The 72,089-nt window shown below is 44.9% G+C and overlaps 1 protein-coding gene across 3 annotated transcripts; it reads right to left on the bottom strand.

Annotated features, from left to right (window-relative positions):
* Positions 1 to 15,010: 15,010 nt before the first annotated feature.
* Pxdc1 (PX domain containing 1) lies at positions 15,011 to 47,060 on the bottom strand. Of its 3 annotated transcripts, none has more exons than XM_085831187.1 (6): positions 46,130 to 47,060; positions 32,918 to 33,009; positions 32,077 to 32,194; positions 31,293 to 31,446; positions 17,587 to 17,698; positions 15,011 to 16,061 (listed from the first exon to the last, which is right to left on the bottom strand). In XM_085831187.1, the coding sequence occupies exons 1-6, from the start codon at positions 46,383 to 46,385 to the stop codon at positions 16,056 to 16,058; spliced, it is 738 nt and encodes a 245-aa protein (XP_085687313.1). In that variant the 5' UTR covers positions 46,386 to 47,060; the 3' UTR covers positions 15,011 to 16,055. The 3 variants fall into 3 exon arrangements, with proteins under 3 accessions (XP_085687313.1, XP_085687312.1, XP_021035985.1); XM_085831186.1 differs by having other exon boundaries at positions 31,387 to 31,446; positions 46,130 to 47,054; XM_021180326.3 differs by lacking the exon at positions 31,293 to 31,446 and having other exon boundaries at positions 46,130 to 47,050.
* Positions 47,061 to 72,089: the final 25,029 nt, after the last annotated feature.

Raw genomic sequence — 72,089 nt, 5'->3', positions numbered from 1 at the left:
CTGACTGTATCATTTTGGAGGGTGTGTGAGACCAACAGAAGTTCAGGGCATGGCATGGGAGTATATGGGTCTTAGTGCAGCTAGAGAACACTGGGGTGCGGGGCAGGAGCCCAGAGCTAAAACCTCCCAGTTAGACCATCTGTAAATAAGCAGGCATGGGGAAAAGACAGCTACTGAGGGCTTGAGAGGATCAGTAAGTATGTGAAGGGATGGATCTGGGAGGGTCCTAGGTTTGTTGTCTGCTGTAGAAATGAGGGGGTCTCACTGGGAGAGGGCAAGAAAAGTGGAGCTCCCTGGAGAATGAAGGTTTGGCTAGGCTGAGTGTGGGGGGCCAAGGCACAGATGCCCCTTAGAGGTTTCTCTGGCATCCTGGTGGTATATCTCTGTGATCCACATTTATCTAGAGGCTGGGCTCCCTCTCCTGACTCTGCCAATTTCTAATTTTACATACTCCATGCTGAGATGAGAATTTTTTTTGCTAAAGATGTGCACTGTGCCTGCCAGTGAACATGTCTCACTGTGATGATCAAGACGAGACACGAAGAAGTCTCGGGAGGATTATAATCAATCTGAGATCAGCACATTTTGGCCCCAGGCACTATTTCCAGGAGGTACCTAGTGACACCTCTCTTCCTGGTATAGAAGGTACTATAGGATTCCTTCCAATATCCAGAGAGCTTACAGTACACACACACACATAAACACACACACAGGCTTTAAGAGTTTAAGTGCAAGTGAGGGCTGAGGGAGCCTTCCTGTCTTTAAGGAGACAGCAGGCTCTGCCTCTTAATGCCCACTGTGGCTCATCTCACTGATTAAACCCACTGGCTTCACGTGTGACCGCTCCACATGGATAATTAATCCAGCCCATGAGGATAACTGTAGCTCAGCTGAGATGTAGATTTGAGAATTCCAATTGTGTGAGGAAGGAACCAAGAATTCTTTGACAAATATGACAGAGAAGAAGCACCTGATCCCCGGAGGCAGTTCCTCTAGGAGTTTAGTGAGGTGACAGCCAGCTGCCACCCACCAGTCCGCTAAAAATCATAGTGGCACCTCTTAATTTCCACAGGCCAGACCTACAGCAGGCAACTCCTGGTGGTCTACAGGGGTGCTAGATTCCAGCTGCTGAAAAATCAACCTAAATTCCAGATGTTCACTGCTTGTGAAGGGAGTGAAATTTGCCTTTAATAAGAAGACGGGTATATGTTGGAAAGAGAAGACGTCAGCTCTGGACAAGGCACTTCACACTTGCCATTTCCTTTAGCTGGTTCTTGAACAGTTGTGGAAAGGTGACAGTGAGTCACAGTGTGCAACACTCTAGACTAATCCTGCCTCGCCTCAAGACCTTGGCCTATGCTCTTCTCTCTCCAGCTGCTCTTCACTAAGGAGCTCCCACCCCTTCCACATTCTGGTCCAATGTTCACTCATTAAGGAGAAGCCCTGAGAGTCTCGGCTACACTGGCACCCTCTATGATCCATGCTTCTATCTGGATACATGTTTCAGCTGTAACCAAGCACTGAAAAGGATGCCACTCTGGCTGCAGTTAAGTTCTCTCCGGGTTGGGTCCTCATCTGTCTTTGTGTGTAAGCCCAGACTCCATACTTCCCTGTATTCACCTAGGAGATGAACAGCTGAATATACAGATGAGAATGTACTTTAAGTCCACATCACCTGGGCTCTAAAGAACTTTGAAATCATGGCTATAACTATTGGGTGCCTAAACTAAACTATCACTGTCTACCTGAAAACTTCTACAAGCTTTAAAGGAAATGGTAAGCAGACTGAGAATTTTGATTTTTCTCTTTTTGAGATAGGATCTCTTTTATCCCAAGCTAACCTCAGACTCAATCTGTGTCCTCAAGGCTGGCTGTAACCTTCTCATCCTCCTGCCTATATCTTCCATGTGCTGAGATTATAGATCTGTGCTCTATACATCGCTTCAAAGAGTGAAGGTTTTGGGAGGGGAGGGGGGGTTCAGTCAGTAAAGACCCTACTGTGCAAGTATGGGGATGCAAGTTGAGATTTCCAGCACCCATGCAAAAAGACTGAGCATGATAGCTCAGGAACCCCATGGATGGGGAAGGGGAAGGCAAAGGCCAGTCATTGACTTGGAGGTCATTTACCAAAGCAACCTAGCTCAAGGTATAGTGAGAGACGCTCTGAAAAATAAGGTGTAGGGTGTTTAAGGAAGACATTCATTGTTGACCTCTGTCCTTCACACGCATGATCCCAAATATATGCACATATGTACACAACCACATAACCACATATGAACACCACATACACTCAACACAAGGAAGGAAGGAAGGAAGGAAGGAAGGAAGGAAGGAAGGAAGGAAGGAAGGAAGGAAGGAAGGAAGAGAGAAAGAAAGAGAGAGAGAAAGGAAAAGAGTGAAGGAGTAATGGAAAGAAAAGCGAAAAGTAGAGAGACAGAGAGAAAGGAGAGAGAGAGAGAGAGAGAGAGAGAGAGAGAGAGAGAGAGAGCTCTTTGTGATAAACTTGCCACTGCCAGTTCCAATCACCAGGGAATTGGTGTTTAAGTCCACTTAGTTCTGAGGCAAACTTCAACAATTCATCAGACACTGTATTTCAAAATCACTATAACTAGACCTCGGTTCTCATAGTGATTCATTCCCCAATCTTTGCCCTGCTGCAGGCAGGATGAGCCCTGAAGTCAGAGCCCTTTTGGTTTAAAAGTGAGATGTGCCTCACAGGCTCATATAATTGGACATTTGGTGCCCAGATGACAGCATGGTTTGGGGAGGCTGGTGACATAATTGGAACCTAAAGGAAATTGGTCCCCTTTAATTCATCAAGTTGTAAGGAGTCTTGGCTTCATGCTCCCACTACCATGAGCTCTGCCATGCCTTCTCCATGATGGACTGTATACTCCTAAACCACGAGCCCAAAAATCCTTCCTCCCTTAAGTTGCTTCTGTTGGTTGCATTAGTGATTTTTCAGATGAGTTTGTAAGTCTGACACAGACACTCTCTCAGGTCTCAATTCCCAGAGAAGGTCACTTACCAAAGAGGCTCCAGTTCAACACATGCCAAAGGACATTGTTCCCAGCAGTGATGAACAAAAGCCACTGTCCCCATCTGATGTCTCCATTCTTCTTCTCTGCTTGTTGGTTAAGTCCACCCTCACACCTGCTAAGTATTTCCATGGGAACCACCCACAGAAATATGGGGAAAGCCCTCCTAGAGTCAGACCAGTGACCTTGCAGCTGCTGATTACTAACAGAGCCAGGAATCCTTGGGCAGAGCAGGTCTATTCCAACCTCAGATATGAACAGGACTTGGACCCACCTTTCTAACTTCCCTTTGGAACCAGTAGTACATATACAAATTGAATTATTCTGACCCTTCCTAGACGCATTTGGAAATATATATGTGTATTTTTAGCGATGAACAGCTTGCTTCACTTTTAAGGGAACAAATATAAGCTGTTCCAGACCAAACTCTTAACACCAACTGAAAAATAGAAATCTAATAACAGAATCTGTCACTTATTGCCTACATTTTCTAGACACAGCTAAGAGTTTTGCATCTTTTATTTTATTTCTCATATCAATGATGATAAATTGCTATTTTAATCTCTATTTTCTTTAAAAAATTTACCTATTTGTTTGTTTTATACGAGGACACTGTCACTTTCTTCAAACACCCCAGAAGAGGGCATCAGAGCCCATTACAGATGGTTGTGAGCCACCCTGTGGTTGCTGGGAATTGAATTCAGGACCTCTGGAAGAGCAGTCAGTGCTCTTAACCATTGAGCCATCTCTCCAGCCCCTTATCTCTATTTTCAATTGAAGAAACTGAGATCATATGACCAGATCAAAGAGGTTATGTGATGAGGTCAAAGGGAATAGATAGGTATAGGTATAGGTATAGGTATAGGTATAGGTATAGGTATAGGTATAGGTATAGGTATAGATATGGACACAGATATAGATGGACAAATGTTTATAGGCTGTTGTTAGCGATTGGTTTAGTAAATTAATGGTTGTCTATTCTCCTCCAAAAACCATGATTTCTCTAGCACTGAGCGGTTACCTAGGTTTTCAATTCTATGCTTGGTACCCCTCTTGTTGAGTGGGTCTTAAGTTCATTAGAGAGCTGTTGGTTACTACCAAGCCATGCTCATGAGGCCTCAACACTACCCCAAAAAGTACAGGTAACTGAGTAAAGCTGGGAATGGGAGAGGTTGTCTTCCCCCATCAATTGGTTGGTCAGTGCCCAACAGCCCTTAAAATATGAATACAAGTAACATTATATGGACTCAACAGGTATTCATATATATATTTAGGAATGTGTGTGTGTGTATGTGTATGTTTGAATATATAAATACATACATACATGCAATAACAGTTCGTGAAAAAGAGGCCATGAATTTGAATGACAGGAGGGAAGGGGTTTATATAAGGGTTTGGAGGGAGGAAAAGACATGGAGAGATGTTATAATCAAATTATTGCCATCAAAATAAAGCAAAGTTATAGGGATGCTTAGTGGTGTAGCCAGCATGTGAACTCAGCCGGGTCAGTCCAAACACTAAAGCCTGTCAATTTATCATAACAATGTTGATGCTTACTAATACTTAAGAAAAGAAAGCTGTGTGAACAACTACTTTTCTACTGAGGTATGATGACAGTTATTAATGGTGAGTAACAATGTCAGAACCTGGAATCCATCCAAGTCAACACTGAAAGACAGCAAAGTAGTGAGCTATGGTTTCTAAGAGCAGCCTGGATCTGTATGAGGTAGGGGGAAAGCTAAGCCTGAGAAAGAATGGGGTGTCAGCTCACCAGTCCACTTAGACCAATATCATCTAGGTTTTGTCCAATATCAGTGTTTCTAGTTGATTAGGAGATTGTGCAGTCTAGTCAATCCTGCTGGATGTTTATGATACTTGTAAAAGTTAAAGATGCTTGAGTGAATTAATATCCAAACCAGGCTGCTACTTTGCTGTGGATCCTGGAGGTGGGTAGAGAGGGGGAAACTTCCAACAGTATGGATAGCAGAATACATGGGATGGTAAGTCCACTGTAGATCAGGAACATCACAGAGATGCAATGTCTAGGTTAGTGGATGGTGGGGACATTAGTTCTGTGGGCCCCAAGGGTTGGAGAAAGCATCCAATCTCAGCATGGATCAAGGGAAAAGAGAGCCTGCAGAAGGACATACAAGTGCATTCTTAAAAGGTCTCACCTTGCCAGATGCCTGGCCATTCCAGCAAATCCCCACTGGACTAATATGTCAGGAACTTGGGATCTTGAGCACCCAGCTCATAGTCCCTCTGCCAAAGCCTGGGAGGACATTGGGCTGTCACCCATAGGCCAAGCTGAGATTTTTTTTCAAACCTCAAGGACTCTCACTATCCTCGGGTATTCCTTCAGTAGATGAGTCCGACCTGGAGCACACAAGCAAGGAATCCCATCATTATTCTTTCTTATTTTCTTTGTAGTAAGAGAAGACATTATTCCTGGGGGGCCAGGGGTTGCAAGTTCCCCCCCAGAAACTACTGAAGGTCAAGTCAATCTGGATTATAGAGAAAACAAAGATTCCTCGTAGGCCCACCAGTGCTCCAAGAAAAGGGATGTTTCAGCCATTACAACATGTTTCTTCTGCACACGGCTGTTCAGCCCTTCTCTCACGCAAGATGCCAAATCCGAAGGCTGAAAATGGGTTGGGTGGGATGAACATGACTCCTAATTCTCTGATCTCCCTTTATCAGAGCTAAGCATTACCGAGTTCGGAACCTTTCAAGCCGTTCTTTAGCTGGATGCCAATCACTCCAGAAGAGCTTGGCTCTGCAAGAGGCTTGGTGCTAAGCCCAATCAAATCTGAGCCTGGAGTGTGAGCCAGAAGCAAGGCAGAAGCTAAAAAGCCTGTGGATCTCAGTCCTACAGGCAAGCAAGGGTGGGTTAAACGTGCATGCTCTCTGTGAGTGGACTGTCTTGGTGAGGCTAATCAGAGAATGAAGTGGGGAACATTTTCTACAGTAGCTAAATCTCCAGGTGACCTGGTACTGTCAGTATAGATGCCAGCTAAGTTTTTACTGTAAGAACAAGGTTTTTTACTCTTCTTTTCGTTCCCCATCTCACCCCGTTTCCCTTCTTCCTCTTTCAAGCTATGTTTCTGTGTGATTTTGAACATACTATCTTATCTTTAGAGGACAGAGTCAGCATCTCACACATCTTAGAACAGAATACTTTGCACGGTGGGTGTTTGGGACTCTATAAAAAGTCCTCTTGTTTTCATCTGTGGTGTAGCCGCAGGTTAATTGCTCATGCTCCTACAATTAACCCTAATTAAACTCAGTGGTTCACAAAGCAAGACAGCAAACAAACCAGGAGAGTTTGTCTACCAGCTACCTCTGGTTTCCCTCTTAATAGTTTGACCTGAATGGTTGTAAAATCAGCAAGCCCTCTTAAGTATTTAACATGTTCTGCAAACGATATGCATTTGGAATATCCCTATTTGAGAAAGTTTCCCACTCATTTCTAAAGATGCACTTAAATCTATACTAGGAACTGGTAAGAAATTGCTTCATATTGAAGAGTTTAAGCTAAACTAATTATGCTAACATTTGATGAAATCATTTTATCAGTTTTTAATCTGTTGAAAATGAGTTAACATTAATTGATCAAAATCTATCTTGATTTCAAAATCCCTTAACATTTCATTCAGATAATGTAAGTTTGGTGTAATTGTATTATTTCCACTGGCTTTTGTTCATTGCAATTATTATAATTAACCATGAAGTATTTCAGATGACGCCAAAGCTGATAGATCAGGGATGCCACTGTAAGAATCACCGATCTCATTTCTCCTTGAATGTTTCTCCTTCCAGTGAAGCCGATTTTCATTTCCAGAAATTTTGCACATATTACATTAAATGTAGCATCAGGAACTTTCAGTTCTTACTGCTATTGCTTGTTTGTTCATTTCCTAAGAACAAGGCAAAATCATTCTATTCTTCTTGAGTGGCCGAATACCTCCCCGCAACAAGCTTATTTTCTCCAAAATAGGAATCACCTATCCCTTCACCTACACCCCACCCCCACTCAGACCTTATGACTCTGGCTGCCTTTCTGTTGTCACTCCACTTCAGTTTCCTTTACTGTGTGACACTTCTAATGTAACATAATAAAAAATGTAGCTCAGTTTAAAAAAAAAAAAAAATGGGTCCTTTGGGCCGGTTCCTAAATGGGAATAGTTCTCCTAGGAGAGAGGCTGGAGAGAGCTTGTTTGCCCCCTGCTGCTATGTAGAAACACATACAAGGAGGCAGAGTCTCAATAGACTCAGGTCTACTGGCTTCTTCATCTTGGACTTTCTAGCCTTCAGAACTGTGAGCAACGAGTTTCTGTTCTTTATAAATGACCCAGTTTGAGGTATTTTGTTATAGCAGCTCGAATGGATTGATATCAGTCTCCTCAGCCTCACCCCCTCAAATTTTTTCTCTGCCTCAAACCTGGAATCATCCTTACACACAGCCTTGTCTGGGCTCAAAGGCCTACATCAATTCCTATCTCACTCAGAATAAAGCTAAAGTCTACAATGGTTCCCAGGTCCTCAAGGCTCTCACAGGACCTCATGACCCACCCACTTCCCCACATACACACTCTCTAGTATTGGTTCAGATTTAACCTCCCCAGGTGAACCTGCATGGTCACCACATTTCAAACTGTACCCTGCACTGCTACCTTCGCATTCACTATTCTTTTTCAGCTTTGTCCCGGGTCTCCCATGAATCTTCTACACCTAGAGTTCACTTCTCTATTGCATTCCCCATCTGCCAGAAATGAACGTCACTGTCCATTGCTACACTCCTAGTGCCAGAACAGCCTGTGTCCTTGCAGGCGACACCTTGTACCTATCTTTTGAATTAATCGCAGTTGGGTAAATGGATAATGTTCTGAAGTATGTGGTTACTGATTTTCAGATTTGAATTAAAAGAGAAAGGGAACAGAAACTTGTTTGAGGAAATAAAAGAAAGGAAAAGCATAGCTTAGCTAAATAATAATAATGAGATGGCTCTCCCAAGAATCTCCATCCAAATCAGTAAGTGCGAGATGCAGGTGCATGAGCGGGTATGCTAGCTTTTAACAAAATTACATGTTTTTTGGGATGTTACCCAGGAAACTGGTGATGATGGCTGTTCTGAAATAAAGAAAGTGAGTGGCTAGGAAGCAAGGGTTAGCAGGAACTAGCATTTCAATGGGCAACACTTTACTCTTGAATGTTGGACCATGTACAAACAATATCTATTAATTTAAAGTTTAAAATGAAATCCTAAGAGCAGCATCTGGGATTAGCAAATCACAAACAAACACTCAATTGAGTGAGTTGCATATTCTTCGACCAGGACGTCTTCATCCCAAGACTTGAATGCATGTCCCATCCGAGCATACTCAACTATCTAGGAAAGAAGTGACTCAGGGGCTGACTAGATGGCTCAGAAGGTAAAGGGATACTAGCTGATGACCTGAGTTCAATCCCTGCAACCCACTTGGTAGCAAGAGAGAATGGACTCCTGCAAATGGTTCCCTGACTCCACAAGCATTCGGTGGCACTTGTGCACATGTGTGCATGCACACGTACACACTAAATACATGTAAAAGAAATAACTCAGGAAGAGTAGTCAGGTACGGTGACTCTGAAGAGGCAAAGCTGTTCAGTGCCATCAAACACCAGCTGTCAGAGAAAGATCTTGACCAAGGTAACAAACTTGGATGATCAGATCCAGACATTGGCTATCCCACCCACCAGGACATGGTTAGAACATGAAACATGTCCCATAGACACACTTCTCCTGGAGAAGCGTCTTCCTGATGATCAAGGGTGCTCCAGGACAAGGAAGAGGGTCCTCCCTCATAACTCCTTTTCTGCCCATTTCACTCACATCTGCCTAAGCAGGGCCACTTAGATGGGGAGAAGCTAGAGTTCACCTTCCTGTTGGTGACACCACCCCCATTGCTTCTTCATTTGACTCAAGGTTTCCAATAAATTCATTGCCTATCTATGTCAAATTTCCACTCACTTGTGTGGAAATAGGGATAGTCACCTTTAAAATGACTTATTCACTAAAGAGTATGTGTGGAGAGTAGAAAAAAACTCAACTCAGATTGTCATACCCATAAATAAGGGCTTCTACCCACTGAGCCGTCTCAATGGACAAAACTCTTTACACTACTGATTTATTGAATCCTAGGGGCAGGGGGTAAGAAATGCCTTCCAGGAAAATTCTAAAGCATTGGTACCAATGCTGTTTTCAGTGGTGTTTTTCTAATTAATTCTCTATTCTAATTCCTGTAGCTTTTTAGGTCAATTTGATTGTTCTATTGATAGGTAAATGCCCTGGCCATCGATGCTGTCTTAGTGTTCTGATTTCTGAGACACTCAATATGCATTTGGACATCTAGCTCAAGATAGTCCAGTATGTGTGTATCCACATGAGATTGGCATTCAAATTTACCATCTGTAAGTCTGACAGCAAACCGGAGCTTGTGGTAGTCTGACCATTCTTTACAACCTTTCACTACTCTATGTCCACCCTACCCAGAAACTAGGAGCAAATCACAGAACCTTTATTACCTAGAAGTCTGGACAATTAGACATGTCTAAAGGATCAAGATTCTTCCTAGCTAAACCCTTAAACAATCTGGTATGATTGGAGCTCAAGTGTGTGAAGCTTGTCCCTCTTTAGGAGGGCTTTAAGGGAGTGACTGGATCATGTGGGTACTAGACACATTGATGAATTGCTCCATTGATAGATTCAAAACTGAATGGTCACTGGGAAGTGGTGGGAACAGTGAATGGGGCAGTCTGACTGGAGAAAGTGGGCCATCATGGAAGAGTGTATCATGTCTTGGCATCTCTCTGCCTCTGTGCTTCTTGTCTGTGATGAAACGGATACATGTTGCCCACCTCAAGGCTCTTTCTTATCATGCAATACCCAGAAACAAGAATTGAAATCCTGAGGTTAAAAAATTAAAAAACAAAAAACAAAAAACAACTTTCCCCAGTGTTTATGTTGGCTGCTTTTTCACAGTGGTACAAATGACTAACACATCATGAATACTTTTGGGTTAGGCATAAAGTTTAACACATGTGAAAAAAATTGTTTCTAATGTAACTATAGAGCAAAAGCTTCCAGATTTCATTATTGATCACAAATGACGAGTTATATAGTTACAAGGGATTTCTTGTTGCTGATTAAGAAATATATTACCTGTTTAGTATTTAGGTAACATTTTTAGATGGGCTGACCATGATAGCACAGACCTGTACTTTCAGTACTTAGGAATTTGAGGCAAGAGGATTGTGAGTTAGAGGCCAGCCTGGACTATATATAAAGAAACTCCATTCCAAAAACCCAAAGGGCTGGGGATATACTCACTGGTAGACCACTTGCCTAATGTGCAAGGCCCTGGGTCTGATTCCCAATACAGAAAATTTTCACATATATGTGACAGTTACACTAGAAACTAAGCAATGTTTGTGAGGGGTAGGGTGGGGTCAAGAATGCTGAAAATCTCCTTCTTGTAATTTTTGGACCAGAACAATAAATCACTCAGCCACTTCCTTTACTGGCTTTCATATTCTGGGGCACTACCCACAGGCCCTGGTCAGCCTGAGCCCAGATACCAAACTACTAGGGATGGTCTTCTGGCCTGAAAGCATTAAATTGTCTACACTTCGGGCCCCTCCCCCATGCCTGACCTGGTCCTTCCCACAGAAGCTTTGCTGAAGGCTCTTTCTAGGTTTGCTGCTAGGGCTCTCTTATATAGCTCCCATGACACGTGCAGCTCCACTGGGGATCTGCAAGGATAACAAAGTATCCCTTTGGTGGCTGTCACTTCTTGATCTATTGGCCTGGCCATGCCAACATAATAATAAAAATCTACACTTAAAATTACAGTAAGGTCTGCAAGAGGTATATGAGGTATAGAAGCCATAGATATAGGATGAAAAAAAAAATCATTGCTAGGAATGTGACAGAATGTCCTCTGACGTGGAAACTAAAGGTTCTTTGGAAAGTCAGTTGGATGGTGTTTTGCTGGGGCAAACACCTGAAGAAACATTTCATTAAAGTGGACACAGGTTCGAAAGGCTAAGGCAGACTCGTAAAGGAATGTTTTGCTGAAGCAGACACAGGAGAGAGGATGTTCTGCTAAAGCAAGCATGTGAAAGAATACCTGATGAAGGATTCTTTGCTAACAACATGCATATATTGGTCTGCCTTACATTGCGTAGGTGTGCTGCATTTGTCAGGACACCATAGAGAGAAGCACACCAAAAAATGTCTGGTGGTGTGCTACAGTTTGTTGCCACTTCCAAGGATTTGGGCTGATTGGATGCATGTGCTGAGGCCAGGCACGTGGAAGACATGTGATATTTGGAAGGTATAAATAGAATTCCATGGAGTGATGGAGACAGAGCTTGACTTGCTGGTACAGCTAGCTGTGCAACACTTGTGGGTCTCAAGTCTTCACTGATCTTTTCTTCCCTGAGAAAGACTCAGATGAGAACTCTGCCTGGTGTTCCTGTTGGCCCCTCCTGCAGTCTCATACTGAGGATAAGGCCTGGCTATCTCTGCTAGGTCATGTCACTGCTGTTGCTAACCTGACTACCAGACTGGACTGCTGCTGTATATGTGAGGTGTTTGCAAGTGGATCGAGCTGCAGCAGCTAACCTATGAACTGAACTGCCTTTGTCAACCTGGATCAGACTTCTAGGAGTCTAATACCAGGCAGTTAGTTCATTGTCAGCAATATTTAAAACAGTACAATTTGGGAAATGGTTTCCAGGCAACAGTCAGCCCAATCACTCCAATTCTAGGTGCACAATAAAGCTTAAAGCGTGACTACATAGAAATTCTTGTACAAAGTACATAAGAACATGAGAGTGGGTTCTATAGCTAAAAGGCCTAGAAGCTAGTGTGGACTCTGACTGATAGCATAGAGGTCAGCAGGCCATAAAATACACGTGCCACCTCCCCTAAGGATGGGTAAAGGTCTAGGGATGGAAGAGTTTGGGATAATCATGCTGGGGAATTTGGGTGATGTCTGCCTCTACAGCAAAAGGTGGGTGAGGTCTGCCTCCACAGGCAGGAAAAAGGCCACTGGGTCATTAAGAAACTCCAGCATTCTAGATAGAATGCAGGTATTTGATTTTTTTTCTCCTCCATTAAGGAGACATCCCTGTGTGATTAATATTCCTGTTTTTCTTAGTGCGTCTCATAGAGAAGCCTCTGTGCCCCAAACAAGGATACGTGGCTCAAGGAAAGGTGGTCAGAAACACCCCTATAAGAATGTGCTGTCTATGTGAGTACACGGTACACTGAATGACCAAGTCGTCAGTGTGTACATAGCCTGCTCTTCAAGGAGGACATGTTCTTTTTTCTCCCCCCACTTTTTTATTAGGTATTTTCTTCATTTACATTTCCAATGCTATCCCAAAAGTCCCCCATGCCCTCCCCCTCCCACTCTCCTCCCCCCCCCCCCACTTCTTGGCCCTGGCGTTCCCCTGTACTTAGGCATATAAAGTTTGCAAGACCAATGGGCCTCTCTTTCCACTGATGGCCGACTATGCCATCTTCTGATACATACGCAGCTAGAGACACGAGGGGTACTGATTAGTTCATATTGTTGTTCCACCTATAGGGTTGCAGATCCCTTTAGCTCCTTGGGTACTTTTTCTAGCTCCTCTATTGGGGGTCCTGTGATCCATCCAATAGCTGACTGTGAGCATCCACTTCTGTGTTTGCTAGGCCCGGCATAGTCTCACAAGAGACAGCTATATCAGGGTCCTTTCAGCAAAATCTTGCTAGTGTATGCAATAGTGTCAGCGTTTGGAGGCTGATTATGGGATGGATCCCCGGGTATGGCAGTCTCTACATGGTCCATCCTTTCGTCTCAGCTCCAAACTTGTCTCTGTAACTCCTTCCATGGGTGTTTTTCGAGTATGTTAATTCTGTGTGAAGTGATGAGAGGATACATCCTGTTTGTTGACGATCATATTTTGCATTTTTACTTTATGTAAGCCTCATAGGAGAAAAAGGTTCTTTTCCAACTTAGTTGACCTAAATGATCTTACTGGCCAAAACATCTTGAATCAGACACTACTTAGTAAATGCTTGTCCACGGTGAGTGAAAACCCAGAAGAGCAGCTAGCACACAATTCAAGTAACAAAGGAGAAGGCTTAGGTCAGCATGGCCCCTTGGCTGCCAGAACAGTGGGAGGAATGTGGTCACCCAAGAAGCAAAGGGAGAAGCAGGTCTCTGGAGGATAGTGATGACAGGAGTGTGCATCTCACACTTGAACCTGCCCCTTGGTCATTCTCAGAACTGACCATCTAGAGATTGCAAATTCACTTTTACTTGGTCAAGTTTCTTGTCCTTGTTTTGGGCCCATATTCACAGGTGGGATTTTTTTCCCCGAAGAAGTCAGACTTTTTCTCTGTATTGACTGAGTAATAGTAATATACTAGTCTAGACAGCAGCAGTGGCTTCCTGTGTGTGTTGACAAGCTCTGTGCCCACCACATCTGTCATCCTATACCCCTGATGAGTGTCAGTTACCATGCCATCACACTGTAAGGAGTATCCATCCATCTGCAATCCCAGAACTCAGGAGTATGAGGGAGAAGGACTTCGAACCCATGCCAGCCAGAACTTGACCCCCCCAAAAAATTCAATCAAAGAAATATTCACTTACATTTCAGACTTTCTTTTTCTAGGGTGGGGGTGATAAAGGAGAGTTGAGACAGTCTCGTGTATCATAAGATGCCATTAAATTCCATACAGTTCCAAAAATGACTTTGAATTGATTCTCTTACTTCTTTTTCACAAGAGTGGAGACTAAAACCTACCATGTGCTACCATGCTTAGTTTTATGTGGTGCTAGGGACTGTATCCAGGGCTTTGTACATGATTGGCTAAGTGTGTTAAGTATTGTACAAAGCAAGTGAGCTTCCACAGCCCCCCAGCCCATCCCCTACCTTCTATGATTCTTTGCAATGTGGAAACCTAAAGAGCTGGTCTTGAAATGCACAGTTTTCCACAGAAAGACAGAGAGTGGGCTATTTGGTAGGATAAACACCACAAAGATATTTGGCCTATATTTTAGAGGCCTCATTGTACATTTCTAAAAAAAAAAAAAAAAAGACACTTCCTCAGGGAAAACCTGAAAGAGTCTGGGGAACTAAACTCACTGTGTGACAGAGAACCAGCTTGAGCCAACAGTTTGAACAGAGGAGAAAAGGCCACTGGCCCAATGCTGGTTTGAGAAGCATGTCTATAGAATGTGATCAATGGAAAAGACCCATCCAACTGAGCACCAAAACATAGATTGGAATTAACTGAACACACTGGCTCCTTTGGTTGGTTTTGCTTTTGTTTTTGTTTGTTTTTGAGACAAGAGTCTCACTGTGTAGACTAGGCTGGTCTTTGGACTCAACCCCACCCCCCACCCCCTGCCCCAGTCTCTGCCTCTCTAGTGCTGGGATTGAAGGCATGGGTGACCACAAAACATTGGCTTCAATGTTAACTGCTAAGGGAAACTATCTTTGCACTGATCTTAATTTGGTAAGACAACAAAGATTACTGGTGGACCCCAGTCAGTCCTTCAGGAACATATATGAAAAGCAGGATGCATTAAGTTGGACACACAGCTGGAAGGCAAAATCCAAGGAAATACTGTTTGTATTGTAACTCTGGGTCACCAGAGACACTTCCTGTGACTGCCAAAGAGGACTCAGAGAAGGGGAAACCCCAGCGTCCAAATGAAAGCAACCCTATTATCTGGTTTGAATAGTTTGCCCCCTGGGGTGAGAACATATTTCCTAAATACCAGTGTGTCAGGAAGAGTGCTAAAGTCAGGTCTCAGGATGGAGGTGGGGTGGGGCTGGGGTTGACAAGAGTCATTATCTACCTTCTTTCTCGTCCCTAGGCAGGGGATAAAATGAACCACATCTTTTTTTACACAAACATCCTCACTCGATCAAAGTAGAACAATAGATTTTTATTTAATTAAAATAGATTAAAAACAGACTGTGTAAAAGAATTAGAATTCTCAATAATTTACTATTATTTACATTAGCTAGTGCTGGTCGTTAGTAGACCCAGTGAGGACATGAGCTCTCAGGACCCAGACCTTCTGTGGTCTAAGCTGTAAGCTTCCCTTCCTTCCTTCCCATCCCTTCCTTTCTGATCCATCCTGGCGCTTGTGCCACTGAGTTCAGCAGGGGAAGGACTTCGAGCACCCTAGGCAGTGGTGACCGCATCACCGCCTGGCAGAAGAGCTGACAGGTGCTGGCAGTGAGGAAGACGCTCTCTTCTCTGGAAGAAAACTTTACATCAGGTTCATATGCACAGGACCGTGAATGCTTTCCCCTCCCCGAAGCTAGCAATCTTCTCCAGGCTTGATGTTGTGTAAACGCTCCTTCCGGCTCATCCCAAACCCAGATTCCAGGGAGCAGATGTAAAGAAAAAAAAAAAAAGAGCCACACATCCTTCTTAGGGAGGTCCTGAATCACTTACTATCCCCTGTCCACGAGGTCCGGAACTTGGTAACTTAGCAAAACTCCTCTTGAAATACTTTGCGTGTGCCTTTGACACACAAGAGAAAAGTGGGGAGTCAGGGCCATGTGACCAAGAGGAACGTTCCTGAAGTCGGCAGTGAGACAAGAAGAAGCATGGCCTGGCATCCCAGAAGAGGCGGGCTGGAGGGGCTGAGCGCAGGTAGAAGGCCCCTCAGTGCTGCCTGTGGTCATCGAGATCCCTGTGCCTCTGCTTTCTAAACACCCAGGCCTGCTGAACCTCAGGACCCTAGGAGGTCCAGGCTGAGCAGTAGCTTTGGCCCTTGGGGGAGCACAGTAGACAGCATGAGGACATGCAGTCGAGGTTGGAGGCAGAGAAGGCCCGATGGAGAGGCTCAGTCCAAAATGTCCGTCTCAAACGGAACCAGATGGTAATAGGACAAGTTGGTGACATAAGCTGCTGGGTCATCACCATCTTCCAGTTCTGAGGCGAACTCACCACCATTCTCAAACCTGAAAGAGACGACAGAGGTGAAGGCCACTGTATGGGATCCCAGCAAGAAGAAAGAGAGGACAAGAGGCAGCCGGGGCAGTGCAAAGATACTGAGGGCTCCAGGTTCTATGGAAGGGGACGAGGGACATTAATGAGATAAGGTCCTTTCCAGGCCTGCAGCAGACACGTGGGAAGAACCATGAACACACAAGCTAGTTTAAATGGGTGGTACCGCCCAGGCAGCGTTTTTGAGCTTTGCTGTCTTGGCGATTACTTTCTGCATCTGTAAGGTAGTGGGGCCTTTATGCTTCCTTTATTCGCAGTGATATTCTGGCTCCCGTTCTGTGCCAGGCCCTGTGTCAGCTCAAAGATTAGCAGTGGACAGGTGGGTATAGGTGATGTGGTCCCAGGAGCTTGCAAGGATACCAGGGAGGGACACTACAGGAGGCTCCCTATGGTCATGGAGGCAGGCTCTACCTCCCTATGGTCATGGAGGCAGGCTCTACCTCCCTATGGTCCTGGAGGCAGGCTCTACCTCCCTATGGTCCTGGAGGCAGGCTCTACCTGGTGGCCAAGCCTGGTTTGATCCAGGATGACTCAGGCTCTGAAGGATGAAAGTTGTGATTTCTTGGGGACCTCTGGCTGGCAGGGATAGCACGCTGGTACACACTGAATGAGTGTTAAGGGAAGGAAAGCCCTTCGGCTTTGTGTGAGATGGAGCTGGCCAGAGACTGTCATGGTAGAGGAGTCAGATGGAGGCCTTTTCACATCACCAGCTGCTACAGGGCCTAGGTCTGCTTGCCTCCACAACATACCCAGGGACCCCTTTCTGTCCCCAGGAACACCTAGCAACAAAGCCAGACCTCCCAACTGGCAGGCACTCTACAGCATAGTCTAGCCAGAAGTTCCATTGCAGAGGAGGATAGAATGCAGGCAACAGTGAGTGGCTTTTGGCTGTCCAGCCATCAGTAGTCAAAGCTCCTGAATAATTGCAGACTAGGGTTCTAACTGATCACCCATCAACGTGTGAGACAAACATATGTGTCACAGTCCCGGTCCAGGAAGTCTGAAAGCATCTGGATCCTGGACCAGAATACAGTGTTTTACACCTCAGAGCCAACACAAACTATAGCCTGGAGTTTTGCAACTTCTGAATGCCCCTCACATCTAGTGATTGGGTGACTCTTCCTCCCCTAGATCAATTAACCAAACTCTCGCCAGACGATGAGATAAACATTTAAAATAGGGACACCCAAACTGGCAGGGTCTGCTGCTGTTCTCAACCTGTGGCTCACGACCCCTTTGGAGGTCAAATGATTCTTTCATAGGGGTTGCATATCAGATATCCTATATAATAGTAGCAAAATTATAGTTATGAATTAGCAATGAAAATAATATTCTGGTTGGAGTCATGAGGACCTGTATTAAACATGAAGAACTGACAAGCACCACTGACAAGCTTGAGAACCACTGCTGTAGAGCATCGCACACACCACCAGCTTCCGACCCCTTGTATGAAAACCACATTAGAGAACGTGCACTCACAAATGCTCTGTGGAATCCGCATCCAGGAGCTGGTCCTTCCCGTTGGGTATGCTGTGGTCTATGACTATGGTCTCTGTGTTTGCCAAACAAAATCCATTGGACCTCATGATTTCTGAAAACCAAAGCCAGGAGGTAAGTATTCAGGAGAGGTCGGTGTTTGAGGTTAAAGTTTCAGGATTTATTGTAGATCGATAGCTCTCAGCCTGGGTAAGCGATGTTTCCCTTTGCGGTGCATAGTTACCAATGCAAACTCATAACTGAACAGAGTGCTGAGGACTAGTGACTGCTACGTGCTCAGGTCTACACAGGATATCTACAATCACCCCCTCTGAGGCTCAGGGGACATTGTGGAAGAAGGGGCAGAAAGAATGTAAGAGGTGGAGGGTGGGGAGGAGGACTGTGAATTGCTGTCTTCTGGACTTGACATAGCGGCTGTACCCAAGAACTCACAGCAACAGTGTCTTCTGCACAAGACTGGGCCCAGTGACAGGCTGTCGTGGACAGAAGATGGGCTTATAAGGTCCCACCTTTTCCTGGGGAGCTATCAGTAGTTAATGGGGGCCATGAAAGGGGAAGTAACATTCCTCAACAGTGTAGACACAGTCAAGTTGCCCTTGTTCAATAAATAACCTCCTACCCATGGTCACAATAGCAATTCTAAATATAGTGCATCATTAAAAAAATTAAATTAAAAGGCATGAGAATAGGAGGGTGAACTTGTAAAGAAAAGGTGTGTGTGTGTATGAAATTGTAAAATAAAATTTTAGAGTTGAAGTTTATATCAGTCTCCCCCTTCCCCATCACCCACTGTCTCCAGCTCTCTCCCGATACCCAGAGAATCCTTCTAGTGTTCAGACAGGCAGATGGAGACGCTGGCACCAGTACCACAGGAGCAGTGTGTCTCTCCCTGAAGCAAGATCCTCTGGTATCTGAGCACCTCCACGTGTGCCCTGCCTGTGGGTTTACAGTGGAGGCTGGAGGGAAGTAGATGGAGGACTGGGCACAAGTCTGAGGCAGGCTCTATCCACCATTGTGACATGTGACGTCACACCGTTTCCCTGCCCTTTCTGAGCTCTAGCCTGTGGCTGAGACAGGGCTGACAGAATCTGCATCCTGGGTGGTGCTAAGAATTGCATCGGGAGTCTGTACAGGTCAGAGTGAGGACCACAGAGGCAGACAGCTTCTGGGACAGGCGGGAGCCACAGAGCCGCTGAGGCAGCACCCTTTTGGGGCCACAGACATCCGACACCCTCCCAGCCGGAGGACAGTGACCTGCCCTGCAGGGAGCGCCATCTTGGCTCCGGGACTCCACCGAACTTAGTCTGTACAGGTAAGACTGAGGACCACAGAGGCAGACAGCTTCTGGGACAGGCGGGAGCCACAGAGCCGCTGAGGCAGCACCCTTTTGGGGCCACAGACATCCAGCACCCTCCTAGCTGGAAGACAGTGGTCTGCCCTGCACAGGAGCCCTCTGCCTCAGGAGCAGGGAGCACATCTTGGATCCAGGACTTCCACTGAACTTAGGAACTTAGTCTGCAAAGCTGAGAGTGTGCACCACAGAAGCCTACAGCTTCTGTGACCTGCCAAAGCAACACAGCATCTGGGAAAGGTCCTGTTTTCCGCCTTCTTCTTCGGCCAGGAGGAGGTCCAAACGCCAGATATCTGTACACCTTCCCTTTAAGAGGAAAGCTTGTCAGCAGGGAGTGCTCTAACCACTGAAACTCAGAGGAGAGAGCCTGTCTCCCAGGTCTGCTGACAGAGGATACTCAGAATCACCAGAAGAACAACCTCTGAACAGAGACAACTATAACAACTCCAGAGATTACCAGATGGCGAGAGGTAAAGGTAAGAATCTTACTAACAGAAACCAAGACCACTCACCATCATCAGGACCCAGCACTCCCACTTCGCCCAGTCCAGGGCACCCCAACACACCTGAAAAACTAGACCTGGATTTAAAAGCATATCTCATGATGATGGTAGAGGACATCAAGAAGGACTTTAAAGAGCTACAGGAGAACATGGCTAAAGAGTTACAAGTCCTTAAAGAAAAACAGGAAAACACAACCAAACTGGTAGAAGTCCTTAAAGAGAAACAGGAAAACACATCCAATCAGATGATGGAAATGAACAAAACCATACTAGACCTAAAAAGGGAAGTAGACACAATAAAGAAAACCCAAAATGAGGCAACACTGGAGATAGAAACCCTAGGAAAGAAATCTGGAACCATAGAGGCAAGCATCAGCAACAGAATACAAGAGATGGAAGAGAGAATCTCAGGTGCAGAAGATTCCATACAGAACATCGGCACAACAATCAAGGAAAATGGAAAATGCAAAAAGATCCTAACTCAAAACATCCAGGAAATACAGGACACAATGAGAAGACCAAACCTACGGATAATAGGAGTGGATGAGAATGAAGATTTTCAACTCAAAGGACCAGCAAACATCTTCAACAAAATTATAGAAGAAAACTTCCCAAATCTAAAGAAAGAGATGCCCATGAACATACAAGAAGCCTACAGAACTCCAAATAGGCTGGACCAGAAAAGAAATACCTCCCGACACATAATAATCAGAACAACAAATGCACTAAATAAAGATAGGATACTAAAAGCAGTAAGAGAAAAAGGCCAAGTAACATATAAAGGCAAGCCTATCAGAATTACACCAGATTTTTCACCAGAGACTATGAAAGCCAGAAGATCCTGGACAGATGTTATACAGACACTAAAAGAACACAAATTCCAGCCCAGGCTACTATACCCAGCCAAACTCTCAATTAACATAGATGGAGAAACCAAAGTATTCCACGACAAAACCAAATTCACACATTATCTCTCCACTAATCCAGCCCTTCAAAGGATAATAACAGAAAAAAAAACAATACAAGGACAGGAACCACGCCCTAGAAACAACAAGAAGGTAATCCCTCAACAAACCGAAAAGAAGACAGCCACAAGAACAGAATGCCAACTTTAACAACAAAAATAACAGGAAACAACAATTACTTTTCCTTAATATCTCTTAATATCAATGGACTCAACTCCCCGATAAAAAGACATAGACTAACAAACTGGCTACACAAACAAGACCCAACATTTTGCTGCTTACAAGAAACTCATCTCAGAGAAAAAGATAGACACTACCTCAGAATGGAAGGCTGGAAAACAATTTTCCAAGCAAATGGTCTGAAGAAACAAGCTGGAGTAGCCATTCTAATATCAGATAAGATTGACTTCCAACCCAAAGTCATCAAAAAAGACAGGGAGGGGCACTTCATACTCATCAAAGGTAAAATCCTCCAAGAGGAACTATCAATCCTGAATATCTATGCTCCAAATACAAAGGCAGCCTCATTCATTAAAGAAACTTTAGTAAATCTCAAAGCACACATTGCACCTCATACAATAATAGTGGGAGACTTCAACACACCACTTTCACCAATGGACAGATCATGGAAACAGAAACTAAACAGGGACACAGTGAAACTAACAGAAGTTATGGATCAAATGGATCTGGCAGATATCTACAGAACATTTTACCCTAAAATAAAAGGATACACCTTCTTCTCAGCACCTCATGGTACCTTCTCCAAAATTGACCACGTAATTGGGCACAAAACAGGACTCAACAGATACAAAAATATTGAAATTGTCCCATGCATCCTATCAGATCACCATGGACTAAGGCTGATCATCAATAACAAAATAAATAATAGAAAGCCAACATTCACGTGGAAACTGAACAACACTCTTCTCAATGATACCTTGGTCAAGGAAGGAATAAAGAAAGAAATCAAGGACTTTTTAGAGTTCAATGAAAATGAAGCCACAACATACCCAAACTTATGGGACGCAATGAAAGCATTTCTAAGAGGAAAACTCATAGCTCTGAGTGCCTCCAAAAAGAAACTAGAAAGAGCACACATTAGCAGCTTGACAACACACCTAAAAGCACTAGAACAAAAGGAAGCAAATTCACCCAAGAGGAGTAGACGGCAGGAAATAATCAAACTCAGGGGCGAAATCAATCAAGTGGAAACAAGAAGAACTATTCAAAGAATCAACCAATCAAGGAGCTGGTTCTTTGAGAAAATCAACAAGATAGATAAACCCTTAGCCAGACTAACTAGAGGGCACAGGGAAAGTATTCTAATTAACAAAATCAGAAATGAAAAAGGAGACATAACAACAGATCCTGAAGACATCCAAAACACCATCAGATCCTTCTACCAAAGGCTATACTCAACAAAACTGGAGAACCTGGATGAAATGGAGAAGTTCCTAGACAGATACCAGGTACCAAAGTTGAACCAAGATCAGGTTAATGATCTAAACAACCCTATATCCCCCAAAGAAATAGAAGCAGTCATTAATAGTCTCCCAACTAAAAAAAGCCCAGGACCAGATGGGTTTAGTGCAGAGTTCTATCAGACCTTCAAAGAAGATCTAATCCCAGTTCTTCACAAACTATTCCACAAAATAGAAACAGAAGGTACTCTACCCAACTCATTCTATGAAGCCACAATTACTCTGATACCTAAACCACAAAAAGACCCAACAAAGATAGAAAACTTCAGACCAATATCCCTTATGAATATTGATGCAAAAATCCTCAATAAAGTTCTTGCTAACCGAATCCAAGAACACATCAAAACAATCATCCATCCTGACCAAGTAGGTTTCATCCCAGGGATGCAGGGATGGTTCAATATACGGAAATCCATCAACGTAATCCAGTATATAAACAAACTCAAAGACAAACACCACATGGTCATCTCGTTAGATGCAGAAAAAGCATTTGACAAGATCCAACACCCATTCATGATAAAAGTCTTGGAAAGATCAGGAATTCAAGGCCCATACCTAAACATGATAAAAGCAATATACAGCAAACCAGTAGCCAACATCAAAGTAAATGGTGAGAAGCTTGAAGCAATCCCTCTAAAATCAGGGACTAGACAAGGCTGTCCACTTTCTCCATACCTATTCAACATAGTACTTGAAGTCCTAGCCAGAGCAATTCGACAACAAAAGGAGATCAAAGGGATACAAATTGGAAAAGATGAAGTCAAAATATCACTTTTTGCAGATGATATGATAGTATATATAAGTGACCCTAAAAATTCCACCAGAGAACTCCTAAACCTGATAAACAGCTTCGGTGAAGTAGCTGGATATAAAATTAACTCAAACAAATCAATGGCCTTTCTCTACACAAAGAATAAACAGGCTGAGAAAGAAATTAGGGAAACAACACCCTTCTCAATAGTCACAAATAATATAAAATATCTTGGCGTGACTCTAACTAAGGAAGTGAAAGATCTGTATAATAAGAACTTCAAGTCTCTGAAGAAAGAAATTCTAGAAGATCTCAGAAGATGGAAAGATCTTCCATGCTCATGGATTGGCAGGATCAACATTTTAAAAATGGCTATCTTGCCAAAAGCAATCTACAGATTCAATGCAATCCCCATCAAAATTCCAAATCAATTCTTCAACGAATTAGAAAGTGCAATCTGCAAATTCATCTGGAATAACAAAAAACCTAGGATAGCAAAAACTCTTCTCAAGGATAAAAGAACCTCTGGTGGAATCACCATGCCAGACCTAAAGCTTTACTACAGAGCAATTGTGATAAAAACTGCATGGTACTGGTATAGTGACAGACAAATAGACCAATGGAATAGAATTGAAGACCCAGAAATGAACCCACACACCTACGGTCACTTGATCTTCGACAAGGGAGCTAAAAACATCCAGTGGAAGAAAGACAGCATTTTCAACAAATGGTGCTGGCACAACTGGTTGTTATCATGTAGAAGAATGCGAATCGATCCATTCCTATCTCCTTGTACTAAGGTCAAGTCTAAGTGGATCAAGGAACTTCACATAAAACCAGAGACACTGAAACTTATAGAGGAGAAAGTGGGGAAAAGCCTTGAAGATATGGGCACAGGGGAAAAATTCTTGAATAGAACAACAATGGCTTGTGCTGTAAGATCGAGAATTGACAAGTGGGACCTCATGAAACTGCAAAGCTTCTGCAAGGCAAAAGACACCATCAATAAGACAAAAAAACCACCAACAGATTGGGAAAGGATCTTTACCTACCCTAAATCAGATAAGGGTCTAATATCCAATATATATAAGGAACTCAAGAAGGTGGACTCCAGAAAGTCAAATAACCCCATTAAAAAATGGGGCTCAGAATTGAACAAAGAATTCTCACCTGAAGAATACCAAATGGCAGAGAAGCACCTGAAAAAATGTTCAACATCCTTAATCATCAGGGAAATGCAAATCAAAACAACCCTGAGATTCCACCTCACACCAGTCAGAATGGCTAAGATCAAAAATTCAGGTGACAGCAGATGCTGGCGGGGATGTGGAGAAAGAGGAACACTCCTCCATTGTTGGTTGGATTGCAAGCTTGTACAACCACTCTGGAAATCAGTCTGGCGGTTCCTCAGAAAATTGGACATAGTACTACCGGAGGATCCAGCAATACCTCTTCTGGGCATATATCCAGAAGATGTCCCAACCGGTAAGAAGGACACATGCTCCACTATGTTCATAGCAGCCCTATTTATAATAGCCAGAAGCTGGAAAGAACCCAGATGTCCCTCAACAGAGGAATGGATACAGAAATTATGGTACATTTACACAATGGAGTACTACTCAGCTATTAAAAAGAATGAATTTATGAAATTCCTAGCCAAATGGATGGACCTGGAGGGCATCATCTTGAGTGAGGTAACACAATCACAAAGGAACTCACACAATATGTATTCACTGATAAGTGGATATTAGCCCAAAACTTAGGATACCCAAGATATAAGATACAATTTGATAAACGCATGAAACTCAAGAAGAATGAAGACCAAAATGTGGACACTGTGCCCCTTCTTAGAATTGGGAACAAAACACCCAGGGAAGGAGTTACAGAGACAAAGTTCGGAGCTGTGATGAAAGGATGGACCATCTAGAGACTGCCGTATCCAGGGATCCATCCCATAATCAGCTTCTAAACGCTGACACCATTGCATACACTAGCAAGATTTTGCTGAAAGGACCCAAAGATAGCTGTCTCTTGTGAGACTATGCAGGGGCCTAGCAAACACAGGAGTGGATGCTCACAGTCAGCTATTGGATGTATCACAGGGCTCCCAATGGAGAAGCTAGAGAAAGTACCCAAGGAGCTAAAGGGATCTGCAACCCTATAGTTGGAACAACATGATGAACTAACCAGTACCCCGGAGCTCTTGTCTCTAGCTGCATATGTATCGAAAGATGGCCTAGTCGGCCATCACTGGAAAGAGAGGCCCATTGGACTTGCAAACTTTATATGCCCCAATATAGGGGAATGCCAGGGCCAAAAGAATGGGAATGGGAGGGTAGGGAAGTGGGGGGCGGTATGGAGGACTTTTGGGATAGCATTGGAAATGTAATTGAGGAAAATATGTAATAAAAAAAAACAGTGGAAAAAAAAGGGTGGAAACTAAATAAATAATTATTGTCTTTAGAAAAAAAAAAAAGACTTGAAGGCAGGTAAAGAAAAGAATTTTTTTGTGAGAGCTTTAAATCTTTTTAAAGTGTTGTGTTTTTGCAAACCAATACTGGTATAGTCAACTGTGAATGAGGGAGAATTATAGGATTCTCAGTTAATGCAAATGGGTTTTCTGTAACTCTCACTAAATAAAATGATTATTTAAGGAAATCAGACTAACTGCAATTACTTTTTCAAAATTCTAATAGAGTTAACTGCCTGAAATACAAAGTGATAATTCTAGAATTATAAATTTGTTTACAAGAAAATACCATTGAGAAATATAGTTATATATCTTAACTAAAACTATATTACCTAAAAACTTATGTATTCATAATTGTTTTTGAATATATATGTGTTATGTGTCTAATTTAAATTTTGACTATCATTAATGAGAACCTCATAAATATATAAATTATTAGTTTTATCTAATATTTTACATGTATGTAATAAAGCATGATTTTTTTAATCTTTTAGATGAAAAATAAATGTAATATATTTGTGTAAAAAAAAAAAAAAAAAAAAGAATTGCATCGGATGAGATCAGGTTGCGTTTTAAATGAGTGGCTCACTGACTTTGTATCATGAAACTGTATATATATTTATATTTTCCCCCAATAAGCACCGATGTGGGTACTTTAGAAAAATCAACAAACAAAAGCAGCTTCCTTTGTCTACACTGGCAGTTAGTTTACAAGGGCTCTCCTGTGGCTGAAAGAGCTGATGGGGAGGATTGGTGGCTGGCACCAAGCTAGAAGCTTTCACTGCAGCCTTGTGGCCTTGGGACTCTTCTCTACGAGAAACCTTTAAGTTTGTTATTGGAGAATGTCGCGGCAAGCAAGCATCCATTTAGTTACAGACACCCTCTTTGAATATCAAAACCCATGATGTCTAAATATCTAATGCAGACTGGGGCGGTGTTTCTAGAATCTCCACTTATTCTCCCTCTAGGCTTTATGTCATCTTTAGATCACTTATAATACCTGGTGCAATGCAAATGATATCTAAGTCATTGTTATAATGACAGAGGAGAAAGGGCTACACGTGATCAGTAGACAGAGTCCTTTTCCCAGTATTTTGGCCTGGACGTGGTTGAATCCAGACTCTGGACCCACAGACATGGAGAGCTGACTGTAAGAACCCCCCGTGGCTTGGCTTTCTTCTTTTTAACGTACTATAACCTTGACAGCTCAGAAGGAACTGAATCTCCTTTCCTTCGAGAGATCATCAGGCTTGGTGCCATCTTGAATCCTCCCTCTCTGTGAGCCTCACTCATCTCCAGTCCTTGGCTCTCAGGCAGCTGAGCTCCATGCTCAGGACCACCTCTGAAGTCCTCCTAAGCAAGGTTCTTGCCTGCAAGACACACTTAACACTTACCACACATTCTGGGTATGTTTAATCCACAAGATTGCATCCTCACCTTAGGGACCCAGCTGACTTTAGCCTTTCCTCCTCCACAGGCCCACACAGCCAATAAGAGCATCTCTCCCCATCCTAAGGGTTACTGGACATCAGACGCCTTTGTTTCTAAAGAATCATCTTAGCCTTCTCCCCACTGGACCACAGTGTAATTATTCCTGAGTATATAAGTTTGCTTTTTCGTGATGAAAATGATCACTTCCTGATTACTTTTCACCTTCCTAGGCATTTGGGGTTCCATTCTTAGAACTTCTGTCCTTAGGCAGAGAATTTTTAGGGAATTAGCCAGAAAGAAATAAAGAAAAATAGGTTTCCTCTTCACTCTCACAAAACGCCTATTCATTAGTTTGCTAAGGACTTGCTGAAATGCATGTCTGGTTCCTGGAGAAGGAGCTGGCATGTGCCATGGCTCTCTTGCAGCATGTTTCCTCAGTCAGTCACACTCATAGGATATCAGCTCTGGCTCCCTCCCCTGCCTTCTTCCCTGCTCCTCCACCCAGTGGTGTGCAGCACCGGGAAGGGACTCAGCAAACCAATAGGTAAGGAGTCTGGGAACTCGGGTCAGCTACATTTCTGTGTACAAAGAGCAAAGGAAAGATGCTCAGGAAGTGAGCTGTCAGACTGAAAATCACTGAACCCCACACAAGTTCCGATTCTCTCGACTCCCCACTCAGAGGGTGTGGCAGCAGAGAACCACTTTCTTTATTGTTCTTATTAACTGTGACCCAAATCTGTCTGTCTGAGGAAGTACAGGCAGCCCCAGTACAGCCTTCACACTGCTAACTGACAGGCCAAGTCTTCTCCTCCCCGCTACCATGGGAATCTGGGATGGGGAAGGAATCCTGGGATGCAAGACACTTCTGTACAAACTCCTGAAGCTATCTGCATGCCTAATCTTTGCTAAATGTGAACTGCAGAGTCAAAGATGTGGAATCTTTACTGGGCTTTCCAGAATAGATTTGGAACAAGTCACTCCTCAGATGTCTATGACAAAGAGTTCCTAAGGCCAGTATAGCCCTGGGGACACTAAAGTATATTGGTCTCCAGTCTCTCAAAGTCCTAGATCCAGGCCACAGAGGGATATTGGTCAAATTGCTGGTATTTCACCAACCATAGTCCCCAGAAACTCTGGGTTCCTCCTGCATCCCCAGGTTACCCTCATCACACTGAACCAGCAGTCTCCTGAGCACACAGATGGAGTCTATAAACCATCAGTGCATCCATTCCAAACCAGCTTGGAAACAAATGGCTCACCAAGAATCATGAACGCAAAAGCAGGTACCACAACAGGCTCAAAACCTAGCCCGACACACACGGCTCTCCCTATGCCTGAGCTAGCTAACACTGGAGCAAAGATTCTGTGATAGTTTATATTTTCATTTCTTCCATTCACTTAAAAACAATACCTTAAGAAGAGTCATCACTTAAAAACCTAAGAAGGGTTATCCAAAATTTACAACAAGGAAAGCCTGAGCTTATCATGTGTCTACCTGCAGGGGCCATCAGTTTAAAACGACCACTTTGCTAATAGTCCTGCAGTACTGCCCTCCCCAGTCGCCATCTACACACTGATCAACAACCTCCTGAATGGGAAGTTACTCTTGGATCAGTCTCTACTGGAGGGTGGTGTGGTGACTTGAGGGTGAAATGTCCCCTGTAGGTTTGTGTGTTTGAACACTTAATCCCCAGCCAGTCATGCTGCTTTGGAAGATTGGGGTACCTTTAGGAGGGGAGCCTCACTGCGGTGAGTCACTTAGGGGTGGGTTTGTAGTTTAATAGCCTGGCCCAACTTCCTGTCTACTCTGCCTCTTGACTACAGCTACAAGGTGACCAGCTGTCTCACACCCCCACAACCATGCCTTCCTCCATACGATGGGCTGTATCCCTTCTAAACTGAAAGTCAAAATAATCCCTTTCTCCTTTAAGCTGTGTCTTTAGTGACAGTAATGAGGAGAGTAACCAACAGAAGTGACGTGGACCAAGAACTTGTGCCTTCAAGCTCAGTAAGGCCTTGCTGATGCTCATATTATGGGACTGCAGACTGCTGCGCTGCTGGTAACCCACAACATTAGCACGTATGCACACTGACCCTACGTACAGCTGTTTCCAACCTTGTTCCTGCTACCTGTGCCTGGAGAACAGGTTAGTTCTGCTTGGTTATCCTCTATACAGGGCTCAGCTGCACATTCAACAGAATGATATGTCTGAAAACTCTAACAAACACTGAAGTCTCAAATAATACTAATTATTACCATGACACTTACTCATTATTTTCCACCTGTTGTCACACAAGAATAATAATTAAGAAACTGAAGAAAGTGTTATAATTAAAGAAATATTACAGTGCCTGCAGCCCATTTTCAAATAAATTTAAGATACGAATTCCTCACATGTCAGTTTAGAACCCACAGCAAAAAAAAAAAAAATAACTAGCTAGTTTAATATTTTAGGCCACATCCCTAACTCTAGAAACAGTTCATTTTCAGGTTAACCCCACACCCTGTGCAAGGATCAAACTCAAGGTCTCACCTTGCGAGGCATGGTTCTGCCACTGAGCCATTCTCCAGACCACAAGATGCTTTCATGTTCCTATGTTCCTATTCTGTAATGTTTAATTTAATTTTAGAATTGTAGGTAAGCCATGAAGGCACAGACAGGGCTCCCACATGACCCATAGCAGCCCCCCTATTGTCAATACTTCATACAGTTAGGGTCCCTCATCACATCCAGGGAATACCCAAGAGATGATGCTACTGAGTGTAAAGCCCCTTCAATGGGGTTTCTCTAGTGCCTCACTATTGCTACTTTCTTCTGCTACAGATGCAGTCCAGAACTCGGGATCTCCTTGACTCTGATGGCTTTGGTCTGTCCTTGTTTCTCATGCAGGCCTTGTGAGGAATTCAGGTGAGTGACTTCACAACTCTTCCTGGAGCTGGATATCCAGGTGGTTAGAACTCGGTGATGATATGTCACTGGGCAGAATCCCACAGGGCATGTTGAGTGCCCCTCTGTGAAAGTATGAGGCATGCATGTGTGCATGTGTGTGCTGCAACAATATGCACAGGCCTACTGGCGATGCTAAACCGGGATGGGTAGGTTGCTTTCTCTTTGCCATTATCAAATATCTCAGAGAACAAGGTCTTAATACTGTGCAAACCCTGTTTTTCCTTGAACTTCCCCCATTGGTCTTAGCTTCTCTCCATCAGTGGATATATTTTGCAATATGTCCCAGTTAGTGTACATGGTGTTGCAATGGTGATTTTCCTAACTTGTCACTAACCCTTCAGGTCATCAATTTCCTGATTCCTTTCTTCTGCAGGTCTTTAACCAGCCTGGGAAGCATTCACAGTATAGCCTTCCTCCTTTCTAAGTCCTCCCTGGCATTATATTTTCAGTTTACTCCAACAACAGAACAAAAGCCTAAGCAATATCCTTTTGTTAACTAGATGACCTGTCTATCTCTATATAGTAAAGCTTATGGTTAAGATTGAATGGATACTGGATTAATGAACAACAACAAAAAGTATTCCCTTTTAAACCTTGATGGGAACAACCTACTTCTGTGGGTGAAATCTATGGGTTCTATAGCATAACCGGGTGAAGCTGGGACCTGAGACCTCTGTTTCCTTTGTGCTACGTAGTCACGGCTGCACCTCATCCGTGTGTTCTTGGGTTTGATAAACATTTAGATCAACACAGGAAATGAGTGCTTAAGTCTCAGTGGCTATCCTTGCCAAAGCACTAGAATATTGACAGGATTTCTTAAGTACAACCAGTGCCTGCTGCCATCTGGTGGAGCCCTCACCACCTACTGCCTCAACATCCAAAGAGAAAAAACAGGCCTCTCAAGTCCCAGGCTCAACAAATCAGCATCCCCAGAGAGGAGAATCTGTGGCAACTCCATGGCACCCACCGGCTCTCCAAATGCCAGAGTGCAGGAAGAAATCCCCCAAGAGAAGAAGAGAAAGGTTGGTGTAGGTCTTCACCATCACCATCTGTTCCTTAAATGGAAAGACTTGGAGGGAATGAAGAGGGAGGGAGGGTTTGCCTTGGTGACCCTTGAGGGTCACAGCACAAACAATAACCAGAGTCCAGTGGAGGAGCCCCAAGATCTGGATATGATATGACAAGATCAAAAGTCATCCATTGTTCAGAAAACCCAGACAAACAGCCTCACTACATGCAATCAGCTGAGTAGAAGGTTCTAGAGCTCAGGTGCCAGTTTAAAAAAGTCCCCTAGGCCCTTAAACTGCCTGCTCTCCTCTAAGATAACCAGGAAGTTGCTACACAATGAACAGCCCATATGGACCACCCACCCTGTGCACTCACGGTCGTGGGCTCTCCCGCAAGTGGTGTATACCTATAATTCCAATACTGAGGAGGTTGACATAGTTAGGGAGGACTGTTGTGAGTTCAAGGCCAGCCTGTGCTAAATAGTAAGTTAAAGGTTAGCCTCCTAAAGAAATGAAAAAAAAAAATACAATTATCTGGACAAGTATAGCCAGCTTTTAGGAAAACAGCAAGCAGGCCATGGGGCTCCTTCCTTCCTCTGTAGGGCCTATGGTGTTGACTTCCCCTTACAGTGGCTGACTTTCAGTGCTAGAAGGCTCAGTACAATGTCAATGCCAACAGTACCAAAGCTAAAAGCTTCCCTAAAGCCAATAGCCAAATTCAACACCTCCTCAAAGGGGCTCCCTCACTTCCGTAGGTCGGCCTGACTCCAGTCATTACCTCAGAAATGCTTTCCTGGGGCTGAAGATATGCTCAGCAGTTAAGAATACTTGATGTTCTTCCAGAAGACCCACACTCAGTTCCCAGCACCCACCTGGTGGCTCACAACCGTCTACCACTCCAGTTCTGAGAGCTCCAGTGCCTTCTTTAGCCTCTGTGGACACCAGGCACACACATGTAAATATACATACTACAGACGTGCAGACAAAACACATATACAGACACAAAATTAAAATAATAAATATTGTTTAAAAGAATGCCTTCCTAATATTTTCATCGTCGTTATATTCTTTCTTAAGTATTCTAACTAATATGTCAAATTAACCCCTTTGGAAGTAAATGACACACTTGGCAGTCACCAAGTGGAAGGTACTTAACGCTGCTTAGTAAGAACTCAGCAATCATTTCTCTGATCCAGGGAAGTGACCTTCTAGAGCCCAGTGGTGGAGGCTGAGTCCACCCACCCCATAGACACACTGGAAACGGCCTTGCAACCACAGCCACTAAGCACAATCCTCCCTCACCTTCACCACAGTCCTCCCTCACCTTCACCACAGTCCTCCTTCACCTTCACCACAGTCTTCCCACGCCTTCACCACAGTCCTCCCACACCTTCAACACAGTCCTCCCTCACCTTCATCACAATCCTCCCACGCCTTCACCACAGTCCTCCCTCACCTTCATCACAATCCTCCCACGCCTTCACCACAGTCCTCCCTCACCTTCATCACAATCCTCCCACGCCTTCACCACAGTCCTTCCACACCTTCATCGAGGCTCTTACCTGATATTTTAACAGGACTTTGAAAGCTGGGTTGGATCTTATGGACATTATCATTTTTTAACACCTGATCCAAAGGCGATCTTTCAAAGAAGGTGAGAACAACCTCAGACCTGGAATACTGGGAATAAACATAGTGATTACTGATAAAGCTCTCACCACAGGTCTCCCATGTGTGCTGGGGCGGTATTTCTGCACAGAGGTGACCCCAACTGATGTGACGCTCAGGAGGCCGTCCCAGACCTGTGCAGGGGCTGCTTGATGGCCTGTGCCCAGTGACTGGATCACTGTAGCTTCTTTGTTTCGAGGTGGCTACCGGTAGGGCCTCTCGCTAGGGCGGGTGGCTCGGCGAAATGCTTGGCACAGAGCTGGCACATCACTCTCAGCTCTCCTTTACTATCTGTTGGGTTGCTTCTACGTGCTCAATTTTCCTTTAAGAACCTTTAAGAGCTAAGGAGTTCTGCCTGACCCTCTAGGTTCTGATTTCCTGCATCAAGCACACAGTTCAGAAATGTAACTGAACGCCAAGCTGCCAGCGTGGATGCTGACTCTGCTCTGGGCTTGCCGATGCCTATTCTAAACCTAAGCAAGAAGATGGATCCGAAGGGAGGGAAGAGAGCAAAGGCCACTAGTTCTGGAGAAGCCTCTGTCCCCTCCTGCTTCAGACCTCATGGCTCTCCTTCCACTCTGTCCCCTGAAGAGAAAGGACTACAGCAAGGAGTACCACAGACTTCTCCCTTCCCTCTATCACCCTTCAGGACTTCTGGGAATGAAACACTGAGTGAGATGCAGGGAGCCGTCTTTAAGGCTGGTGGTGATAGGCCACTCTGGCCTCCCTGCTCACCTTACACGGCATGCTGATGACCGTCTCCAGCAGCTTCTCGACCTCATTGAGCCTGGTCTCTATGTCATGTGCACCCTTGATGGCGAGCAGTCCTAGAACAGAGACAGAAACGGCCAGGTCAGTTGGATGAGCAGCCTATGACAAAATATGTAACAAATACGCAACAGGTGTCCCTCAATGAAAACACCACCCCAGTGTCACGTTTCACAGCAAAATGTCCTTAATTCTTAAGGAAGACACATCTCAGTGTCTCCCGTGAATTCTTGAAACCACAGATAGAGTTGGACCCAAGCAAACAAAGCCTTTTCCATCCTAGTTCAGTTCAAGTCACAGCTGTACCCATGGCTGTCGCTTTTGCTGTTTAAACTGAGATGGGAATGAATGAATCTCATGAATTTCACCTTCACAACTTCATAGACACATGATACCCTCTACTGTAGACTGCAGACCTCTTTGCCTGCATTTGTGGGTTTTGGTTTCCTCATTTAAGTGCGACTATCCACCTCTTCTCTCAAAGCAGGGCTTCATAGCATCTCTTTGCATGCATCTCCCATTTTATGACCAGGATTAAGCAAAAGGGAGCTTATAGATCCCTGAGCACTGGGATACCCAAACATGAGAGACCTGATAATTGAGACCGCTGCTAATGATTGGCAGTCAGGTGGCATATACAGTGCAGAGACCCGAGACAAAGGAACCAGTCTCCTCCCAGGGAAGACAGGGTGGGACTGGGCGGCTTAACATCGTGCTCCTCAGAATGGCAAGCAATTCGAGGCATAGGAATTGTTTATTTTGAGAACCTCTGACCTGAAAGAATGGGAAACAAAGTCCCAGATAAGGGAGATTTAGCACCTGCTAAGCCTCGTGTGTCGAGTGCTAACTTGTAAGGTCCTGGACTAACCTTCCCCTGAGGAGCCAACCAGTAATGTATGACTCTGCTGCGACCCATGTCACACACACACAAATGACAGTGGAAGTAGAACGGGATGTAAGATCCCCTGCGGTGGGACGTCCTGGAGCCATGCCACTAACACCTGGACACAGCAGAGCTTAACCAGCGACCCCCTCGGGTTGCCACCACTATGGTGACTGCATAAGGGGTGGGTGATCCAGAATCCACTACCCCGAGTGACACAGGAAAGGATACATTCTGCCAGTGACAACTGCCCAGGCCACAAGAACAGTGTCAATGGATCCCATATTTAGGCAAGGCATGTGAATGCAATGTTCAGAAGGAAAAATAGATCTCCAGGAAAATCCACATGGGCGTGGCTCACAGCCCTCTCCAGGAACCCAAGCATCAGTACTTGTTGTGGGTACCACAGAGTGGTCACCACAGGCTCTGGCGGGCTGTTGTGCTGTGCGGTATTTTATTTTAAAAATCTTACAGACTGTATGTGGAGCTTCCTCTGTCTCCCATGAGCAATGTAAAGGTAAGACTTCTCACTTCAGCGTCTCCCACCAGCTTTCAAGGGATGGAATTAAGAGCCCTTAGTATGCTAGCTTTGCCCCGGACTCTGTATGACCAGAATGGGACAATCCCTACCATCTGCAGCAGAACCCCAGAGACCTAGATCCCAGAACTATGGTCAGTCCTGAAAAGTTTCTCTCAGGCTTTGGTTTGATTTTGTTAACAAAAGATAAAATGCTAAGGTTTGGGGCAACTGACTCCCTGCAATGACTGATCACCTGCATCGACTGACCACCTGCAACAACTGACCACGATCAAATTTTCTAAATTTTCTCATTTCTAAAGCAACCTGATTGAAATTAGGATGAACTCAAACCTGGCTACTCCTGCCAGAGAGTCTTCAGATGTAATGAAAGAACATTTTTTTCTTTTTTAATTTATTTATTTTTATTTATATGTGTACACTGTAGCTGTCTTCAGACACACACTAGAAGAAGGCGTTCGATCCCATTACAGATGGTTGTGAGCCACCATGTGGGTGCTGGGAATTGAACTCAGGACCTCTAGAAGAGCAGTCAGTGCTGTCAACCTCTGAGCCATCTCTCCAGCCCGAAAGAACATTTCTAAAAGGCTAGCTAAGCTACCCCCAATGTCCATGGCAGTGCCTCCCTCACCTGGCCTCCAAGTATGCAAATACCCTTACGTGTTTTCTGATCCTGCCCTTCCTTCTCTCCTTCCCTCCCTCCTTCCCTCCCCCCACCCCCATCTTTCCTCCCTTATCTCTTTAACCATAGAGGCCACAGGTGGTCAGGCACGGAATGTGCAAGACCCAGAGGTGACAGAGTAGGCTGCGACTGGCTCATTGGAAAAACCTCAGACTCCATACACACTGCATCAGCCTGCACTCAAGCACAGCACTCCAACCATCACTAGAGAAAGGGACTGAGCCACCCCCTCCCTCTCTTCCTAAGCCACACCCCACCCCTGTCTGATGAAGAAAGGAAAAGAAAAGCACAAATATCAGAGTGCCAGAGGCGTCAAAGCCCTGAGCTCCCTAAACAGATTTCAAACATTTAGAGGGGGGTGGGGGGGAGGGAGAGAGAGTGTGTGTTTGTGTTATACACAGCAGGTGGCATTTTGGACATAATGTGGCGTATATGACATTGGTCGCATAAGAGATATCACCTAGTAACAGCACAGCTGGCTCAGTTTGTGTAAATACACTCAGGATAGTCACACAGTGACAGAATTCTCTCAAAGACACCTTTCTCAGCATGGCAGTCATTAAGAGGGTGTGGTTGTGTGCACACATAAGACTGCAGGTACTATTCTTGCAGCAGGCTGCTTTGAGCATCCTCCCTTGCTACAGAGTAGTCTACAGAGGACAGAGCCTAGTCAGAACTCCTTGGAGTTATTTGAAAAGAGAAAACACACACACACCAGATCCTCAGGGAGCTGCTTTCTTCAAAGAGGCAAAGCCGCCTTCTGTTTGCGGAGAGCTACAATCCTCGTTCTGAGCCCATCACACCGACACAGCAACGACGTTTATTCTCTGAAAGGGTGGCTCGTTGCATCCTCCGCTGCAGCCAGTGCACGGACATTCTACACCACTGTACCGGGTGGAAGCATCCATTCTGGATTCCCAAACGACGAGCTTTCATCTTGCCCTTAAGATGTGGTGCAAGAGCCTGGTTACACCTCTGTTCCTCTTGGCTGGGTTCACAACCTCCAACAGAGAGGGAAACACACTCTGCTCTCCATCACTGTGCTGGTTTAAACAAGAATGTCCCCAAATGGGCTTGGATGGTTGAGCAGTTGGTGACATTGTTTGGGGAGGTTTAAGAGGTGTGGTCTTATTGGAGGAAGCGTGTCACAAGAGGGAGTCTCTGAGAGTTTAAAAACCCACACCATTTCCAGTCGAGCTCTTCTTGCTTTATGGTTCACAGTGTGAGCTCTCAGCTCCCTGCTCCCACTGCATGCCCACTGATGGCTGACATGCCGTCCCATCTGAAGCTTTAAGACCACATCAGCTCTTCCTTCCTTCCTTCCTTGGTCAATGTTTTATCACAGCAATAAAGAAACATCTACAATCAGCCTTTCAAGGCAGCCAATTTCACAACTTAGTGAATTGTGAATTTCAAATACGTATGAGTCTCTGCTTTAGTTGTCAGGAACAGGTGACAGAAGCCATGGCTCCAAGCGGAATGGTTACTAGCCCAGTGCCCTAGTTGCTCACATTCACACCTTTTCCTATTGCACCTGCTAATAAGCCTTTTCCTTGGGACTCAGACCAGCTTTGAAAAATTGTCACCTTTTCAACTTTATTTTTTATGTATTTAAATACAATAACTTTAGGGTGCCCGATGCTTATTGGTCTGATATTCCAAATGTCACTAGTGGTTTAAGAAAAGTCATGGAACTGTCCAGGGGTCCTTTTTCCTTAAAGGATTTAGCCTTGCAAGAACAGAGAATTTGTTTGTGTTTAACTGGTTTCGTCAAAAGCAAACACCTGCTTGACTCCTGGGTGCAAGCCTGAATGAATCAGGCATAATAGCTGTGATTTCCAAACAGTGTCTAACATGATTTTGTTATCTGAAGTTGTAATGAATGATACTGCAGGTGGGCATTGTGACTGCAGAGATGCACTCAAAAATAAGTGTCACTGGGAGACAGTAATTCCGAAGTTGACCAGCAGAGGGTGCCAACACACCACATAAGCCTAAGGGTATCTCAAACTGGAAAAGATTTTGCCCACATGGGAAGAATTTGACCCAGAAGGCCTTGTTCTCCCTGAAATTTTTCTAATTTCTGAAAAAGTTTAATTACTCATATAACCTCAAGTTCCAAATTTTCCCAACACATAGTTTGTGACACAAGAATTTTATCCAAGTTTAGTACAAGCAGTTAAGTTAAAGGCTGCCTGGTCTACAAAGTGAGTTCCAGGACAGCCAAGGCTACACAGAGAAACCCTGTCTCAAAAAACCAAAAAAAAAAAAAAAATTATTAATGTCATGTGTATTGCAGTAACCCAAAGACATAAATATTGTGGAACTAGATGTCAGCTTGATTGGGCATGGTGGTGCATTACTTCAATCCTGACATTTAGGACGCAGAGGCATGCCTGGTCCACACAGGGAATTCCAGGCCAGCTAGAGATACATCATAGTGAGACCCTATTTCAAAAATGAGTCAGCCTAGAGCTGCCCCCCTCCACTCCAGGGGCGTGTGGCTTTAGCCTCACAAGACCATAGTTTGTGGTTGTTTATATAATTAGCTGCTTTTAGCAAAAGTAAACACTTGCTTTATTCCTGGAACTAAAACTCAATGAAGCAAGCATAAACAAATTAGTTTCCTAACCTCAGCAACCTGGGTCTGAAGTCCCATGTCTTTGTTAAACAGAGCTTGGCCTCCATCCTTTTGACAAATGCCCCAGGCTTCCTCGGCAGAAGACTTGGTGGGTTGGGATGAGGTGGGGGGGACAGGGGGAGGGTGGGAAGAAGCACTTCTAACATTAGTGCCTCCTCTGCAGAGGAATTCTGGTTAATAAAGGGCAGATGAAGCGGAGGTCAGCAGAGAAGACATGCATTAAGGGTCGTCCATGGCCCACAGCACCTGCCTCTCTTAAGAGGGAGGAAGCTTTCTGACTCCCCCACAAAGGACAGCCCCAGGGGGAAACTTTTTATTAGGGCCAGATAACAAACTGCATTGAAGTGGCTTCTTGTCCATTTAACAAATGCGCCCATCAACACACTGTGCACGGAAGCGCAGGGCTAGGAAAAGCTGACTGTGTGTATTTGTGTGCTGTGAGAGAGGTACTGGGGCTGGGGGGTCACTGAAAGGCTGAATACATCATAAATTCTGGAAACAATATACTTTACTTCTTTTTAGGAAAACATTCAATCACTTCTAAATATCGCCTTCCCTCCTTCTTGCTTGTAGGCTGGCTTGCTGGGGATAGAACGAACCAGGGGCCTTGAACTCATACTGAGCCGGAACCCCTGACTCTAAACAGGTACTCCCCTGGGCTCAAAAAGCAGAGACTGAGATCAGGTCCTCCAGTGGAGGTCCTAACGTCTTAGAAAACCCCAAGTGAGTCTTCGCTCGGTGCTGTTGCACAGTGTGCATGTGCACGCATGGCACACACATGCGCAAGTGTGTGTTGACACAGGATAGAACATCAGGGAACACACACACACAAAAGTTCCCTTGAGCCCTACCACATGCCAGTGGACTCTGGCTGGCTGGCCTGCCCCTCCCTCTGTCCCATTGAGCAGAGCATAGCCAGGTGTGCAGGGATCACAGAGACAGAGATGAGAAGTGCCATCCTGCTCACGCCTCTCCCGGGATGAAAAGCTGGAAGGAGAACACAGGAGGGAGGTGGAGCCAGGAGGAAACTTCCTGGGAACCCAGAGGAGAAAGCTGTTCTTCCTTCCTCTTCTTAACCTTCCTGCTCCCAGCAGGGGCCTCTGAAAGGGGCCAAGCTGTTTTCTCCAAGTGGGAAATAAAAATGCATCGGGATATGGAACTTTCTGATTTTTTCCCCCCAGTTTCCTAATCCCTCCTCTCTGCTCATTAGTTTTCTCCAACCTAAAGCAAAATTCCCTTCCTAGAACTCAGGCAGTTTGTAGAAGCAAGTCACAAACCAGGCATGGTGGCACATGCCTGTAGTTCCAGCATTCAGGATGCTGGCCCTGGCTACAAGGTGAGACCCTATTTAAAGAAACAAACAACCCCCCCCATTCACTTGGCCATTCTTTTCCTACTGTGCTGGGAATGAACCCTAAAATCTTTCATACTAGCGGTGTGGTCCACTAAGCTGCCCCTTCCTGCCCCTGCCAGTTGGGCTTAAATAAAAGGCATTTGCCCATTTTCACCTCTCCACACAGGAAGGGCACACTGTCTGAAGTTCACAAAACACGGATTGGGGGATACCATGGCCTAAACCTGTGTAGAAACCCTGCCTCTCCTGGACATGTGTGCTGTCCACAAGGTGGTCAGGAGGCATACACTGACCACACATGATGGACAGGGCTCAGGCCTTGGAAAACACAGAGCATGCCCCTACTCACGCCAGCAGGAGGGGGCATGAAGGATGAACAGAAATGGCGGTGTGGAGGTCCACAAGAGGCCCCGGGGCTGGGGAAGGTGTGCAGCCATAGGAGCTGAGACAGAGATAAAGGCAAGCTCCACAGAGCATAAGGAGAGCACGGCTTCCCAGGCAGGTTCCGGCAGCAAACACACTACATGCTTGGCAATTCTGTTGCTTGGAGTGGCACACACACTGACCCAGGATTCCCCAGGCTCTCAAGTCTGACCCACACCAAGCAATAAGTCCTAGTCTGGGACTCGATGAAGACATAGGCCTAATCAGTCCCACTGTGGTACCTGGCACCATCTCTCTTAGCCAGGGCAAGGTGGGGTCACACCTGCAAAGGGCACTGTTGGAAGCAGTGAGCTGGCTCTTAGGTGGGTCAGCCTTGTAGGATGCTCCGGTCTCCACATTGTCCTGCCTAGGGCCCTTTTACTGGGGCTACAGGGGTTACTCTGGGCATAAGGCAGACAGTTTGAAAAGGCCAGCAACTCCATGTGCCTAGCTTGGTGCTGGGCACTTCGTGGCTACAATTACTCAGTAGAAGTCACCACTTTGCCACACAGGTGTTCTTGTTGCTATCAAATCAAGAATGAGCCACCAGCAAGGAGAGAAGCTAGGGGAGGGCAGTGTAGTAGGCAAATTAGAATAAAATATTCATATGCACTGTCACCATGAAGCCTATTACTTTATAGGCTTACTAGAAAATAGGAGGAGAAAGGGAGGGGGGAGAAGAGGAGGAAGGCAGAAATTCCAAACCCTGAGGATTAGGCTACTTGGCTGAAAGCAATAAGAGCTGGCTGTGTCTCCTGCTTTGCTACCCAATCTCCCAGGCCCTCAATGTCCTCACACAGAAAAGGTAACAACAGGACACTACCAGCAGAGTCCCTTCCACTCCCCTGCTTTCCCTGTTCTGTCCAAGTACAACGACATGTTTTCCTCATCCGCAAAGGGTAAGCAGCAGGCGTCTGCTCTCCAAACAAATGGGAGAGGCGAGTTTGCATGTGTAAGTTCCAAGAAATAACTTGTGGCCGTCATCACTCCACTTGGGGGTGGGATGAGGACAGGCACCAGCCCTCACTGTCATCAGAACAGCTAGCAGCACACAGACCAGGAGACACCGAGGCTGCCAGGAATGAACAGCACGGGACCATGGCTACTCCCCTTCCTCCCATCTTCCCACCAGCGGGGACAAATGTCAAATCAAGGGGCTCTCGGGGTCTTCTCCAGAACAAGAAGTGGCAAAACACAGCCTTTTAAGTGATGGCAACTGAAAAACAGAGTACCATACTGTGACCCAAAGATGCCAAAAAAAAAAAAAAAAAATGGCACTACTGTGGGGCTGAGAGTTTAGCTCAGAAGTGGAATGAGTCTCTAGAATGCACAATCCTGGGTCCAATCACCAGCACACCAAATATAAATATGCTATAACCATCTTTCTGTGCCTTGGCAGTACCAATCCATGACAGCATGTGCCTTCAATCTGTTGTCCTCAGCCTGCTGCTGGCCCAGAGGAAGGTGTGATGGCCTGGCCTTCACCTCTGAAGACACTCAAACAAAACACAGGCTGGCTTGTACCTCACTGCCAGTCCCTTGGACCCTCCCAAGTAGAAGCCAACACTCTTCACTTGCTGCAAGCTCAGCGCTGTGGAGAGGTACCTTGTCTTTGATTCTCTCTGCCTTACTATTATGGACACGTACTGTGGCTTTTCTTGCTGTCAACTATGCACAATGCAGGAGTGGATCTCCTCTTACTTCTGGAAGGTGTCTGCCAAACCAGCAGAGGATTATCAGGTCCAAACTGGTTTTTGAAATGGCAGGGACCTAAGTTTCCGGAGTGCACAGACACCTGAGTGCACAGGGTCAGGGGTGCCTTGCCCACAGGCTCACAGTGAGGCCGGGAGGAGAAGAGACCAGCTTCTCCCTCCAGCATCCCATGGGAGAAGCCATGATGTAGGTGGAAGAAGCAGGACTGGCTATGTAAGTTCTAACTGGTTTCATCTACAGCTAGGAAAGGCAGCCCACATGTCGTGGTGGGCTGGGCCATAGTACAAGACCTATGGCATGGATTCAGGGAATCAGAAACCAAGTGCAGCCAAGAAATTATTTATGGAAGAAGAGAGTCGAGATGTCGGGAGTGGAGCCTGGTGTGGGCAGCAGGGCAGGGATCTGGAAACAAATACAAAACAAGGAAGAGGGAGAGAAGGAAGAGGAGCAGGCACCCTGGGACAGGATGGGGGGGTGCTCTACACATGAAAGAGACGATAAATAAACAAACAAACAAATAAATAAATGGTGAGTCAGAGGAAATGGTCAAATCCAAGAAGTGAAAGCTGCCCAGACAGGATGGCAGGATGTCCCTGGGGAAGCTCTACGTGGGGAGGAGGCTGCAGCAAACGCCAAAGGCAGCATCCTAACATCCCGACATCCAAGGCCAGGCAGAAGTGGCAACTCCATACCCTGCTCAGCTATTCAGGCCTATAGCATGCTCACTAAGAAAGTCAGCTTGGTGCCTCTGAGCCACAGCTGGTCCTCCCTGTTTGCCAGTGACATCACACTTCTCCCTGATGATGACAATATGATGGAGAGCTGGGGCAGACAAGGGGAACAAAGCACAGGTCTAGGATGTGGAACCAAGGGCTACATCGTGTCCAATCACTCCTGGTACTATCCCAGTTGAGGCTCTCCTGTCTGGGAAGATACAGTGTCCCATACACTGGAGGTGCCCAGCATTGGTGATGAAGCTGAACACACCAGGGACAGGAACACCAGGCGCAGGTTCATGTGACAATTTGGGCTGCTAAATGCCAGGTTCCAGGCTGCCCCACCCTCCACCCCACCCCCGAAGCCAGCCCTTCCTACTCCACTGAAGCACAGTGAGCCAGAACTCTGGGCTTGCGCTGTGTGCCCCACACACCAACCTTTAGTCTCTCAGCGCCTCCATGGATTCTCCCCTTCCCCCCAGGCCAGTGTGCAGCCCCTTCTCACGCCTGCTCCATTATGCCCGGTCCCAGCAACCCTCCATACCTCCTCCATGTTCTCCCTTGTTCTGTTCCGTCTGTCTCAGCACATCAGCTGGAGTTCAACTCATACCAAATCAACTGCCTGGCTCAGAGTCCTCAGTGAGGACGGAGATCATGACTGATGTCATTTGCCTTTCCACCTCCATAACCTATACTCTCCACCAGAGCTATTCTGGCCACTGCTAACCCCCAACCCCAATGTGTTCTCTATCCACCTGGAGGCCCCAGGTGACTACTGCTTTGGTTTTTTCCTTCAAATCTCTAACTCAGTAAGATCATCCTCGACTCCCTTACCTAAAAACTAAACATGTTCCCTGCCCCCTAAAGTTATTGCTTCTTTTGTGGCTTATGTAGCAGTGTTTCTTCTGAGTACCAAAATGCAGTCATCGAAAGGATAGTGCAAGGTTCTAGCTGTTGCTGGCTACTTGTTTCCTTGCCTCTGGCACCTGCACGGTGCCTGGCAGCCGATATGGGATCACATAAATGAATGTAAACCCAAAATGTAGTCACCAAACGTCTAAGCTCACCTGGCCACTTTGAAATAGAATCTGTAGCAGCAGAGATAACCAGGCCAGCTCAGACGTCACAGCTCTGCCATGGGTGCTTACTGCAGAGAGGATCAAAATACTCCAAGAGTCTCAAATGGTCAACAGGAAACATTTGCATGTTTCTGCTTTTAAGCGCAGGCCTTCCCGTATGTGTGAGATGTAAACAAATCGAGAGGTCTTGCTCACAATCTGAAGCAGTGGGTATCACAAAGCACAGAGGACTTAAACACAAGACACAACCCCATGTGAAAGAGAGCAGAAAAGTAAGAGGGGGCGAGGGGACACCCTGGCAACCCAAACACAATGTCCACAAAAAGCAGCCATCTTCCCATCCCAGGGCTGAAGGACAGCAAGAAGCGACTCTACCAGCCCTGGCTCATAAACTACCAACCTGCTGCTAGTTAGTGTCTGGAGAGACCTGGTTCCATGAAAAAAAAAAAAAAATCTACAGGAGAGAAGCAAGACTGAAATCAGCACGACTCTATCTCATCCAAACAGCACCGTGCCTAAACCCACACAGGGGTAACCATTATCCTTGCCCGTGTGTCACCAGAACACATAAAGAAGCTATGGTCATCCACTAAGCATAACACCACAGAAGAAAAAGAAAACCTAATTCTCTCGTGGCAGTACTGCAGGAGCCAAGACGGAGGGCTCAGCACCTCTTCAACTGCGTGAAGATTCAGAGATGCAAAGCAGAGTCATGGCTTCCCCACTCTGCTGAGTATCAAGAACTCCTACCAGCCTATTCCTGGGGAAGCTTTTCTAATGGAAACCAGATAACATAAATCAAGCTTGGCCCAGAGATTTCAATAAACACAGACGTGGGAATCTGACTGACAGAAATTACATTGCCAGCACTCCACACAGCTGGAGTGCTTCCCTGTTGATAGTTTGAAAATACGATTTTTTTTTAAAGCAAATAACAAATTTGCATGGACAAGAGGTAGAATCTTCTTTTGTGTTACTATGGGGTATTTTTACTTGGCACACGACTTTCCCTAGACTTGAAAGGATCAATGGAAGAAAAAGGACCTTCGTGGTTTTGTGGAAGAAATTGAGGGTGGTACTAGGGAAGAATCAAGCAGAGAAAGGAGAAACAGAATGGACCGTGCTTCAGGGTCACCTCTCTACTGTGCCCAGAGCTCATCCTCATTTCATCTAGGGAGTACGAGGTGGACCCTCATAAGAGGTTTGCATCAGCTAGGACCGGGCACCAGTGATGGGCAATTCTAATGGTCACTTAGTAGGTTGTCAGTCACTGCATCTCAACGGAGCCACTCTGCCGGCTCCATCAGTACATCTAACCCACTTCTCCCTACCCTTCAGATACTTGAAGGCAGCTCTCGTAGCCCTTGTTTTCCTCCACGATAGTCACCCACTTCTCATCACTTCTAAATACTTCCTTTACTCTTTGGAGAATGTGCAGCTACACTGCAGGGCCTGTGACTCCAGATGGTTGCATACATGCAAACGAGGCCAGGTGAACAAGGGTAAGATGGTTTCCACCCTTCTGCTTCAGGGAAGGCCTTTTCGCCTGTGACTCCACCCTGAAGTCACATCCCTTTCCGCACTCTCTGCAACCAGCACCCCTGGCCAAAAGGCACCAGCAGTAAACAAGTGTCCTTTACAGACGCTTATTGTCACCAGATACAGCTTGGTGGTTCACCCCTCACAAAACCCCACAGGCAACAGGTATTCTCATAGATGCGACATGATTCTAGTCTGTGGTCACAGCAGAGCTCTGGGAACTGCTCAGAGGGAGAGCCAGAAAGTTCAACTTGTTTATGGACTGCCTTGTTCCAGAAGTAGCCACTGAGTAAACCAGTGACCCTTCCTGATGCTTTCCTGACTCAGACATTCATTTGTTAAATTAAAACTATAACAAAGAGCGAATTTAAAGCAATAAAAACAGGCCTAATCTTGACAACGTTGCTCAGCCACTGGGAGCGGCTGGGATGGAGATCTAAACCAGGCTTGTCACTCTGGGCCTCCACACTCACTTGCTTTTGGGAACCTGTCCAAATGATGTGTCTGCCAGGGGATGTGTCATGAGAATGGAGCTAATTATCCACATAAGCCACACATTGGTGGAACCTATCACCAGAGGGAAACGGAGGTTATCTCAAGACCTTAGTCAGACAGGAGGCCAAGGAAATGCGTACTGGCTAACCTTGAGTAACTTTGCCCCAAGCTGTCACAGGATGACTGCTTTGAGGACTTGGGTCCATGGGTCTCAGAGCCCCAGGAGGCCACTTACTGGGGGAAAGTCTGCTCAGAAGCTATATTGATCCCTCCTGCCCCACCGCTTACCCCGCTCATTGCCTCACACTTTATTCTTCCCCCCTCCCCCGTCTCAATCAAGGTCTCTCTCCAGTTTCCTTCACTCTTCCAGTTCTTTTGCTGTCCTTAGGAAGCAAAGGGGAAGCCACTGCTGTTTGAGAAAACAACAGTCACGGCCAACCAGGACCGTCACACGGCCAGAGAGGAGGCGGCCATGGCTAATCAAATCCGAATGCGGACCCAGCTCAGGGGTGGGGACCCTGGGTTGGCCTTACAGATGCAGGCGGGGCGGCCTTCTCCTAGGAGAGGTGGAAAAGATTGCTGCGTGGCACCTCGCTTTCAGGCTCAGCTGTCCCCGGGGCAGAATACAGATGGGGCCTCTACTGGGCAGGACCTGAGCAGTGATCATACCTGCTGCGATCCCCCCCGAGTTCCGATACTCTATAACGGTCTCTACTCTTTCCAGCAAACCCATTCCAGCCGCCACTGGTTCTCCACAGCAGCTGGGACCCAGTAGCTGTCAGCTCTGGATGTCGCCTCCGCTTCTTCACTAAAGGCTCGCTCTTTGGGACAGTCAGGCGAGAGTCCTGCTGACCTTGTCCCTTTTCCCAGCCATCTCATTTATCCTCCAAGAGTGTGCGCCCCAGACTCCGTGCCGGTTCCCAGCCCTTTCTGAACGACCATTCAGGAAAGCCGGGGTCTAGATGTCCTCCGTCAGGTGCCGAATAGTAGAGTTTTAAGTAACTCTTCCCGCGGACTTCATCGCACTTGGATGAGATCTCCTCACTAAGTTCCTCCCCCACAAAGCCCCTCCCTAAGCCCGCATCCCCCGGTGCCCCCAGTCCCGCAGCCCCGCACCTTGCCGCAGCGGCGCGCGCGCCAGCTCAGACCGGTCCTCGGGGAAGGCATCTCGGAGGCGCTTGCACAGGCGGCCCAGGTCGGCGAAGCTGCGGTGCAGGTAGAGCACGCTGCGGTCCGACCACTCGGTGCGGATCTCGAAGAACTCCTCCTCATCGCCGCGCCGGCTGACGATGAGCCTGCGGATCCCGTTCACCCAGCAACCGCGCACGAACATGTTCACGAGCGACGTGCCCTCAAACACCGCCGAGGCCATGCCGCGGGCGGCGCATGCCCCTGCCGCCGGGGGCGCCCTCGGCCCCCGCCTCGGGTCCGCCTGGGCAGAGTGGGTCCTGGCAGGGGCGATCAGGGATTCTCCGTGGGACGCGCTCGATTCCCGCAACGGCGGTTAAGAGTCCCCGTTGGGGAGAAGTTGGTGCCCCGCGAATATGCCGCAGCTCTGCGCGCACTCTGGGGCGGCTACGTGTGGCCCGCGCGCTCAGGGCGGCGTCGCCAGGAGTCTGTGGGACTGCACGGGCTGCGGCTTTATAAGGCACTTCCCATCGCGGGCGGCGCGGGCGGCGACGTCGAGTCCCGGCTGCGGCGCCTCCCTCCTGCCTCCCGCTGAACCGCCGCGGGCGGTCCCGGCCCAGAGCAGCACGCAAATCGCTTCCTCCCTGGTCTGCCAACTGCTAGGCGAGGCGGGTCCTGCGCTCTCCCTGCGCGCAAGGCGACTTTTTCCTCGTTCCCACTCTGGATCCTCGGGCTTCTCCAGCCCCGAGTTGAGCACTCTGCCAGGCTCACACGGTGGGTGGGATCGACACGTCACTGGAGTCCAGAGTCCCGGGGCGGCGCCGCACGGGGTGGGGACGCGGGCTCAGACCAAGCGGGAATCCGGGCAGAGGGAATGGTGCTGGTCCCCGCGCCGCCCTTGACCCGCCTGGTCTGGGCCGGGACTCCGGCTGAACCGCCCCGTGTCTCATCGGTTACCGGCGACTCCGCCCCGGGTCCTCCCGCGCATTCCGGTCGTGCCTTAGCTTGACAGAGGCCCGGGACGAGGCGGGACAGACCGACCAGAAGGCAAGACCTTGTGGTTCTTAGAAGAGGAGCCCCAGGAGGATTGTCCGCCAAAAGGATATGGGACAGAATTGTAGGAGACAGAGGTCTCCCGGGAGAGAGCAACTCAGGAGGAGCTTAGGAAGTCCCCCTTGGCAGAACTACCCACAGAGAAGGAATGCACCGCATGGCTCCCAATTGAAAAACAGTGTCTAGCATTAAGAATTGTAACTTGGTTCCAGATACATTCTTCTACCTACAACCTGGGAGAAAGACTATGCTTTTTACACGCTTCTAAATAGTCAGTGAACAGAGTCGTTAGGCAACAGGTATTCCTTCTCTGGACCTCACTGACCCTGATTTCCGTTGACCGGTCATCCCCGGCAGGGGGCGGATACTTAGATCGCCCTTGTCACTGCAGAAATCAGTCCTCCTATTTACCAAACGTTCTGCTCAGGCACTCCCATGCCAGTCCCCACTACTGCCTGGAACTATGTCCCTTCGGAAGCTGTCCCCTATCCCAGCATCATCCCCAGGAACCCCAGAAGTACACTTTTTTAAGCACCCCATCTTTAGGGTAGAGTTTGTGGGCGGGAACAATCAAGTCTCCAGTTCAGTTCCCTGCTGCTCGAGTGGCCTAGCTCTGTGAGGCTAGCCACCACTTTGAGCCTGTCATTCCTGAGCGCTAAAGAAAGTGTTTTCTTATTAATAGAAGTTGCTTCAAGAGATCTGGAAGTAAAACGAGATGACAGAGTAAAAGCAGTCACTGTTGGGGAGTCACTGGTTAGAACACACTATCTTTTATGCCGCATAGACCATTCATTAATCACTTTTCTATACAGCCCAGAAACTTCATTTTACTACTTAAAAAAAAAAATGATATGAGTCTGGAGTGGCTCACGTATGTAATTCAAGTAACCCAGGCAGGGACAGGAAGACCTTTTGAAGCTGGAGGCCAACCTGGGATTCCACAATGCTTTCCAGGTAAGCAGCCTGGGTCTCTCTCTCTCTCTCTCTCTCTCTCTCTCTCTCTCTCTCTCTCTCTCTCTCTCTGTGTGTGTGTGTGTGTGTGTGTGTGTGTGTGTGTGTGTGTGTGTGTGCGCGCGCGCGCACACACACACACACACACACACACACACACCTCAGAACAAGAATAAACACCAAGTCCCTGTTCTCTGTGATATAAGATCTCACTTTGTAGCCCAGGCTGACTCAAACCACTGATCCTTCTGCCTTAGTCTCTGGACTGCTGAGTTTGGAGGCATGTGCCACTCTGAAATGGTCTTTGAATCATCTTTTTTTCATATCTTAAATTTTCCCACTTGATGAATAAGTAGAATAATTTCTGGAATATGTGCATTCCCCAAAACATTTAAGACCTAAACTTTGAAAATTGGATGAACTTGACAGGAGCAAAAGTGTTTGCTTCTAAGAGAAGTGTGGACTTTTAGATATTGATAATGATGTTTCCACTGAAATAAGCCCTTGGTAGGCAGCTAGCAGGACTTGGATAAAACTAAAAATATGTATAACTTATGGCCCAATAATTCCTCCAGGAAGTATAGTTCCCAATTCTAGAAAGTACTAGTACGTGTGCATGCTAAGAGACCTGTGGTTACTGTTTACTAGTGCATAGATGATCATACAGAGGGGAGTGGGTAAACTCCTGGCATGTAAGCACAGAGCTCAACCATATGGCTGCAAACATGAATTAATTCCAGCTCTGACTGCTGAAGTATGACCTACCTGCCAAGATATGCCCATCAGTACAATAGTGGGTTCCTGGGTAGTGGAGCATGTGAGGCCTGTACTACTGTTGGGATTTCGTGACTGGTATAGAAACCTGGTCAAAAGCCCATTACTGGGGAGATAACAGACCCTGGGAAAGGTGATAATTGTATCACTAAAGGGGGTTGTGTAGTCAAATTGCCTTCTAAATATTATAGTCATATCTGTAGATTCCCACGTTGCTCTCAACTTTAGTTAGAGAAGTCTCTTTTTGCAGGGAGTAACAGTTGATGTTATAGACTTATAACTGGTCTAAGTGTCAAATATAAGTAGCTGTGAGTGTTCAGCTGTTGATGAGTCATTGGTATTAATCTCCCCACCCCCACCCCCCATCTAAGGCTCAGAGAACATCATAGAGCAGGGAGCAGAAAGAGTGTACGTCACTGGGTGGGGAGCAGCCATGGTATGCTGACTTCTGGACATGACACGGTTGTTGTTCCTCTCAATCATAGGAGCTGTAGTTATTGGCACTAGGCAATGCTTGGGACCACAGGTGTTTTCTGATATGCACCTAAACAGTACAGGCTGACCACGCCTAATCTGAAGTCCAGAAAAAGAGTCAAAGTCTGCAACTTTTTGAACAGCATCTCAAATTAAGTTGGAACTTTAAAGCAAGAATTCAAAAGCTCTCCAGTGCTGTGGAGGGTTGCAAACACCTTTGAGGGCCTGTGTTACATAAATGTCAGTAACAGATACACAGGACATGGAGTGGTTTCGGGTTATAAGTCAAGCTTATTTGGCTGATTCAGTGCTGGGAGCTACATAATAGAATGTGAAAGTGGAGAGCCAACAGGAGCTCTCCGGGTCACCTGCTCCGCAGCCCAGCCAGGTTTACAATTACCGACTTGTATCCAAGGTGGAACTTTGCTCACAGGTGAGAGCTTTCGGAACTGGATACTTCAATTCCATCCATAAGAATAAATAGCAGGCGTATACGAAAGACTGCGTGGAATTAAAAACCTGTATTTTGGGAGAGGTGCTTGGATATTCAGTTGAATTTCTTCTGTGATTTTCTTACTTTTATTTATTTATTTGTATTTTTCTTCATTGTTTTTCCTTTCTCCCATTTCTTTCAGAGTGAAGAGAAAGAAAATACAAAGATTAAGAGCCTTTTCCCCAGATAACTCTGAGTGTCCCATATATTTGGCAATAGACTGTATAAAAAGCAGGGACCTCAGAGTTGTGAAGCGGTTTCAGGGATGGACAGGTATGAGATTCAGGAGCCCAAGGGCTCAGGGAAGGTTATTAATCCTTGACAGAGGAGGAAGCCAGGGGTAGGGACCTCCAGAGCAGCGACCTAGGCCCAAACCAAGGTACAAAATAAGCCTGGGTCCTCAACCCAGAGCAGGGAGGGAGGATGAGCCAGAATATGTTGCCCCAGGGAAACCTGGGATCCTGTAGAGCTAGCTTTTGTCATCCCACCTACCCACCTCTCTAGCCCATCTTCCCAGCATTTATAGCTGGAGCAGAAGGCAGCCTGAGTCCACCCCTTCCTTGGGGGAGTTTGGAGACTTTTGCCTCACTAGTTGCTCTGCCACCAGTACAGTGTACACGTGGGCATCCGGTAACTTGTCTGTTTCTCCTCAAAACAGAAGCAATGAGACCTCAGAACTGTGAACAGGTTTCAGGCACTCACAAGTCTCAGCAGCCCGAGGGTGCATGGAAGAGATCATTACCCCTTGACAAAGGAGGAAGTAGCTGGGGGTGGGGTGGCAGGAGTGGGGCTCCAGAGCAGGGACCTCTGAAGACCTACTTGATGCAGACGACTCACCCACTATTCTTCTCAGCACCAATGTTGCCAGAATATTGGCCTTCTGTTATTGTCCCAAAACACCAAGTATCTTCACATTCAAGGGCCACACTCAGAGCTGGCAGGCTCTCATTGTGGCATGGCCTTCCTCCATTGCCTAAACTATGGATTCTTAGTTACTCTTCCCACAAGTGCTTCTCAGCTGCTGCGGGCCTGTGAATTTCCCAGAACCTCCATACAAAGCAAGTTGTGATGCTGTGTGCCTGGATGGAGCTCCAGCTTCTGCATCACTGATGAAGGCCTGGAGTTTCTTGGTCATCTATCAGCTGCTCTGTGTAGGTAGCGTAGCTGATCATGGCACCGCCTCACCGAGTCAGGAAGGTGCCAGGAGATGCTGTGGTGTCTGCATTGGTCCATAGTCATCATGAAGTAGCCGTCAGATTTATCTGGTTAAAATGAACCCTTTTACAGATCAAGGACTTGCTTCAACCACATCTGGTAACCACATCTGGTTTGTGTGACCAATTCACAGAGCATTTACAGATGGTAAATGCTCACTGCCTATCTGCTGAACAGGTGAGCTAATGGCATGAAGAACTGAATGAGCTAGACAGACAATCTGGCCTTCACATAGAAACTGCTCTTCTTCCCCTTCCATTAATGGGATATTGGGGGAAATGTCACACCCCACTGCCAGCCCTGAGTTTTTTTGGAAGCACAAGCCCTATGTATTGAACCACCTTGAAAAACTACAATGTTTATGGCTACTGTCCCTCAAGAGTGGGGTCTTAGAACATGAGCTTTTCATTCATGTAGTGATTGGTTGCATCTTCCGAATTTAACCCAAAGCCAGGGCATTGCTGCTGTAATTGCAAAGTAATTTCAAAGTTCATCTGAGCAAATTTTTTTGCTTTTGGTGACTACATTTTATTTCCTCCCGGCAGATGGCACAGACACTGTCTGTCTCTGCTGTTCAGTTTAGTCAATATTCCATCATTGTGACAAAATAGCCCATGATACGGCGATTTAAAGGGGAAAGGTATGCTTTGACTCTTGGTCACTTAGTCCTGTTGTTTTGGGCCTAGGGAGAGGTCACACATAGAGATGGAAGCACAGGGAGAGATGTGTTTAACTTGGCAGCCAGCAAGCCAAGGCTCCAGTGACCCACCTCCCGAAAGTTCCACTACTTCTCAGTAGCACTACAACCTGGTGGCCAAACATTTAGGATATAGGACATCGGGGACACTTGCTATCTAAACCATGAAAACCACAAAACAAGGATGAACTACAAGTGACCTCTGGGACCTTGGGCCTCCCCAGCAGTGCTTCTCTGTGACTCTTTCTTTGAATCTGTTTTTGCCATCCCATTTCAGGCTCACATCTCACAGGACAAGGGAATCCCAGGGCCTTTCCTGACTATCTCTTACCTGCTACTCACACCAACCTGCACACTGCCCCATCTGCTCCTCTCCTGAGGATGGGGGTAGCTTGTGGCCTAGGACACATATTTCACCTTTGGCTGCCTTACAGGTGTTAGCATGTATTCAAGTAGATTGTTTTATTCTGAGGGTTGTATTTAAATATTGTGCCATATATTTATATATGGTTCAATAAAGCAAATGCTTATGGTTGGCCAGGAATTATGGAATGCATCTTTGATTCCACCACTCAAGAGACAGAAGCAATCAGTCACTGTAAGTTTGAGGCCAGTGCGTGTCGGTGTAGTGAATTTAAGGCTAGCCAGGGCTACATAGTGAGACCCTACATTTTTTAAAAATAAAATCATCAGAAAAATTAAAAATTTTTCTGTGAAAAGTAAACTAAAACCAAAGATGGAAAGCTTCCATGATCAAAATTGGATTGAAGACATTAATATGGAACAATGACTTCAATCTCTCCTAATTATCACTACAGTCACCCTACAGTACTTTGAGAAAATTTGTTTTCTCAGGAGGCCTTCCTATGCTTCATGTTTATTAGGAATTTGGGGGGTTTTGTTTGTTTTTTGTTGTTTTGTTTGTTTTGTCAACTTGACACAGGCTAGTCACTTGGAAAGATTGAAACTGAGATTGGCCTATAGGCAAGTCTAATGGTTTTTTTTTTCTTTGATTAATGATTGATATGCAAGGGCCCTGTCCACTGTGTGTGGCACCACTCCTGGACAAGTGGTCCTGGGCTACATAAAGAAAGCAGACTGAACAAGTCATGAGGAACAACTCACTAAGCAACATTCTCCCAAGGGTCTGAGATTTCCTCATGGTGGATCACAACAGTAAACGGAAATTAACTCCTCCCCAAGTAGCCTTCGGTCACAGAGTTTATCACTGCACCAGAAAGCAGACAAAGGTACATCAGAAGGTGCTCAGATCTCTACAACTAAATGGCGTAGTGTGTGCACACACTCGTCCTGTATACTTTAAATCATATTGAAATGATTTATAAGATGACCACAGTGCTTAAATAATTGTACATCGTGTTTAGAAAATAATTACAAAAAGAAATATCTGTAAATGTTCAATACAAACACTTTTTTTTTGCCTTTGTGGATATGGAGGTCTAACTATATTATCGGGCTTTGGTGAACATTTGTACACAATCACCACTTTTAAATACTGAGATTCCTAAAATCTGAAGAAAACTCGAGATTATGGAACTAGTCAGAGTTGATAACTCAAGCCAATGGTCCCAGCTACTAAGGAAGCTGAGGCAGGAAGGTTTGCCTGAGCTGGAGTGACTTCAAGACTGATATACACAGTTTTGGAAGACCTTGTGTCAATACCCATAGTAAAAAAGCAGGTAAGAGTATATAGCTGAAGAATGAAGTGCTTGCCTGGCGTGCAGGAAGCCCAGAGAACAAGACTCCATAAGACTATTTGCAGATACAAGTAACCCCATTGGAAAGTGACTCTCGGAGTTTTACACTTTTCCTAATATTTAACATGTAAAGTCATTCAGCAAACAACCTGTGGGTCACAGTGTTGCTAACCCTTCCCCCACCCACTCTACCCTATCCCTTACTGGCAGGAGCTCACGAGTGTTATCTTTGAGTTTCATGTTTCTTACTGGTGGAAGCGACTACTTGACCCACTTTCCATGGGCTGCCAAAGATCATCTTGAGCAGGTGAGCTAGTGAGTCCGTTTGTGGAAACTGTAGGGAAAATAAGCAAAGTCTAAAGGTTAACCTGGAAATGTTTACGGATCAACACTGTGTCTGGAAACAGTGACGTCAGGCTGAATCGTCACATTGCTACTGGGACTGCCTGTGTTTACTATGGTTAGATTAATCAGATATCACCCTTCTTGCAAGGATTCAGAACTTCCTTATAGATCTAAAGTCTTCAGGCCTGAGTATCATTCTGACCTGTTTTGAGCTAACAGGATGCTTCAGTAAACAGCAATATTAGTGTAAAACAAGCCAGACAAATTTAACATTTTTACCATGTTAAGTTGATAGAGGAATAGAGACATAGATATATAAAGATAATGCAGATATGTTTGATTCTCCCAAACGATGTAAGATCACCTGCTCACACTGATGTACAAACTATGCATACATTATGATTTAAGACTTCGGAAAGTGTAGAAAAATAAGGAGTTGGGGAAAGTTGGTACACAGATAAGTAGGTCACAGACGCTTATCCACTTGATCACTGGGGGTGCACAGTGCATAGACCCTGTGGCAGGAGGAGTTCTTCCTGTTTTCCCACATGGTTGGATCCTGCACATGAGAGATAGAGTCAGAAGCAGAGGACATGGATTTTCTTTGTTGACTGAGAATATTTCTGTGTGCTTCTAAAAATATTCCAACCAACCACTTAGATTCTAGGATGGATATCACATTAAAGTCTATATCCCCATCTGATCAATATTCACATCTGCAGGGCTGCTTTGTATAGAGACTAGGCAAAAAGAACCTGCCACTAAAGGTCCCAGTAGGCCAGGACCCTCCTTAATGAATGAATGATGGGAAAGTCAGGACCCAGTGTTACCTGCCCCACAGTTGCCATGGTAATTGGAGCCTGAGAAAATTTCAAATTCGTATTTCCTAATTGTTGTGTTTATACACAGAAGCAGATAACCAGCAGGGATTCCTAGAGGCATTCAACCAAGGTAACCCTGTTATAAAACTAGACTATGCTTCAGAATAACTGAGATTAGGGGTACAAATGATCATATGAATATTAGAATGCCCTTAAGTCTAACCTCAGCAGGAATGACCCAAGTGTTAATAATTCACTGCTAGTTTGTAAAAATAAAATCATGTCATGAGCATAAAGAATAATCTTTGGACCACTGGGAAATTACTTTTATAAACATAGAATATTAGATGATATTTATATAATTTGTGTTTATTTTCTAAGCATGCTTATTGTTCTTTGTAATATAAATAATCCTTTTGGTTTTATTTGCTGAAGAACTTATATTATGGTATAAAAACAAAAAACAAAAATAAAAAAAAACCCAAAAGCCCTGGCTTTAAACTACTCTGCAGTTAGTAAGTATATAATAGTGCCTATAGCATAATACATATAAGCAGCACAATATATATAGACATACAGGTAGCAAATACGTGAAGGAAATGTAGCAGAATGTGAAAATTGTAATATCTAAAAGAATTAGTTCAGACTTTTATCAGGCTACCCTATTCTCTCAGCTTGTCTGAATTTTCTAAATGAAAGACGTCACAAGAGAAAATTGGAAAGGGAAGGCAACATACTTCTGCTTCTTACAACATCCAGATAATCTAAACATAGCTTCAAACCGTGCACGATACATCAAAAGAGAGAAGAGGAACATGTAGGGCGTTCTGGCTTTATTTCTCCTGACATTCCCACGGGCCATGACGAATCTCCCCTTCCATCCTTGCTGGACCAGAACCTCTGAGAACACCTTCTGTCCACAGGTAAGAGGACCACCTCTACCAGATACTCGGATAAGCCCCTTAAGAAGCTCAGACCTTTTTCCAACAGCCCCTTAGAAAATAAATAGGAAAAACTAAGATTCTGTAATCTCAGGAGTGGCCTGAACTTTTATGGAGCACATAAAAATTTATCTCACTATTCATAGATTGAAGGGTCAAGGAAGATCAACATTGTCTTTTAAGCAATGCAAGTTCACAGAGTTATGGACTTGTAACATAATGTCACAAAGGATTCATACAGCATGTGCGGCAGCCTTGGAGTGTTCACCAAGTGTGTGTAAAGAACTATGTGGAGTATTTACAGAATCTGTGAGACAGCTCCAAAGAGTTGTGTGAGACAATTTCTTAGAACATCCATAGAGCATGCAAGACAACTTTCTGGACTTACCCACAAGGTAAAAAGGATGTGGGTGCTGTATTTAAAGCTTCTGTACTCTTGGAAAGCCAAAGGGACATCAGGCTTATCAAAAGGCCCAAGAGCTTTCAGCAAGTTGAGTCTAGAGTATTGCTTTTTATACCTAAATCCCCCAAAGAGATGCTTAACAACAATCACAGAATCTTTTCACATGGCCACTGAAAGCGATGATTATAATCATTTGACTGTAGTCAACACCTATTGTAAAATGCCACAGGTTCAGTGGGGCAGCCATAGTGTTCGGAGTGCTTGAGTCCTGTCACATAGCATGGATGTCTTAGGTATTTTTTCTGTTGCTAGGATAAAAATATCAGGAGGTACCTTATAGAAGAAAGTTTATTTTAGGTTCATGGTTCCGGAGGGCTAAGAGCCACACCGTGCCAGGGAGGCATGGCAGGCATAGGCTGAGCTGGCACATCTTTCCCTATGCACATGAAGCAGGGAGATCAAACTGGAAGTAGGCAGAAGGTATAAACTCTAAAAAGACCTACCCCCAGTGACATGCTTTTTCCAACAAGGTTCCTTAACATTCCTGAACAGCTGCCACCTTGGAATCGAGTATTTAAATACCTGAGGCTATGGAGGGCATTTCCCATTGAAATCATAATGGACTTTCTAGAGTGGTACCTAGCAAACATTTTATTCTGTGAGGGAACAAAAGGTGATGGAGGTCCTCCAGGGTTGTTTAAGGAGTTGTATAGGAGTAATTGGCATGATGCTTTCTTCACTTGGTACCTGCTTATGTATGTATGCCCCACATTGGGTCGATGGTGTGCGGTTTTAATTTTTCATATGGTCTCTTGGGACCAAAGTAAGCAAAGGCTTTTGGTTCAGGAAATCGAGGCTAAAGTTCGGTGTCCTTCACCTTATGCAATGGATACTCTGCTGAGCAGACATGGATAGATTCAATGTAGATTCACCTACATTTATTAACATAGCCATGAATGTGTAATAGGTGGTGTGCTTTGCCATGGTATCTCACCCTTTCAGGAGGCTGTTATATGTCTTCAACAATCACTGGAAGGATCTCAAAGGTCTACTCTGATTTGGGAGGAATTATAGGGATGGACTCTTCAAGAGAGGTCATAGACTGTTTCTAGGTGCTCATCAGGTTATGTGGATTGAGGTGTTAGGCAGTGGGCAAACAAAGGATCCTGCCCAGCCACATTAAACATGGACTGGCTTGCACACAGCAGGGTGGATGGCTGCCAGTCAGCCCTGTCCATCCTCAAGTCCTTCCTACCCACCTCCAAGACACCAGATTTCCTGCTGCACACAGTGGCTTGTAGGTCTTCCATTTCCTGCCTTTCCTGTGACCACGGCTCTGGAATTTCAAGCACAGTGCTACAGCTACAGACTTGGGTTTATTTCTTTGTATTCTTGATGCTAGTTTGTCTCTCTCTTTGTTTTTAAAGGATGGTCTAACAAAAGTGGGGGACTGTTCATAACAAGGTAAGGTTTGAAGATCTTACTACATGAAGATCCAAAGAACTTTACAGTTCCAGATGATGCTTCATTTTACTGTAAATGATACTCATTTCCTGTTCGGTTTGTGTGTGTATAATAATCCCCCATTATCTCCAGACTCCCAGTGCAAGCCTGAAGCCATGAGTAGCATTCAGCCCTATATAAACACACTTACCTATGATAAGGTTTAATTTATAAATAACACATAGTAAGAGATTAACAGTATTATAATAATGAAAGAAAACAAGTTTGGCAATGCCCTGTGATAAATTTGCCAACACTGCTAGTCTTGTGTCTTGGGGACATTTCTAAATAAATAAGCATTACTGAGTGCAGCCTCGAGAATCCTCTAAAGCTGGTCTGATGACCTGGCAATGGGTGAGCAGTGCAGACATCACAGACACACTGAGCCAAGGGAGAGTCCACCCTAGGTGGGAGGGTGTGAGAATCAGAATTGTGAATAAGTGAAACTGAAAAAATGCAGAACTGTCGGTAAAGGGGTGTAGACTACTGCACTTACGCTCATGCCCAGATCCACTCAGTGCAGACGTGACTATAGCATTGACAACTCCAATTTTGCCTTTTCTTCTAGTTGGCCTGTGTGCTTCTATTGTCCTCTTGAATTACAAATGTTCCAGCTAATTGCCAGGTGTCTGCTAATCTTGGTCTTACCATATTCATACCTTCCCTAATAGATGTCAAGTCTGTTTGGCAGAAAACATGTAGTGACAGGGCCTGGCACACGTGCCAGAGAACACACTGTTCAGGGGTGAGCATCACAGTTTAGCATTACAGTGGTTTGAATAGGTATGGCCCTCATAGACTCATGTGTTGGATGCTTGGCCCATAGGCAGTGACATTATTCATAGGTGTGGTCTTGTTGGAGTAGGTATGGCATTGTTGGAGGAAGTGTGTCATTGAGGGGGCAGGCTTTGAGGTCTTCTATGTTTAAGCTACACCCAGTGTGGCATACAGTCTCCTTTTGCTGCCTGTGGGTCGAGGTGTAAAACTCTCAGCTCCTTCTCCAGCACCATGTCTACCTGCACACTGCCATGCTCTCTGCCATGACAGTGATGGACTAAACCTCTGAAACTATCAGCCAGTCCCAATTAAATGTTGCTGTTGTCATAGTATATAACCATAGGGACTTTCTATGCTGGCCCCAGCTATGAATAAAGACATGATAAAGAAATGGAGACCTATATTTACTTATGAATGCTTATGTACTTATAACTTAGGCTTATTCTCAGCTTAGGCTTGTTCCCAACTAGCTCTTAATTTAATTAACTCATCTATACTAATCTAAGTTCTGCCACATGGCTCATTAGTTACTTTTCCCTTAGTCCCAGGCTGCTTCTTCCTCCAGGTCTGGCTGGGAAATTCTCCAGTGCCTTACTCTTTCCCAGAGTTCCTAACTCTCCCCGGAAGTCCCGACTATTCGCTCCTTCTTTGCTATAGGACATCAGTTTTTATTAAATCAATCAGAAGGTGATGGAGAAGAAAATGACAAAACACTATGACAGGTGAGGTTTTAACAATACCAAAGTGCAGCCAGTAATCAGATCTCTGCCAGTAGAGAACCAGCATTTGACTGATACAAAGACAATCGTTACACAGTGTACAGAAAGATCACCCATCACAGCAATGAGAACCCTAAGATGAGCATGTTTGTGCTGGTGTTGTGATGAGCTATTCTGAATCTCACCCAGACAGGAAAGTAATAGAAGATTCCTTTCCCGTGGCTTCCTAATGTGAACATTGAAAATAACCTAGCTATGGGTGGGGAGGGTAAAGGTCTGGCATTCATATTGCACAACAGAGACCAAAGGCTAAGATTTTTTTAAATGTGCAAATAAAAAGGAGAAACCATTTTGATCAATGACTGAAGAAAAACTAAGAATAACTAGAGAACGCATTCCCTCCTTAACAATAGAAACTTAATTGCTTGCAACACTTATATTGGTCCTCTAAGTGAGAAATGTGGGTGTGCCTGTATGTATATGTGTGTGTGTGTATGTGTGTGTGTATGTGTATGTGTATATGTATGTATGTATGTATGTACATGTGTGCATATATGTGCATGTGTGCATACATACACGTGTATGCATGTGTGCAGATATCTGTGTATGTGATTGTATGTATGTATATGTTCATTAGTGTTCCTGTGTAAATACATACATATGTGTGTGCACGTGACTGTGAAAAGTTTGTGCCTTGTGGTATCTATGGCCACCTCTCTTGCCTCACCACAAAATGTATAGTCTAAAAGATCAATGCTAGTTCTGATACTATAGTTTAGGAGTTAAGCAACTGCAGACTGCTCTTTGTTAATAACCTATTTTAAGCTGGCATCACTTTGGATTCTAATTATATGTCTTCTAAAACCCCACTCTAAGTTCAACATCAGCAAATCCCTGTCTGAGAGTAAGTTAGATTGTTTTCTTGGCTCACCAGTTTGCTGCCTCTGAAAGGCAGGACAGAAAGAGCACTGCTGCCAAGTGTTCGCAGGCCCCTCCCACCACATCAATCTATGGTTTGGCTCAGAATCCATTGAAGTAGTGGGTAGAGCACAGGAGTCAAGAGGGCCTGTGCTGGCAAACGACCGGGGGCTCTGAGCTCTCGGCAGTGTCTCACTCATGACCATACCTGGGCGTAGCTCAAACCCTGTCTGGTCTTCAGAGGCCCTTATGTAATTGTATCCTTGATGATGATAGTTCTTGGTGATTAATTTTTCTCTGCTTTCAGGGAAACAGGTTCTAACATGTAGTCAGGATTTTCCAATCAAGAGAAAATGGAATTGAGGAGAGTATTTTCAGAAGATTGGGAATCCCTCATTCAAAGAAATGTAATTCTTCTAAGACTATAACTGCACAGAATGCCACAGTGACCCTGATGCCTGCAGGGAACTGAATCCAAGATGCCTCAAAGAGATCAACCTTCTGTGAGATGGTAGTTCTTCCAAACAGCCTGTGCACAGACACCATATACTTTATTTTATTCTTCTTATTTTATTTTACAAGAATGAAACCCAGAGCCTTGTGCATGCTACACAAATACTCTGTCACTGAGGTACATCCCCAGTTCTTTTCTGTTTATTTTTGGACAGAGTCCTTGCTATGTTGCCCAGCCTGGCTTTTTAGGCTTGCCTCTTGTAGCATGGTCCATCACCATGCCTGTAATGTAAATGTGTAATGTCAATCATCTCTAAAGGACTTGTAATACCATATATGTGTGTGTGTGTGTGTGTGTATATATATATCATGCTGTATTGTTGTTTAGGGGATAAATACAAGAAGATGGCTTTTGTTTGTATTTTGATCTGTGTTTGGTTGAATCAGGAATGTGGAGTTGAATGATAGAGGGAGTCAGCTGTTTCTATAACTACTTCATTCCGAGAAGGGTTAGAAATAGTTGCCAAATGATGGATTAACTGATAGCTAGGTTTATTGTACAGATGATGAGCACACCTGGCTGATTTTACTTCCCTCTCACCCTCTGGGTGAGTCCAGGAAGTATAGGATGGGACAGGGGAAATGATACCAGTTCTGGAAATATCCTCCTTCACACTGGACTTACACACATGAAGGCAAACAGGGCTATTGATATTCTCTTGGCCGTTCTTGATGTTGCTTAGATGTTTCTTATAAATATAGGGTAAATGCTTTTTAATATGCTGGCAATAACCATATCCACATTATATCTTCTCAAAGCCATCCTTCCCCCTTTTAACGGGTGCACTCTCCCTAGTCACACTATTGATCCTGAGCTATGTGAAACAGTCTGAGGTTTCAAAGCAAACACACTTCCAGGATCATGCACGTCCAAGGAAGGACATGGTTCTCTTGGTTTGTGTGGGAGGATGGAGGTGCAGGTGTGGTGAACGTTCGTGGTTCCTCCTGAGAGACAGTACTGGTTCTTCTATGGAACAAGACAGCCGGAAACCAGCACTTTTTAAAAATGTTTCTGTGTAACATGATGTGAACACCACGTTTCCTGGGGAAGTGAAACTCCTAAATCCTGCTATAATTTTGAGAGAAGTTGCCAGGTTTTGGGGTTTTTTTTTGGGGGGGTGGATTTTTTGTTTTGTTTTTTGATTTTCCAGTTTGATGATTATAAATTCACATGACCTATTTTCCAAAGTTAGGCAATTTTTTTACATGTCTAAGAAGTTCTTCCATTTAATCTCTCTCAAACCTTTGTTCATCCAGAACTATTTTTCTGCTTTCTAAAGTTTCTCTTGGTCCACGTGCTTTTCTCACCCTTCACCACTATTGGTTGATTCTCTCAGCATGTCTTCATTGTCTGGTGGCAAAGCGTAAGATACAGCGCCCGTGTTAGTGAAGAAATCTCCAGTTGTGGGTTAACTGATAGCTAGGGATATTGTACAGGCAATGAGCACACCTGGTTGATTTTGCTTCCCTGTTACTGCTGCTGTTTGGGTGAGTCCCTGAAGTAGAAGATGGATGGTGGTCCAGGGGGAAATGGCTGCATCTTAATGATGCAGTGATGAAGGCCTCATCTTAATGATGCATTGATGAAGGCTGCATCGTAATGAAGGATAAGCAGTCAAGTGCTCCGAGGACGAGGTGATTGCTTTTTGTTTTAGAATTTGGATTTTTCAGTTGCTGTATTTTGGATCCAGACCATTCCCCAAAGGCCCTGATGACAAAGGCTTGTTTCCCAATGTGGCACTGTTAAGAAGTTGTCCTGCCTAGTTTACTTTCTATTTTTGTGATTAAACACCATAGTCAAAAGCAACCAGGTTAGGAGAGGGTTTGTTTTAGGTTACAGATGTCGTCCACCCTTATGGAAAGTCAGGGTAGGAACTTAATGGCAGGAACCGGGAGGCAGGAACTGATGCAGAAGCCATAAAGGAGTTCTGCTTACTGCTTGCTCTCATGGCTTTCTCAGCTCCAGGACCAGCAACCCAGGGTTGGCACCACCCACAGCGGGCTGGGCTCTCCCACATCAAGCCAGTGTGATGGAAGCATCTTCTTCATTCAGGATGCCTCTTCCAGATAACTCAGCTTGTGTCAAGTTGACAAAAAAACTAACCAGCACAGAGGTGGTGGACCTTTAAAAGGTGGGGCATAGCAGAAAGTATTCAAGTCATTTGTGATGTACCTTCCAAGGAGCCTACCCTCAATCTTAACCCTGAGATGATCTGTTTTGCGCCATCATGTTTCTACCTTGATGTGCTGCCTCACCACAGGCTCAAGCCAACAGTCATGATTCAGAAGTTCCAATCATCCATTCCTTATAAGGTGAGTGTTGCCAGTATCTGTGATAGCAAGAGAAAGCCTGGAGAAGCATGGATTTCTCTGTTCCCACTACTGGCATGTCTGGCATCTCCAATAAGTTCATATATTAGATTTTAGCTCCACTATGGCTGCATTTTCAAAGTCAAGGAAGTCTGGAGGGTAACAGGAACAGCAGTCCCCACTGCCCCAACTGTAATTAAAGTGAGTTCTTCAGAGCCCAGCCACACTGCCTGGGCTTTCTAGAGGATGCGTCCTGGAAAGTAAGGCTAGGATCCCCCTGTATGGCATGCTAATCATTCCTAAAATATTTGATTTATTTTATTTTATTTTATTTTTCATTGTATTGTTATAATGGTATTGGGGATTGAACCAAGCCAGGCCCTACACACGTGGATCACACGCGGTATCACTAAACATTACTCCAAGGCAGACAGTTTATTTCTGCCCCTATTTCCCCATGCACTATGAAAGTCACATTCAGACTGAATGTGCGATTCAAGGCTCATTTCACACGAAGCTTTTTTAAATGCATTTTAAATGGCATATTGGATTTGTCAAGGGAGATCTCTCCTGTCCTTCCTTCTTATAAAATTCACTTACAGATTTTAGTCATTTTAGTCATTCTGTACCCTATAAAGGAAAAAAGCCATCACGAGAAGAAGCTACAGATAGCTAAGAGTGTCCCAAAGTTCCAATTCCATCCCTCTGATAAAGAGTATTATCATTGAGTCGCATACTTCTGCTGTCCGAGCTTCTGCTGAAATATGCAAATCGTAAATATGCTAATCGCAAAATATGCTAACCATTCCAAGCAGTTCAGAGCATTGTGTCTGCAAGGAAGGTGGAGATATAAAAACACAATCAACTCGAACAATGTGGTGAGAGAAACCATGCCTAACCATAGGGGATAAAGAAGCAAATAGCTGGTTCATTCTTCTCCATCCTTTGCTTTTGATTGCTGCAGCGAGGCTGTATTCAGAGCCTCCTTGCTTAGCAGCTTGGTGGGCTCAGCCCTTCCGTATTCTGCAGAGCCACCCAGGACTGCAGGGGAAGTACAGGGTCCTCTCAAGGGGGCAATTCTCAAGCATTTTCTCCCAGGGAAAGAGAACTCTAAAGATTGCTTGCTATGAACGTGTGCCCACTGCATTTGCATAACAGCTACCTGGAGGTCCCGGGAGCCCATTCCCAGCTTCCTGAAGGGTATAGGAAGTCATTTTAATATGCATTTTATTCTGTGTGATGGTTGCAGCTTGAGCCTCTAATCTCATTACAAGCCCATGTGCTTCCAGTGAGTTATTCTTATGTCTTCAGAATTGTACTGCCTGTCTGTAAGCCCAGCTAACAATTCTGTTTTCATTGCTGAGAGATGTTCAATAGAGAAATGCTTTTGGCGGGAATTAAATCAAACATCACAGCAGGGCTCGACAGGGGCTGGAGTTATAAAACTCCTTTTTTGGAGCATTCATCTTCACCCTGACAACCTCACAGGAACTATGTTAAGCCGGTTAAGCCGGCTTTGATGAGTCCCATTCACCGGATGGCCAACCTGACCAGGCCAAACAAGAATAATGACCAGACATGGAGTGAATGCTCAATTACTGACACACTAGCTGAAGGAGATGGAGGGCGTATGTAAACAACCCCCTTCATCCTGGCCAGAATCACTAGTCCCTTAGCCACTCTTGGGTTTTTCCACCGTGGCTACCATGGTATGATCCATCAGTTGATTTCTGTAAATGTCTCATACCATCTCCACACAGAAGAGACAGATCTGAGATACAGAACAACATTTGTCTCATCAGGTAAGAGTTAACCCATGTAAAATCTCCTCACTTAACTTCATCCTTTAGAACCTCCCAGGCCTTCTGGCTTTTTGCAGGCTTTCTAGGATTGTATAGGGGAAGGGCTAGCCTCTCAGATCTCCCCTCCTTTTGACTGGCATCTGCCAACCGACACACCTACTTCTCTTGTTGCCCCAGAAACCTGCTTTCTGACAAGGTGGCAATTCTCACCCCAGGTTCATCCTGGTTAATATCTAGGGTGCTTATTAAAACCACAGGCACTCAGCATCCTTCTCAAAGACTCTGGACCTTGGATCTATTTGAGAACCATAGGTCTCCATTTGGCAAGCTCACTGCCTGAGTCTAACAATGGCCAGGTTGTCACTGTGCAGCAGAAGGAGGGGAGAACCTTTAAGAGGTAGACTCTAGTGCAAGGGGATTAAGTTATTGGAAACACTTCCTTTGGAATGCATCAATGCTTGCCTTCTGGAGGGAATTATTTCTCATAAGCGCAATTTGTCATAAAAGAGCATAGCTGGTCTCTGGCATCCATTTCACCGATTGACCATCTCATATGTATCCCTGCCATTGTGGTACTGAAGCACAATAGAAAGTCAGGGAAATATTAGGTGCTATGAGAAGAGAGAGGAGCCTCTCATCCTAGAAGCCAATTGAAGTCTCTTGTCAACAAAGAAGCAAGAATTTCAACACAATTCACGACTGCTCAAAGCATTTCTCCTTTTCCAGCTGTAAGCCTAAAGTATTGCTAGTAACCACACCAAAAAACACTATTTAAAAGAAAAGGACATATTCTAAGCTCCTGTCCAACGATAACGACTCCTGGTTTTACCCCCATACTTTCACCTAAAGCATCTCATTTAAATCAGATTTAAACTCCCTCATTCAACTCTCATACTAAAGAAACAGAGATGGAAAAAAGGTTTTAAACAACCTTTTGAGATATAGGATGAAAGCCATCAAAATGGTACTTGTAGTTAATATCAAAACAATTAATTGTGGCTGTCCTTCAAGGAGCCCACACCCACACTTGAGTCTTAGCCTCCGAGACTCTGTCTGAGAAGCTCATGCTCTTAGCTGTGTCTCGCTTCACTGCTATAGCTATTCCTGAAATTCAATGTTGAAGTCATGACTCTCAGTCTGACTGGCATTATGGTCCCCAAGCTCCTTGGACTGCTGGAGGTGACAAGGTAGAGCTGTGGCTCTGTCCTCTCACTGTTAACAATTCCATCTGCTAAAACTGCCTTATCCAGGCCAACCAGAAGCCAGAGCAATACTCTCATACCTCTAGAACTGCGAGCTAAAGAAACTTCTTTATTACATACCCAGCCTCAGGTATTTTGCTATAGGAACAGAAAACAGGAAAATAATTCAAGTTAGGGAAAATATGCGATTTCACACCATTAGCCCTGTGTTACCTGGAGCCCCGTGTATTTGTCACTGAGAGATGTCATCTCAATTTCAGTATCCTACCTTAGGATATCAAAGGATATTTTTTCAAACCATTTCTATTGTAATATTAGCAGTGATCATGATTTGATGCCATTTTACCCTTCTCATTCAATGGCTAGTACTAGTTAGCATTTTGATTCAATGTGAAAAGGTTTTATTGAGAAAAAAAAATGTTAGAATCCACTATCACATTGTATTGGGTCTGGAGATGCAAGGGTTAAAGATAGACCATGCTAAGTACTGGAAAGACAGACTATATTGTTGTCAATTTTTCATATTTGGTTTCAAAATAAGAGAAAAATATTTCTTTTATAAAGAGTTGAAAAGCAGTTGCTGTCCCAGGTTTCTCATTTACACAAGGTGAGGTATGGAAGACTCGGTGTCTCCTAGGGATTTTTGACTCAGTGTATACAATCAGTAAAAATGTCAGTACGTTTTTGAAGATAAATTACGTCATGCTGTGAACACTTTCATTCAGAATCCAGTATTCCAAATTCCTTGTTTATGTAGCTGAGAGCCCATTCTGATTATGAATTAAAACACCCAAAAATAAGGTCAAGAGTAGTGTGGGCTGAGAAAGTTGTCGATGATAGAACACTTGGGTGTCATGCACAAAGCCCTGGGTTTGACCCCGCCCAGAGTGGCTCTACTGAAAATAATAATAATAATAATAAGTACCGTAGCAGCCATGAACCCAGCTTTGAAGATGGGGCAAGAGAGACTTTAGTCCTACAGCAGCCTAGGCTGTACAGTAAGAACATGTACACAAAGAAAGAAGAACATGAAACTGTGGGCTGTCAGAGACAAAGTCAGCCACCAGGCTCACCCCAGAACACTCAGGACCCACAAGACCTCAGGACTCCATCTTGAAATAATTTTTGTGGTTATTTGTCTGTCATCTTAAACAAAAATAAAGACAGTCACCATGAACATCTCAGAGACAGAAAGCATCTGGACCCATCTGAAGACTGGCAGGGTCCCTACCCCAGAGAACAGGACAGAGTTCAGGCTTAGTGGCTCTGAAGCAGGACAGAAAGGAGGCGCTAAGACTTCAGAGGAAAATGCTTTTCTACTCTGGAGTGGTGTTGAAGAGTCTCTTGCCAGCAGAGTCAACATTGCTGTGGTGGTTACTAACACAAAGACATTTCTTTTATATAGAACTATTTTCAAACAAGAATGTTCAATTAGAGCTGTTACAGAGTATGCCTACTAATGCAAGGCCTTGGGTTTAGTCCTCAGCTCCACGGTAGGGGGACAAAGTTACAAAAATCAAAGAATGTTAAAATAGCAATAGTGCAGGCTTAAGGCCTGACTACATGTAACTTTGGGTAAAGCTTCTCTCCCATATATTTTCTGGGAATCTTACAAACAAGACTATTAACTCTGCTTACAGTGGAAATAGCCCACTGTCCTGTCTCCCTATACCCTGATATTATGATTCATAACAGTAGCAAAATTACAGTTATGAAGTAGCAACAAAAATAATTTTATGGTTGGGGGGGTCACCACAATGTGAGAAACTGTATTAAAGGGTCTCAGCATTGGGAAAGTTGAGCATCACTGGTCTACAGGGATGTTTTGGGTTTTTTTGTTTTGTTTGTCAAGACAAGAGTTTTTCTGTATGACCTTGACTGTCATGGAACTCACTCTGTAGACCAGGCTGGCCTGAAACTCACAGAGACCTACTTTCCTCTGCCTCCTGAGTGCTGGGATTAAAGGAGTTTGCCACAGCACCTGGCCTTAGAGTTTTATCTTATCAATTGCCATCCCAGCAGATGACACTCAGGAACCACCCTGTCATCTCATTCAAAGTCCTTGGCAATCCTTCAAAAGTCTCCAAAATCCTCCATGACTAGTGTAAAGACAAGGAGGAAAAACTCTCTAGAAACTCGTGTCTTATTTTCTTCCCGAGAGCTTCTCTTTCTATTAACCTTTATTTTAAAATTGTTTAAAATGTTCCTGTGTGTATGTATTAGTTGTTTCCCTTTAAACACATAAACACAAACATGAAACACACAGCTGGAAAGTTCTTTTTACTACAAATGAAAATGTTCCATCTTTGGAACAGGGGGCTGGTAGAGATAAACATGGAGAAGTACATTAGTGTTAACCATGAGGGGACATGCACACCAGTCTGGGGGTGTTTGTGTTATCTTAAAGATAATAAGGCAAGTATGTGTACATTTGGTATATGTCTTGGGTGTGTATATGTGTATTTGAGCAGATGTGTGTTGGAAGTGTGTATGTAATAGGTATGTGTGTATGTATGTATTATTGTATTTGTGTGTTGGGGACATGTGCTGGGTATATTCTGATTGTGTTGCTGATATGTGTTGTATATGTATATATATATTTGGTATATATGTATATATATATTTGGCATATACATACATATATGTGTGTTTGGTATGTATATGTGTCTAGCATCTAAGTGTTTAAATTGTGCTTGAGTCATTTATTAAATATGTATATGTTTAATGTCTTATGTGTGCTGGGCATGCATATGAGTTGAATGGGGGAACATGTGTTGGGCAAGTTTGTGGCCTGGATTTACAGTTTGAGTGTGTATGTGTTGAGTGTGAATGTCTGCTGGGTACATCTACTGCATATGCATGTTGGATACATACATGTTGAATTGTAAGCCTGTCAGATGCATTTGTTGAACATGCATGTTGACTGTGTGTTGATTATATGTATTTGCCTGCTGAGTGTGTGCTGAGTATGTATCTGTTGGGTATCTATGTTCAATGTGTGCGTTGATGAATGTATATGTCTGTTGGGTATGCATATTGAATGTGTGTGTATTTGGGGAATGTACACAATGGGTATGTGTTTACACATGCCTTTGTGTTGAGGTTGGGTGTAACAGATACAGACACATGGACATTATTGAGGACCCCCGCAAATGTGTGCAGACCATTGTTGGGGACAGTCTTGGCTGGGATAGGGGAGCAGTAGTGCTATGAACTCCAGCAGCACATAAGGAAACAGAGAGGTGTACCAGTAGAATACAGCCAAGGGGACTGCATTAACTGCAGGTCTGGAGGCTGAGGGGCTGTGGGATTTCTTCCCACAATGATGATGCCTTCCACACTGGCACAGGAATCTGGGAGTCATTGGGTAGAAGACAGGATTTTGGTTCAGTTGAGTTTTTGAGTCCATGAAGTTCTTTGCTTATAGGAACAAGAAATCCAAGACTTAATTTAGTTCGATTTATTTAATATACCACAGAAATACAAGTTACAACGTTATCTTAGAGAACGGGAGAAAGAAATGTTTCAGTGGACAGCAAAGGGTGACAACACAGAGCTGCCTCCAGACTGAGGTCCCTGGTGAATGTTTCTTCCAGGTCTCTCTGTGCAAACTCCAGGCAGTTGAGGCAAGCCCGTAGGGACTGCAAAGCATGTGTCTCTCTCTCTCTTGGCTTGCCGTGCCCACTCCAGCAATTGGTGGCTGCGACTTCTTTGCCTGGATCAGGGTGGTCGAGGAGGAGGTCTGTTGAACCAGACAGTCCTCTAATGAAATTCCACTTTTTGTGGTGGCCCCTTTGTTCCTTGCTCAGAGTTCCTGAGAGAGCTTTTGTGCCTGCTCTTTTCTGCTCCACATAAATAGATCCATAAGTGACAATTGGCAGCAGAGCAGGAGGAAATGGTTTCTGCTCCCACAGCCCCTTGCTGTGGGCTGGGTAAGAAAGCTCTGCTTCTGTTGTTTGGTTTTCCCCACTCTTAACTGTAATTTCCCTGCAACAGCTTGAATTCCCTTCTAGGAAAACAAAATGCGATGAAATCAGCAAGGATATGTACTGACATGCATGACTGAGTGTGTGCCAGGCATAAGCTCATCTCCACGGCTGCCTGCTCGGGATGAAAATACAGTCCCTTCCTGACCAGAAAAGCAATGTGTTTTTAACTTAAGCCAGTTCAGCTGGCAAGAAGATAATTTCAGTTTCCCCTCCCTTGCCCATGATTGAAATCCATGTCTACTTCCAAAACCACATTCATATTAATTTATTATCTCATATATGACGGTCTGTGAGTCTCATAAAGTATGAGTTGTATGCTTTATTTTATTCAACCTGAGGACTTTTACCTCTCGTACTCTATAGCTTCAGGCACCAGCAGCTCTACGCTGCCAAAGTTAGTGAGAATTGGACAATCCATTAGTAAAAGCCCCAGAACTTCAGTCTCTCATGGACCGTGACACCAACCACGAGACTGTGATTGTAACCTCCTCCCCAGCCCAGCACGGAACACTGGTTGCCCAGCCTCCTCTCATTTCTACCATTTAAAAATTAGCACGAAAGCAAATATCCAAGTATCTGACAAATTACCCTGACTCATGTCCTCATTAATCCTGTAAATGACTTATTGTTCTCTGCCTCGACTTGCACATCCAAACCAGTCTGAAGGTACCCCGCTGTCATTCCCTCTCCTTGGGATATGAATAGCCATCTTTCCTGCCCTGGTACGGAAAAATTCCCCCAACTTTGATTCTGAGAAAATGGTGCATCTGACTCATCATGCCCTGCCTCTTACAGCCTGCTTAGTGGGGACAGGAATCTGTCTCTTGGTTTGGCAGATACACTCTTTCCAGTGTGCGCTTGTATGACTCCAGGCCACTTGGCAGAGCCTCCTGTGGGGGTTAAGTAGGCTATTTTCCAATGCTTTTACTTCCCAATTGCCCCAGGTTAAAGAATACCATTTTAACAGAATTCTGTGCCCACCACTTTTCTCCTGTTATGAGAGCTGTGTTACCCTTTCCAGGACAATGGTAACTCCTGCAGGAGCCCTATAGATGCATGACTTAGAAAGGGCTTGGAGACTCAAGCCAGCATGCCCTGACTCAGTGGGTGTGCTAGGTAGAGGCTCTCCTCTTCAGTGCATTCCTATCCCAAACTATCATCACAATGGGACTCTATAACAAAATTCGAGCCCAGATTGTTGTGATGTTTTGAACAAGGGAGGCCACATACATGGTCCATATGATTATAATGGAGTTGAAATTTTCTTATCATTTGGTGACCCTGTAGCTTTTATCATAGCAAAATAACACATTACTCATGGGTCAGTGGTGATGCTAGCGTCAACACATCTACCACACTGTCAGTCTTACAGAGCACCACACATACAATTATGCATGGTTCATAATACCTGCTAACAATAATAATCAGCTATGGTACTGGCTTATGTATTCACTATGCTTTGCTTTGTATTATTACTGTATCGCTTTAAAAATGGTTGTAAAATAGCCAGTGATGCACACAACCACCTCACCTCATCCATCCTGTGTCTGATGTTGACTTCATTGTAGCCATGGAGAGTGACAGACCTTGATATCCTGATTTGTGTAAAATTCACGAGACGGACTACCAGTATTTCTATAGAGTGTCCCCATAGTTATATGGCCCATGGCAATTACAGCACTGGCACCAAAGGATTAAGATGGCTGTTTTTGAGGCCCTGACATGGGATTCTGGCGTTTCTGTTGTGAGGGCTCACTCTGTGTAGAACCTACATTCTGTATAGGCTCATAGGGGGCTCTATGGGTTCTGTGAAGCACCTTCCTGGTTTGTTTGTTTGTTTGTTTGTTTGTCTCTATGAGTTTGATGTCACAGGAACCTCATGGGTGAACATATAATATTATCTTTTCATGTCTGGCTTATTTTGCTAAGTATGTTTCCAAGGTGGGTAACAGTTACTTTTTGTTGCTTTTATAAAGCATCATGGTGAAAAGTGACTTGTGGAAGAAAGAGTCTAGTTTGGTTTCTGATTCCAGAGGGTAAGAATTCATTATTGGGGTGAGATACAGCACAGGCAGCAGGCATGGCAGTGGGAGCAGGAAGCTGAGAGCTCACAGAGTCAACCACACTCCAAAAGCAAAGAAGCAAACAGGAAGCTGGGCAAGGCTAAACACCCTCAAAGCCAGGCCCTCGGGATGTCCTTCCTCCATCTAGGCTCAGTACTTCAAAATTCCATAAATGTCCCAATCAGTGGCCACCAGCCAAGAGCCAAGTCTTTACGCAAGCCTATGGGGAACACTAATCACTCAAAACACTACCAGGCTTTACCTACA

The sequence above is a fragment of the Mus caroli genome, unplaced genomic scaffold (assembly GCF_978045245.1).
Source record: "Mus caroli unplaced genomic scaffold, Mus_caroli_1 scaffold_15, whole genome shotgun sequence".
Classification (NCBI taxonomy): domain Eukaryota; kingdom Metazoa; phylum Chordata; class Mammalia; order Rodentia; family Muridae; genus Mus; species Mus caroli.
Note: the sequence above shows the minus strand (reverse complement) of the source record. Positions and strands in the feature narration are given on the sequence as shown.

Coding starts and splice junctions, on each gene's coding strand:
- Pxdc1 (XM_085831186.1), bottom strand. CDS start 46,385: ATGGCCTCGGCGGTGTTTGAGGGCACGTCGCTCGTGAACATGTTCGTG. Junction 32,195..32,917: donor TCATCAGCATGCCGTGTAAG/GTGAGCAGGGAG, acceptor GTTTATTCCCAG/TATTCCAGGTCTGAGGTTGT. Junction 31,447..32,076: donor AAGTCCTGTTAAAATATCAG/GTAAGAGCCTCG, acceptor TGGTGTCCACAG/AGGCTAAAGAAGGCACTGGA.